Source organism: Colobus angolensis, unplaced genomic scaffold (genome assembly GCF_000951035.1).
Source record: "Colobus angolensis palliatus isolate OR3802 unplaced genomic scaffold, Cang.pa_1.0 Scaffold114, whole genome shotgun sequence".
Taxonomy (NCBI): Eukaryota; Metazoa; Chordata; class Mammalia; order Primates; family Cercopithecidae; genus Colobus; species Colobus angolensis.
Window position 1 is genome coordinate 1,504,313 of NW_012112475.1, and position 71,620 is coordinate 1,575,932.

Consider the following 71,620-nt stretch of genomic DNA (forward strand, 5'->3'; position numbering starts at 1 on the left):
ACTCCAGCGGTTCTTACAAAGAATTCCGCATAGCTATTCAGACCAGTCACTCAAGTTTTGGTTCTCTTTTACATAGCTGCATTTGGAGACATTCTATGTAAGGCATGTTCAGAAAAAGAGAAACACGGCCGGGCGCGGTGGCTCAGGCCTGTAATCCCAGCACTATGGGAGGCCGAGGCGGCGGATCACTTGAGGTCAGGAGTTCGAGACCAGTCTGGCCAACATGGTGAAACCCTGTCTCTACTAAAAATACAAAAAATTAGCCGGGCATGGTGGTGGGCGCCTATAATCCCAGCTGCTTGGGAGGCTGAGGCAGGAGAATTTCTTGAACCTGGGAGGTGAAGGTTGAAGTGAACTGAGATCACGCCACTGCACTCCAGTCTGGGCAACAGAGCAAGACGCCGTCTCAAAACAAACAAACAAACAAACAAACAAAAAAACCCCCACTTATACCTGGAACAGATATTTTTCCAAATAACTTAGTCTTGTTGGTCAAGGCCATTCCCAGATATCACTACCTGTTAGCAGGGGGTTCCCAGATATCACTGCCTGTTAGCAGGGGGTTCCCAGATGTCACTGGCTGTTAGCAGGGGGTTCCCAGAGATCACTGCCTATTAGCAGGGGGTTCCCAGATGTCACTGGCTATTAGCAGGGGGTTCACAGATATCACTGAGTGTCAGCGGGGGGTTCCCAGAGCTGCTGTAGAGACGGTGTTTCTGGTGGAGAGTGTCCAGGTTCTTGGCATCTTGAACAAAGAATTGGACAAAACGCACAAATAAAGCAAGAAAGGAATGAAGAAATTTATTGAAAAGAAAGTGCACTCCACAGTGTGGAAGCAGGGCGGAACACAGGGGCTCAAAGGCCTTGTTACAGAGTTTTTGTGAGTTTAAAAATCCTGTACTTGGGGTACGCTCTGTGTAAATGAAGAGGATGAAGTAAAGTTACCAAGTCATTTACTCAGTGTAGGCCCTATGGAGAGGGTATTTCCTGTCCTAGCTGAAGTGTGAATCGGCCTTGCGTTCCCTGCCTCCAGACCCTATTTTCCTGCCTCATCAGGGCTGATGGGTAGCGTGCTTTGGTCAGTAAAGGTGAGCAGTGCCGTTCTGGAACCTTCCCGCCCGTCTGCTCATCCTTGCTCATCTGAACATAGCAGTCAATTAGATGAATCCACACTTGCCACAAAGGACAGAGTGCAATCTGAATTTCCCATCTTGGTATTTGATTGGAAGATTAGTTGGTCCAGCTGATGTTTTAACAGATAGTGTTAATAGGTCATCTGAATGGGAGCTGTCTCTAATCAAGGAAGTTCCTTCTGGTGCCTCTTTTAATTTATCTTTGGCTCCATGGACATATTTCCCCAGTACCATCCTGTGGGAGCTCCTGCAGGGCCTTTCCAGACACGCACCACCTTTGGGTACAGCTCCTCAGCGACCCCGTGGTCTCCCTGCTGGCTCTGCATCCTTCCCTGCCATTCCTGGAGGGCTCAAGACACCGCAGGGCCATGGGAGCAGGGTCACTGTGGCAAAGACAGGTGGCCGCTTGGGCTGGCTGGGGTCAGAGAAGGGTTTGTGTCCTTCCTGAATGTCAGTGGGAACCCCAAAATGAGTCCCTCTGGGGTATCTAAAATGGTAGAGGAGGGGTAGGGGATGGGGTTCTTTCTCCCCAGGTCCTAAAACACAGATGGCAGCAAAGTCCTTCACAGATATGGTCACCCACAAATTGCCTAACCTGGTCTCCCCAGCTGCAAGGGTGGGGAATCCTGAGGCTGTGCCCCAGGGTCCTGGCCCTCACTGTCCTCAGCCCATACCAGTTGCCTACTATAGGGTTTCTTAACACTAGTGACATTTTAGGTTGGATGCTTCCATTGTGAGGGGCTGTCCTGTGTACTATGGAATGGTTAGCACCACCCCTGGCCTCTGCTCACATGCTCTCCTGGAGTAGCACACACCTCATCCATTTGTGACAACTGAAAATATTGCCAGTGTGAAAGGAAGATATCTTGGGATCCCCAAATCACTAAGCTAAAAGGAAAATTCGAGCTGGAAACTGCTGAGGGCAAACCTGCCTCCCATTCTATTCAAAGTCATCCCTCTGCTCACTAAAATAGATGCATATTGTGACTGCCTCCTTTGGAAAGGCTAATCAGAAACTCCAAAGAATGGAACCATTTGTCTCACCTACCTGTGATCTGGAAGCTCCTTCCCTGCTTTGAGTTGTCTCATTTTTCCCGGTTTTCTGGACAGAACCAATGTACTTTTTACATATATTGATTGATGTCTCATATATCCCTAAAATGAATAAAACCAAGCTGTGCCCCAATCACCTTGGGCGCATGTTGTCAGGGCCTTCTGAGGCTGTCATGGGTGCACATCCTCAACGCTGGTAAAATAAACTTTCTAAATTAACTGAGACCTGTCTCAAATTTTCGGGGTTCACACCAGACATTACCAAATGTTCCCTGGAGGGCAAAGTCATCATCAGTCTAATACAGGGTCTGGCATGTAGTAGAAATTTAACAAATGTCTATTCTTTCCTTCCCTCTTCAGTTACGGAAGAAACATTAACTTCTGTTCTGTCAGAGTAGCAAGAACCTTCGGGGATATGGAAACAGGGCTCCGAGAGGGGAAGTTGGCTGCCTAATGGTCACACAGCATGTGACTGGAAGAATGAGTTAGGTACAATGTAGACAAAGCAGATGTAGCAAAAAGACCCCAATATAGTGGTTTAAATAAGCAAGTTCATTCCTTTCTCCCTTAAGAGCCCAGGGCTGAGTGGTCTGGGGCTGCTGGAGCAGCTGTGGTGTTCTCAACACAGGGCTTCCACCTCTGGGTCCAGGGCAGTTGCTCAAGTTGCTCCCATTTCTAACTGCAGAGGAGGGAGAATGCCAGGAGGAAGTTGAGGGAATCCCCTTCCTTTTAAAGCACAAAGTGGAATTTGCATAATTAGTTCTGCTTATATGCCATTGGCCAGACCTTAGTCACATGGCCACAGTTAGCTGCAAGGGAGGCTGAGAGATGTGGTCTCTGGCTGGGGTCCATATGTCTAGCCAAATCTTGGGGAGAGAAGAATGCACACTGGGAGTTAGTTAGCAGTCCTCCCTCACAGAGACAAGGTAGAAACTCAAGATCTCCTTGGTCCACGATTCTTCTACCGTATTTTTATGGTCAACAAACCTGAGCATGGCAGTTGTAACAGTAGTTTCAGGGTGTAGAGGCCAACATTCATCCTGTGCTTATTTGATGTGAGGCCCTGGTTAAACACCTTCCACTCACTGACCCCTCATTTAATCCTCACAAGCCTAGTGAGAGAGACTTTCTATTAAATCCATTTGACAGGTGAGAAAGCTGAGGTTAAGTAACTTGCCCAAGATCACACTGCTAGAAAGTGGCAGGGACTGACTTGAACTCAGATCTGCCTAAGTCCTCAGTTTCACCCTGTGTCAAGCAACTCGTAGTCATAACCAGAGCTGAGGTCTTCAGCAGAGGGGCTCAGGAGGAGATTCAGCTTGCTGGTCCAAGGCCCTCTAAGCAACTTCAAGGAATCAAAGGGCCCCCGTAGGCCACCTGACTCCGTGAGACTGCCTTCATCAGAGAGGAAGCCCTCGAGTGAATTACCAGCTGGGTGCAGGCTTCTGTGTGGCCTTGGCCTCTCTGAGTTTGAGTTTCTCGTGGAGACAAGAGCCGTCCCTGCCTCCTAGAGTTGTGCAGAGTAATGAGATGGCGCTGCGTGGCAAAATTGGCAAAGATTCCTGGGGCTGGGTTCCCTACTGGAAAGGGGAGGCTGCTGGGATCACGAGGCGACAGCAGGCATTAGTGTGTGGCCCGTGTTGCATCTCTGCTGAGGCCAACGTGATTGTGGGAACGGGCAGTGTCCTGCCCCTTCTAGAGCAAAGGAAGAGCCGAGGGTCCACACATGGGGGAGAAGAACAGCACCCCGAGCACCTCATCTGTCCTAGGCCAGGGAAGTGGAGCCTGCTGGAGACTGGCAAGAGTACTGGCCAAAGTGCCTGGAAGCCAGGATGTCACCTCTCTGAGCCTGGGCCCTCTTTGTGCCTCAGTGTCTTCATTTGTAGTAAATCCAGGGGTCCTACAGCTGTGGATTCAAAGCCCGGCTCTGCCCCCTTGCTCACTGTGTGACCCGGAGGAGTCACTTTGCTTCCGTCAGCCTCAGAGTTCTCTGTCAAATGGGTGTGATAATGGCTCTCCTGGTGCATGGGTATGGTAAGGAATCAATGGAGCCCGCATGCCGCACAAAGGCAGCCCCCCATGACGTGTTGCTGTGAGCAGTGTGATGCTGTCTCTGCCACAGGCTGGTGCAGCATGGGCCGAGCTGCATTCTGGGGTGTGGATGGAGGGGCCTTGGGTGGAGGGAGAAGCTGGTCTCTATAAGATAGGTGAGCATCCCAGGGTTCTCGACCTCACTAGGGAAGCTGGACCTCCAGGCAGCCTGGCAGGTGGGTGCACAGGCTCTCAGGTGATAGGAGGGGTGGGTGAGAGCGCTACAGACTAAGAACTCTCAGGACCACCTGGAAAAGACATCTCTGCTCCAGTGGGGCCCCTAGAGGCTAGTGGGGCCAACAGGGCAGGTGGAGATGGGGCCACAGGCCTCTGAGCCTGCATCACTGTGCCTTATACTCCTGACTCCACAGACCTCTGAGCCTGCATCACTGTGCCTTATACTCCAGTCAGGCTAGGTGTCCCCTGATTCTCCAAGAATCCTCAGGGCTCTTGGAGAGAAATGGAGGAAAGCGCTGGCTGGGACTGTTCCCAGAATGTGACTTTCCAGTTTCCACTGCCTGTCTGGCACAGAGTAGGTGCTCACTACATACCTGTTGAATGTGTGAATGGATAGATCAGCGGTCTGCCATCGCCACAGACTGGCTGTGAGACTTGGGCTAGTTTGTTGCCTCTCTGTGTCTCCGTGGCCCCCTTTATAGAACCAGGAGATGGGGCTGGATATTCTCACTGAGGCTTCTAGCTCTGGATCCAGGTCTCTCCCACCCTAGTTGCAGTCCCCAACCTCCCTCCCCAATTCCCACCAACAAATCCCAAATGGAGGGAACACAACTAGCCACCAGAAGGGTGCAGAAATGGGCCTTTATTGCCATGGGCAGGAGAGTATGTGTAGAAACTGCTGTTCTGACTGTGAGCAGGAGGGACATCTGGGAAGGTCCTTCTGGTGGGACTTAGGCTTTCACGCTGGTTAGGTGGTGGCAGCAGCTTCCCAGAGGGAGATGCTATAAGGGGGCAGGGCAAGCCACTGGGAACCAATCTGGAATGAGACCGCAGGGGGTTAGGACATTTGCAGCTAGGCTGCCCTTATACCCAGCTGTCATCCACTGGGCACTTGATGGGACCCAAGTTGACCTGGCTCCAGTGTCCCAGCTCTTTCCCACAATACCCCATGTGGTTTAAGTCCTGGGAAGAAGAAACTGGCACCTGTGGTTTGGGGTCTTTCATTGGCACCTAGCACTGACTCCTCTACACTCCCCTCACCCTCCTTCAGAACAATGGCAGATGTGAAAAGATCGATTGCAGGCCACCACTGGAGCCAGGTTCAGGGCCCAATATGTGATCAGAATCATAGATCCATTTGAGACCAAGGTTGGGGCTCAGTCTGTGACCAAGACTAAGGCTCAGTCAATAACTGGCATCAAAGCTCGGTCTGTGACTAGGATCCAGGTTCAGTCTAGGGCCAGAATCATAGTTCAGTGATTAAGGCTCAGTGTTTAGAGTGTGACCAGATTCAGGCCCTAGCCTGGGTCAGGGGCCAGTGCTCAGTCTATGACTGAGATGAAGGCACGGTCTTCTAACAGAAAAAGAAGGGAAGCCACGCTTGGCTTTTCTTCACCATAGGCCCCTGTGCATTGGGGCTCAGAGCCTGGCTCCTCACCAGCAGGCATCACAGTGGTCCTCGTCATTCATCCTCTTCAGATGTGGGTTTGCAGCTGGGTTTCCTGCTGAAGATTATCTGAAACCAAATCAATAGCAGGTCTTAGTGTCTGTCTCTGGAAAATTGAATAGAGACCAGACTCCAAAAAATGCTGCTCTCCGGCAGGTCACTTGACAGCTGTGGGACCCCAGGGATGTCACTACACCTCTCTGAGCTTCAGTTTGTTCATCTGTAGAGTGGATACAATGACTGTACCCACCCCACAGGGTTGTTGCAAGGATCCAGTGAGATAGTGTGTACGGAGCACCAAGTGACTGCCTAAGGGACTGGACTTGCGGCTATTTCCTTTCTTCTTCTTTTTCTTTCTTTTTAATTTTTTTTTTGAGATGGGGGGGTCTCACTCTGTCACCCAGGCTGGAGTGCAGTGGCATGATGTCGGCTCACTGCAATGTTCGCCTCCCAGGCTCAAGCAATCCTCCCGCCTCAGCCTCCTGAGTAGCTGGGACTACAGGTGCATGTCCCACACCTGGCTAATTTTTGTATTTTTTTTGTAGAGATGGGATTTCACCGTGTCACCCAGGCTGGTCTCAAACTCCTGAACTCAAGTGATCTACCCACCTCAGCCTCCCAAAGTGCTGGGATTACAGGTATGAGCCTCCTTTCCTGGCTGATTTGTGGCTATATTCATAGAAGGGTCACCTCCAGGGTCTTGACACCTTTACTTACTCCATTTCTCCCCAGAAACCTCAGCCATGCCTGCAGACCCAAAAGCCAAAGAGACCCCCCAAGTGCCTGTGGAGGGGAAGCCACAGCTCCCAATTTGCTTAGGACAGTGGGTTCTTCTGCTTCTCCAGGGTCTCCTGACCAGAACTGCTTATGCAGTGGGCACAGAGCTCCAGGCCTGCCTTGGAAGGTCCCCACTTCCCCACTGACTTACTGATGATCTGCTGAATGAATTCCACATCCAGGGAGTGGAGGAAGATGCGGATCAGTGGGCATATCTGACAGCTGGAGAGAGGAGGAAGAGGACGGTCAGGAGAAGGAGGAAGAACAGACCATTCTCCTCTGCTGGAAACAAACTGCTCACCACCCACAGAGGAGCTCATTTCTAGGGATCTTAGGACCTTTAAACTTTAGGATTTTATTTTGTTTTATTGTTGTTGTTTTTTTTTGAGACGGGGTCTCACTGTCTTGCCCAGGCTGGAATGCAGTGGTACAATCTCTGCTCACTGCAACCTCCGCCTCCTGGGTTCAAGTGATTCGCCTGCCTCAGTCTCCCAAGAGACTGGGACATGTGCCTGTAAACCTCAGGGACATGGAAACTCCTTTCTAACTACAGACAGAGCCACATGGATCATCACTTAGAATCCCACATCCGACCAGTGGCTCACCCCAGGGCCTCATGAGATTCTCAGCAGAGACCTTATACGTTCATTCATTCAACCCATATTTACAGAGCACCAACTATGCACCAGGAACCTAGCTGGGCCCTGGTACCGAATGAGCGAAGTACAAACATCCCCTAACCTGGTACCTAAACATGCATGACTAATTTTTGTGTTTTTAGTAGAGACAGGGCTCCACCATGTTGGCCAGGCTGGTCTTGAACTCCTGACCTCAAGTGATCTGCCCACCTTGACCTTCCAAAGAGCTGGGATTACAGGCATGAGCCACCGCGCCTGGCCTGAACTTTAGAATTTTAGAACAATGGGATCCCAGCAGTCTTAAATCTGGAAACCCTAGGGTGTTAGAATCCTAAAACCTTAGAATACTAGAATTCTAGGACCTCAGAAATCTACATTCTAGAGTGTTGACATCCCCATGTTGTTGAGCTTTGGAACCCTGGAATTTTAAAGGGACAAATGGTGCCTTGAGGCATTTGCCTTGAGGTTGTAGAGCAGAGTATCTCATGCTGTTGTGTGTACACAGTTCCCTGCAGATTGTAATTCAGCAGGTCTGGGGTGGGGCCTGAGATTCCACCTTCCTATCAAGCGCCCAGCCGAGGCTGAAGCTGGTGGAGGACCACACTTGGAACATAAATAAACCCCGGTTCAGTGGGTCACAGAGCCATCCGAAGGATTTTTCTTTTATAAGCCCACATTCCTGGGTCCCCTTCCAGAATGACTGATTTAGACTCTCTGCAACTGTGGGCCTAGGAATCCTGCACATGGTACCTATGGTTCTGGATGATGCATAGATGGAAAAAAAAAATTAAAACTATTTTATAAGTCTGTGTTTAGTTTTTCCATTGATTGTATGATATGTGATATTAATTTTCTATTTGTGATAGGGATATAAAGTTTTATTTTTAAAAATAAATGCTTCTAAAGAAATGTATTTAAGTAAAATTGTGTCGAAGATGTTAGCTGCAAAAGCATATTGGTAGTGCATGGATATGTTGAGTGGCTCAAGTTTGGGTCCTGGCAATTTCAGCTGATGTCAGGCCTCTGTTCTCCCGTGCTACCCCCCAGGCTGATTAGTAGAGGAGGAAGTTCCAGCTGACCTCCCAAGGAGAAGCTTTCCCCTCTGAAGGAAAAGTGCCCAGAGGATACAGCCAGGCCTGCAAATTCCCCAAAATGCCACGACCAGGCCTGGATCTGGGCCCCAAGGAGTGGGAGACTTACCTCCTTCTGCACCAGGAAGGATACGGTGCTTTTCAGTGTGTTGGTCACTCTATTCACGACGTTGTTGATGATTTGGCTGCGGCTGCAAACACAAGGAACTGTTAAAGCCTAGTCAAGCGGGCAAGAGATGGGGGAAACTGCCAAGAAGCTGGGGGGGAGACACTGTGGAGTCAGATAAACCCCAGGGACATGGAAACTCCTTTCTAACTACAGACAGAGCCACATGGATCGTCACTTAGAATCCCACATCTGACCAGCGGCTCACCCCAGGGCCTCATGAGATTCTCAGCACAGAGACCTTATTCGTTCATTCATTCAACCCATATTTACAGAGCACCAACTATGCACCAGGAACCTAGCTGGGCCCTGGTACCGAATGAGCGAAGTACAAACATCCCCTAACCTGGTACCTAAACATTAACGGTCCAAACATACCCTAATGTGGTACCTAAATAATTCTTGCCAAGGTTGGCTCCTCCCACCTTCAACTCTCAGTATAACCGCCACCTCCTCAGGGCAGCCCTCCCTGACTACTTATCTAAGAGAGGACTTTGCTCTGTGCAGGACTTGTATTTCCCTGGAGCGTTCTTTACTGATGGACTGAATTTGAGTTAGATTTGATCCAAAGTGCAAAGAAAAGCCCTGAGAAGATTCGGAGCTGTAGAGTGGTGTCATTTCACAGATGTGGACACAGAACCAGGGCAGCTTAGCTTTCCCTTAGGTAAGCTCTGCAAGAACAGATACCTTGTTTGTCATTACCAATCAGTTCTCCAGAGCCCAGAATGGTGCCTGCTCAATACACTTTTTTTTTTTTTTGAGACAAGGTCTTGCTCTGTCACTTAGACTGGAGTGCAGTGGCACGATCTCGGCTCATTGCAACCTCTGCCTCCTGGGTTCAAGCAGTGCTTGTGCCTCAGTGTCCCAAGTAGATGGGATTACAGGGACTCGCCACCAACCCTGGCTAATTTTTGTATTTTTAGTAGAGACGGAGTTTTGCCATGTTGGCCAAGCTGGTCTTGAACTCCTGACCTCAAGTGATCTGCCCACCTCAGCCTCCAAAAGTGCTGGGATTACCAGTGTGGAGCCACTGTGCCCAGTCTCAATACATTTTTGGCTGAAAGAATGAAATAAGTGAACATGCAATTAAATATACATTGAGAACTTGTGACAAGTGCTTTAAAGGCAAGAGTAGACTCTTACGAGAGAGAATAGGAGGAGCCCTGTGAAGGCCCTGCAGGATGCAGCAGTTCATTGAAGCAGAGTGAGAAGAAGGTGCTCTAGGCAGCCAGAGTATCCCATGCAAAGGTCTTGAGCTGGGAAAGAGCCTATCTGAGGCACGGCATAAAGGCCACTGTATCTGGGCACAGTGAGTAAGGGGAGGGTGCAGGGATACAAGGGTGGGGCCAGATCAAACAGAGCCTACATGACCATGGGGAGCACTTGGGATTGAACCACAAGTGCAAAGAAAGGCCCTGAAAGGATCTGGAGCTACAGAGTGGTGCCATCTCACAGATGTGGGCACAGACCCAGTGCACCAGGATGGAGTTCCTGAGGCTACTTGGGAAGATAGCACCCAGCCAGACTCCGGTCTCTGAATTTACATCCCGACCTTTGCAACTCACATCAGCCTACGGAAACCTTCTTTGGTTTTCAGGGTTCTTTGGGCAACCTGTGTTCAGATCCCTCAGTGCAGGGCAAGTGGAGTGTCCTCTGCTCATGGCCATCGGGGCTGAGAGCTGAGGACCCAGCCTTGCTCCTGGCCAAGGCCAAGTAGCCCCAGCCCTCAGCTTCTGGGTCGTTCTTCCTCTCCCAGTCATAGGCCAGTGTCACTCTTTTTCCCTCCACCCTCTTGCCTGAGTCAGACCTGCTCTTTCAAGCACAGAGCTTAAGATGTAGATTTTGTGGATTAAAAGGGATCAATGATTTAAATGGGGAGGATTAAGTTTTCAAGATCTCCTTTCAGGAAATTTCCACTGGGTGGAGAACAATTTGGGGACAATCTGAAATTAGAGCCCATGGCAGGCACTTACTCTCCCCTCTCCCTCCTTCTGGAGGCAAGAAGGTAAATATAATTTTATTATTATTATTATTGAGGGACATTACATAACAATAAAGGGGACAATTCTCCAAGAAGTCATAACAATCCTAATGTGCATGCACCTAAGAACAGAGCTCCAAATGGTATGAAGCAGAAACTGACAGAGTTGAAAGGTGAAATGAACAAATTAATAATTACAGTGGGGAGCTCAACACTCCAGTCTCAGTAATGGAGAGAACCAGCCAGGAGAGAGGCAGCATGTTCCAGGCTGCATGCTAAATATTTGTATTTTCTTATCTGGTCATCTCAGAAGCCTATGAGTAGTTATTATGAACACCCCCAGTTTTCAGATGTGAAAACAGGCTTAGAGGATCAAGTTGGTGATAAAGTTACAAGTTAGTGGCAGAGCTGATATTTAAACCAAGGTCAGCATGACCCCAGAGCTTGAACATTTTCACCACGAGGCCTCCTCTTATGTATAGGACTAGAGCTGAAATTAGGGGTCCTCAAGTTCCCTGAAAGCCCAACTCTGCTAAGATGACGGGACTTACTTGTCCAGCAAGGAAAGTGAGATGCTGGTTGGGTCACTGGCGCCTTCTCCCAGGACGGCAACAGACTGATGTGTCTGGGGATCAGTTTCAATGCTGACTGCAGTCAGGAGGTCCAAGGAAGCTTGCAGGTTGATAATCTGGCCAATGATGGGCCTGCGGGAAGTAAGATGCACAGTGAACAGAGTCTAGAAGGTCCTGCCTGTTGCCCAGTTGGGTTCCTCCACCTGTGTGGACATAAGTCAGAATGTCTATGTGTAATGTCAACATGGTCCAGGTAATATCAACATGGTCCATATCCTCTGTGAAATTTACATGTTTATATTAGGGACTTCTTCTTCTGGCCACTTGGGTTTCGGTCGTATGAATTTTTTATACAACATTACACCAACAGGTAAAATAATAATAGTTAATATTTATTGACAACAATTTATGTGTAGGTACTTTAAAATGTATTTTACCTGGATTCATTTATTACTCTCCCTATTTTCTGAATGAGGAAACCTTGGTACAGAGAGGTTAAGTAACTTTCCCAAGATCTCATAGCTAAATGATGGATGGCACCATTAGTGCATGTAGTTTACAGAAGTGCTTTCACACATGCTCCTTTCTTGTCTATCTCCTTTAAAATTGAAATTTTTTAATTTTCGTGAGACAGGGTCTCACTCTGTCACCCAGGCTGGAGTGCACTGGTGCAATCAGGGCTCACTGCAGCCTCGACCTCTCGGGCTCAAGCAATCCTCCTGCCTCAGCCTCCCAAGTAGCTGGGACTGCAGGCGTGCACCACCACACCTGGTTAATTTTTGTATTTTTTGTAGAGACAGGGTTTTGTCATATTGTCCAGGCTGGTCACGAACTCCTGAGCTCAAGCGATCCTCCCACCTCAGCTTCCCAAATTGCTGGGATTACAGGTATAAGCCACCACTCTCAGCTAAAATTAAAAGAATTTAAACTTACATTTTGCACACACACACTTTATTATACAGTGTGTATTACTGTATGAATTTTTCTGTAGTGGTCACTGCAATTTAGAGAGAATCTTGAGAGACAAAATAATGCTGGAGGAAATTTTGCCAAGGAATAATAAATGTTTGTTTTCTCAACTTTTCAAATTTTAAAACTAGATAAATGTCATGATTTCAAAACTACATTCAATGGAGCATTATTTTTAAAAGACCCTTGGTTATGGCTAGAGTTCTCTAGAGCATTTTAAGGATTGAGATCTTAGACCCAGAAGGGTCCTCTCACTCACAGATTGGGAAACTGAAGCCCAAGGTCACCCAGTAGTGGGAGGAGGTGCCCGATTCCCAGGTTGGGCATCCATCGGCCAGGTTGCACTGCCTTTCCCAAATCTCAGATTCTAGAGCATACTCACAAGGCCACAGTGACATTCGCGGTGACGGGGAAGCTCAGGTTAAGGCCTTTGCCATCATCGATTGGTTCAGCTTTGACATCCAGGATGAGGGAGTCGCTGATTTTCAACCTGTGTAAAACCCACAATTCACCCATGTCACTCCTCGTAACAGCCACTTGCCAAGCACTTCCCTGAGCTAAGCGTTTGGGCCTCATCAGCCTTGCCTTCTTTAGTCTTCACTGTAGCCCTGTTCAGAGGTTTGATTCTCTCCATTTTATGGCACAGCACACCAAGGCTCAAGGCTGGTGTGATTTTTCCCCCAGATCTCCAGGGGAGTAAGTGCCAGAGGCAGATTTTGAGGCCAGAACTGTCTGACTTTAAAAGTTCACGAGTGGGGCCGGGCACGGTGGCTCACGCCTGTCATCCCAGCACTTTGGGAGGCAGAGGCGGGCGATCACCTGAGGTCGGGAGTTCGAGACCAGCCTGACCAACATGGAGAAACCCCATCTCTACTAAATATACAAAATCAGCTGGGTGTGGTGGTGCATGCCTGTAATCCCAGCTACTCAGAAGGCTGAGGCAGGAGAATCGATTGAACCCGGGAGGCGAGGTTATGGTGAGCCAAGATCGTGCCATTGTACTCCAGCCTGGGCAACAAGAGCGAAACCTCGTCTCAAAATGATGATAATAATAATAATAATAATAATAATAATAATAACATAAAAAGTTTATGAGTGGATCCACTGCCTGGGGTTATGTGGTGAAGACTCCAGTTTCCCTTCCTCTAAAGGGATCTGAGCTTTTACCCCCGGTTATATATGGAAAAGAAAAGTTTTATTCCTTGGACAGGGATTTTGTGTACCAGCAAACAGGTAGAGGTAAGGATGAATATAACCTTCACCCTGACCCTGAAATTAAAGAACATGGAAGCCCAAACCCGTAAGACACCCAGATTGACCTTGTAGCCCTGCCTCTAATTTACTCAAGCTCTGGTGGGTCTGACCTCGCTCAGACCACCTTGGCTCTGTGGGAGGGGAATGAGGTTTGTCTTCATCTTAAACTTACCTCCTCAAAGATATGTTTTCCCTTATCTTAGAGCAAAGATCTCCACCCTGAAGCACCAACTCATCCCAAAGTGTTTGTATTAGTTGGAAGCAGCTTAGAAATGACATTGTTCTGCAATTTCTCAGGTTCCTGGGCCTTCTGCTTGGCCAGTTGCCAAGCACTGGATTTCTGAAGCACCCCTAGGTCGACCTTCAGTTTCTCAAGGATACCTGCCAAAAACAATCGCCATTTTGTGTCATGCACCCCTTACGAAGTAGCCACGATGCTCCAGGTCCCGGGTAAGACTGTTTGCCTATGTTATTTCATTTAATCTTTATAACAACTCAGTGAGGTAGATATTGTCATTGTCTGCTTTTTTACAGCTAAGGAAATAAAGGCTCAAGATGGTTAAGAAATGTGTCTAGCCACACAGCCAGGGAACTCTTGTTTCCTTCATGCTGCCTCTGTACTATTAATAATATATTCTGATTATTTTTCAACAGAGCAATCAACCAATTGGCCAGGCAATTCATATTGATTGTACGCCAGTGTCTAGGAGTGACTTATGGGTCTATTGTGTTAAGTGAGATGCTCACGTGAGTTTGAAAAACTAGAAAGAATGAGAGAATACACTCAAGAAATGAAAAATCTAGAATCAAGGAGAAAAAATGGCTCCAATCCATGAAACTGGCAAATGAGAGTCCCAGAATGACAGCTTTGCAGCAGGCCCACAAAGCAATAATTCTTTTTTTTTTTTTTAAGTTCCAGGATACATGTGCAGAATGTGCAGATTTGTTACATAGGTATACATATGCCATGGTGGTTTGCTGCACCTATCAACCCGTCATCTAGGTTTTAAGCCCCACATACGTTAGGTATTTGTCCTAATTCTCTCCCTCTCCTTGCCCCCGAGTCCCCAAAAGGCCCCAGTGTGTGTTGTTCCCCTCCCTGCAACCATGTGTTCTCACTGTTAAACTCCCATTTATGAGTGAGAACATGCGGTGTTTGGTTTTTTGTTCCTGTGTTAGTTTGCTGAGGATGATGGCTTCCAGCTTCATCCATGTCCCTACAAAGGACATGATCTCATTCTTTTTTATGGCTGCATAGTATTCCACAGTGTATATGTACCACATTTTCTTTATCCAGTCTATCATTGATGGGCATTTGGGTTGGTTCCATGTCTTTGCTATTGTAAATAGTGCTGCAGTAAACATATGTGTACATGTGTCTTTACAGTAGAATGATTTATATTCCTTTGGGTATATATCCAGTAATGGGATTGCTGGGTCAAATGGTATTTCTGGTTTTAGATCCTTGAGGAATAGCCACACTGTCTTCCTCAATGGTTGAACTAATTTACAGTCCCACCAATAGGGTAAAAGTGTTCCTATATTTCCACAGCCTTGCCAGCATCTATTGTTTCCTGAATTTTTAATAATTGCCATTCTTACTGGCGTGAGATGGTATTTCGTTGTGGTTTTGATTTGCATTTCTCTAATGATCAGTGATGATGAGCTTTTTTCCCTATGTTTGTTGGCCACATAAATGTCTTCTTTTGAGAAGTGTCTGTTCATATCCTTTGCATAATTTCTGATGGGGTTGTTTGTTCTTTTCTTGTAAGTTTGTTTAAGTTTCTTGTAGATTCTGGATATTAGACCTTTGTCAGATGGGTAGAGTGCAAAAATGTTCTCCCATTCTACAGATTGCCTGTTCACTCTAATGTTAGTTTCTTTTGCTGTGCAGAAGCTTTTCAGTTTAATTAGATCCCATTTGTCAATTTTCCATGCTCATGGATAGGAAGAATCAATATCATGAAAATGGCCATACTGCCCAAAGTAACTTACAGATTCAATCTGTTCCCATTGAACTACCATTGACTTTCTTCACAGAATTAGAAAAAACTACTTTAAATTTCATATGGAATCAAAAAAGGGCCCATATAGCAAGACGATCCTAAGCAAAAAGAACAAAGCTGGAGGCATCATGCTACCTGGCTTCAAACTATACTACAAGGATACAGTAAGCAAAACAGCAGGTCACTGGTACCAAAACAGACATAGATCAATGGAACAGAACAGAGACTTCAGAAATAACACCACACATCTACAACCATCTGATCTTCAACAAACCTCACAAAAACAAGCAGTGGGGAAAGGATTTCCTATTTGATAAATGGTTCTGGGAAAACTGGCTAGCCATATGCAGAAAACTGAAACTGGATGCTTTCCTTACACCTTATTCAAAAGTTAACTCAAGATGGTTTAAAGACATAAATGTAAAACCCAAAACCATAAAAACCCTAGAAGGAAACGTAGACAATACCATTCAAGACATAGACATGGGCAAAAACTTCATGACACCAAAAGCATGAAGAAAGAAAAGACAGAAAGCAGTAATTCTTATAGGGGGAGGAGGGCAAAGTGTCTTTATGATAGATCTCTGGAGAACTTAGAGGAGTGCAAAGTGAAATAAGTTATAGCTTTTCATCTGTGAGACAGGCAGAACATTTAAAGTTGTCCAGACCCACTGCTGGAAAAGGGGTGGGAAAAAAGGCACTCTCATAGACTGTTGGAGACAATGTTAACATAGGAGATTATTTGTCAACAGCATAGTTTTTGAACTTTTGAAATCCCACTTGTAGGAATTTATCTTTTCCACATATTGGCAAACGTTTATCAGGATATAATATGTAAAAGGATATTCATTGTGGCATTGCTTGTTTCTAGGAAGATAAACGAATGAGCCAGGAATTGAATAGCCACTTTTCTCAGTAAGCCACCCATAAAGAGTAGCCCCTGGTGGCAGCCTCTGGTAATGCAGGCATAGTGTTTAGGAGGCTAATTTAGGTGACACTGTTCATAACCCTTGTTGATTTACCTTTAAGAGTATTGTCAACTGTCTCAAGTCCATCCTGAAGAATAGGTTTCAGCTCATCCACGACATTGCTTAGGTCACCGCCAAGATTGTCAAGAAGAGACTCGGAGGTCCCAGTGAGCACGCCGCATAGGAGAACAAGTTTCCAAAGCTGAAGCATCTTTTGTCTTGACACCTGGACAGTCATGGGAAGAACAAAGTGAGAATTGTCCAGAGGGAAATGGTCTCTTCAGTGAGTTCCCATCACTCTTAACATTTAACATTCCATTAAGATAGATGTAGTTATTTCCTATTTTACAAATGGGCAACCAAGGTCAGAAAGCTACAGCAACTTGCCGGGAGACACACAGCCAGTGAGTGAAGGAGCTGGGATTTGAAAAGTCAGACTTGACTCCAAGTCCATACTCTTGGTTCCTTTTCATACGCTGTCTTCCCTGCCTAAAATATTTTTCTTCTTCTTTACTTTTCCACTTAGGTCAATTCCTATATCATGCCCTCTGTGAAGCCAACTGTGGGCCCCTCCCCAGATTCTAGGTTGGGGGAGTCCCACCTTGTTGCCTTCATTATCCTGTTCAAGGTCCTGGGTAACAATTCCCTGATTATTTGACCACCTTTCCTACCAGGCTGTGAATTCCACAGGGGAAGGACTGTGACTTATTTCACTGTCAAATCCTCAGGCGCCAGTAAAAAGCCTGCACCTAGTACAGTACAGTAAATGAATAAATATTTGTTGAATAAAAGTATGAACAAATTAGTGGAGACCACCTCGTGAACCTGCATTGTTCATTAGTTTGATGCTTATTTTAATATAATCTATAGATCTCTAAATTTGTTCTGATTTGCTATTTGTCTTGATACCTGGACCGTCATGGGAGGAACAGGAGTAAGAATTGCCCAGAGGGAAATGGAATCTTTAGTGAGTACCCATCACTAAGTTGCTATTTAGAGCAAATTTAGAGATATATTGATTATTTGTGCTATATGCAAAATATTAGCTAACCCAAGCAATCCCACCCCTCTGCCTGTTGCCCCCAAAGCCTTCTGAAGACCACCATGTATGGTGCCAGTGGGGGAAGCACGCCACTCACAGGTTTAGAGGAGGATGCTCATGAAATCTTTGCCCCCTGCACAGTCTGCTGGGATTCTGCTGAATGGTGGCAGCTCTTATATGGTGGAGATGGGATGGAAGGCTGCCCACAGAAGCAAGCCTTGGTTCTGGGATCATCCAAGGACACTCCAAGGAAAATACTCCTCTCAGGATGAGCAGAGAGAGAGATTTCCAACCCAAAGGTCACCCAGGATGTTTGAATTGAAATGGATGGCTATGGAGAGGGCTTTCTGCCAAGACTAAGACCAGGTCCTCATGGAGCCTGCAGCTACCAAGGGGGTGGTCCTTGGTCCTTGTGGATGAGGACTGGGGAGAGACTGAGAATGAATGAATTGGAGAATGTCCTGGCAGGAGGACCCACAATGACCATTCAGTCTAACTCTGTCATCACTTGGAAACTGAGGCTCAGAGAGGGGAAGCTACCAGCCTGGGGTCATTCAGCAAGACAGGGACAGAGATGGGTCTAGAATTGTGGCCCATAAGGAGTCAGACAGTCTCCCAGTGCACAGCATCCTGCCTCCAGGGGTCTGCACCTGGCAGGTACAGCAGATGCCTGGCAGCTGCTTGTGCTGACACTGGGCTTGGTGTCCCTAAAGGGCACGTTAGATGCACTTTCCTGTTATTCCTTATGAAAACTCCATAAGGCAGGTTTTCAGAGCTCCATTTTCCAGTTAAGGAAGGTGAAGTTCAAAGAGGGAGGTGGCTTGTCCACACTTGCAAGGACAGGAACCAGGCATTTGGGTCCCCAGGGAAGACCCTTCCACCCATATCAGGCTGAGGTCAGTTAGCAAAGAGGGAGAGTCCCTGGGCCTGAATATTCTGTTTTTGCTTAGGCCACTGATGTTTGGGTTGGTTGTAACGCCTGCTGCATTGGGCCTGTGTCAACCCGGAACAGCACAGGAAACTCGGGTGGGTGCCCACTTGGCCTCAGGCTGGGAAGGACTTGCACAGAGCACAGGGTCACTATGGGTCTCTGCCCTTCTGCTTACCCACCTGCAACTCAGCAAGGACCTTGAGGGGGGGTGCTGTCCTCAAAATGACGCAACCAGGCAAAGGTTGGGACAAGACCGGTGGCTCCAGGAGCTGACTGTTCCTACGCTGACCGTGGCTCCGCTGTTACAGCACAGAGCTGGGCGGCTGCAGGGAGAAGGTGATGGCCAGGCCTCAAGAGCCCAGACCATTAGAGCACCGCCGTGGTCTTGCCCGTGGTCTTGAATGGTTGTCACACCTCCTTCCCTGGCTGCCTGACACTGGGTTCTGCACACATCTGAGCCCCGCTCTTCCCTCAGTTGTGAAGCACAGAGCCAAGGGCTGCGCTGAAATCTTGTGAAGGCAGTTTGTTCCAGCCCAGGAATACAGCCCAGGGTGCTGAGCGTGATGCAGTGACCTCGAGACCTGGTGTTGGCCTAGGCCTCAGTTGCCTCATCTGTAAAATGGGTAAACATCCTGTTCCTGGATCTCAGAGGCATAGTGGACAGGCAAGGACCTAGGAAATCAAAGTGATGGTGAGGAACTTTGAGGGCGGTGCTCAGAGCCTGGCACTGGGCTTGGGCTCTCCCGGGCTTGAATACTTGCTCTGCTGGTTGCTGGCTATGTGACCTGGGCCAGAGACTTCACCTTGCTGAGTCTCAGGCTCTTTATCTGTGAAATGGGACTAAGAACAGTGCTTACCTCATGGGCGTGCTATGAGGTCAAAGTAGGGGAACACCCATGAAGGCTTAGCATAGGGTAGGCCCTTGATGCAAGGTGACAGCAAAGATGGTGAAGATGATGCTGATGAATATGTGCACGTATGGTCCCAGATTACCATGGTTTGACTTCAATAATTCCACTTTACTACGGGTTTGTTGGAACATAACTTATTATAAAATGAGGACCATCTGGCCGAGTGCAGTGGTTCATGCCTGTAATCCCAGCACTTTGGGAGGCCGAGGCGGGCGGATCACCTGAGATCAGGAATTCGAGACTAGCCTGGCCAACATGGTGAAACCTTGTCTCTACTAAAAATACAAAATCTAGCTGGGCGTGGTGGCGGGCACCTGTAATCCCAGCCACTCTGGAGGCTGAGGCAGGAGAATCACTTGAACCCAGGGGGTGGATGTTGCAGTGAGCCAAGATTGTGCCCCTTCACTGCAGCCTGGGCAAAAGAGTGAAACTCTGTCTCAAACAAACAAACAAAAATAAAATAAAATGAGGAGCATCTGTCATAAGATTAATATTATATAATATATAATACAGGGTCTTTGGTGGGTGGGGAGTTTGGGACCCTCAGAGGTCACCCGTGGTTCAAGCTGGCTGGTCTGAGTCCTTCTGGAAAGAGAAGCAATGCCACCTCCTCCTGTGTGCTCCTCCTCCTCCTCCTCCTCCTCTTCCCTCTCCAGGTTACACAAAGTCTTCTCACATGGAAGATGTTTGCCTTTTAGGGAAAAAGGCCCCAGCCATGAGGGTCGCCAGATGAATTTCTTATTGAAAATTCCCAGCGAGGCATTAAAGACTAGCTGTGCCAAGACTAGGACATCCTACCCCTGGCATGACTGCTAATCCCCAGCTGGGGCAGCTTCCTGGTCCCACTGGCTCAGCCTTAACCTCCAAGCTGCTATCTTTTTCCATACATGGCTCAGTGCCCTGGCTAGAAAGAGCCTAAGAGGTCACGCAGCCTACTGAGACCAGAGAAGGCGAGTGACAGGGCTGCGGTTGCACAAGGGGCCAGCCAGGCTGGGGGATGCTCAGCTAACCAGGCTCTGCCCCATTGACCTTCCTTCTCCCCGCCAACAGAAGCAGTCCCCACCCCTTCTCCAGATAACAAACACACAGATGTGCACTCCCATCGCACCCACCAAAGATAATTGCCTTATTTTGCCAGTAAAATTGCTGAAAGGCTTGTCACCATTTTGCTTGTGAAATCAGTCAGATACGAATCTCCATCCAATTTCTAGTAGGTCCTAGGTTGTCACACTTGAACCGCCTACTCAGGAATTCTTGGCAAATAAGAAAGATCAAAGCGGCCGGGCGCGGTGGCTCAAGCCTGTAATCCCAGCACTTTGGGAGGCCGAGACGGGCGGATCACGAGGTCAGGAGATCGAGACCATCCTGGCTAACATGGTGAAACCCCGTCTCTACTAAAAAATACAAAAAACTAGCCGGGCGAGGTAGCGGGCGCCTGTAGTCCCAGCTACTCGGGAGGCTGAGGCAGGAGAATGGCGTAAACTCGGGAGGCAGAGCTTGCAGTGAGCTGAGATCCAGCCACTGCACTCCAGCCTGGGTGACAGAGCGAGACTCCGTCTCAAAAAAAAAAAAAAAAAAGATCAAAGCAACAAAATGTGTTCACACGTTACTATCCTTCTTATGACTGCTCAATAGAGCAATTAACAAAGTTGTCACAGTGTTACAGTCTGAAGGCCTTTAATTAACTTTTACTAATTTTGACTTTGCTGGGGTTTACTTTCTGATTTTGGAGGTGACAATTGTATTCTTTCAGCTCTCAAGTATTTTCCTCAGTCCGGGATTCCACATCTGGACACTAATAGACCCCCCTCAGGTCCTGCCCCTAGAATATGGGGAGCTGCTTCCTATGGACTGACTGATGGAGGGGTCTTGCCCCACTGCAGGCTGGAGTCTTCTTCCTCCTGTCCCATGGAATGGTCCCTGAATGCTTCACCCAACACTCCCAGAGAAAACTTAAAGGAGTTTTCACCGGGTCAGGGTCCTCCCCGGGTCCTTTCAAGTCTGGGCACCTCATCTTGTTCACCTTGGTTCCTCCAGAGCTGGAACAGGGTCTGGTCTACAGCAGGAGTCAAATGATGTTTGTGGCAGGAAAGAAGAGAGAAAGAAAGGAAAAAGAGGGAGAGGGAAGGAGGAAAAAAGAGAGAGGAAGGAAAGAGGGAGGGAAAGAAGAAGGAAAGAGAGAGAGGAGGGAGGGAAGAAAGACAGGAAAGGGAAGGAGAGAGGGAAGGAAGAAAGAGAGAGAGGGGATGTGAAGAGAGAAGAAGAGAGGGAGGAGAAGAGGGAGAGAAGAAGGGAGGGAGGGAGGCCAGCCACGTCCCACCAGTTCCACTCTCTGAGGGCAAGACCACACCATCTCCAAGGTCCTAGTACCCAGCCCGGGGTCTGGTTCAGCTCATGGGCATTGACTTCCTGTCTTCCCCAGGTGGGTGGGCCTCTTGACACGAGTGAGCTCTCTGGGTCCCTCCCTGTTCTCACCTCACTCCCTGGAATTTGGTCCCTCAATCTGTCTGTGCCCTGTCTCATCTTCCAGATCCTCCTGGCTAAAGTGGGCCTGGCCCTGCACCTAGTCATCTGTCCATTTATTTATTGTTCATTCACTTTACAAGTGCAAATTATTTTCTGCTGGAACCACTCATGCTTTTGACAACCCTTTGATGGACACCCCAAGCCCTGTGATGGAGTCAAAGATGTCTGAAGCTCAGTCCTTGTCCCAGAGACAAGCCACCTCCAGGGCAGTAGGTGAGCTGCTTCGATCGGCTCATGTCTGGCAAGAAGGCGTTTACTCCTCCCAGCAACCAGAGGCAGGGACTGTCTTATTCCCATTTTATAAACAAGGAAACTGAGGCACAGAGCAGTAATGTGTATTGCCCAAGGTCACACACCTAGTAAGTGGCAGAGCTGGGATTTGAACTCAGAAAGCCTGACTCCGGAGTCCATGCTCTGAGCCACTCACAGTGCACTGCCATTTGTATACACATATATTTTTTTAAACAAAGTCCATCTTGGCTCACTGCAACCTCCACCTCCCGGGTTCAAGTGATTCTCCTGCCTCAGCGACCTGAGTAGCTGGGATTACAAGCAAGCACTACCATGCCCGGCTAATTTTTGTATTTTTAATAGAGATGGGGTTTTACCTTTTGGCCAGGCTGGTCTCGAACACCTGACTTCAGGTAATCCACCCGCCTCAGCCTCCCAAAGTGCTGGGAATACAGGCAAGAGCCACCGTGCCTGGCAGCACTGCCACTTACATTCTAATCGTCAGAATCCCCCCTGGGCTGTGTGGGTCCTTCCGATTCATCCGCATTGCGCCAGCACCCCCAGCCCCAAGCCTGTGTCCGGGGAATCCCTTCATAAAAGCTTGTTGGTTGAAGGCATGTGAGTTAGCCCTTTCTCCTCCGCTGGACTGGGGCTCCTTAAGGTTGGGGACCATGATTCTGACATCTGTGTGTCCCCAGCAGCAGCCTGGGGCCTGGCTTTTGGTGGATCCCAATAAACACCACTATTAATTAAAGTGAAAAAAGCAAGTTAATCCACAGACTGAACAGATGAATGTAGGAGATGAGACCCAGAATCAGCAAGAAGAGTCCTTCCTTCCCTCCACCCACCCATCCTGTCATTCATTCATTCCTCACACACGTACGGAGCGTCTTACCTGGGTCCTGCCCCATGTGGGGTTCTGGGCCCCACAGAGCACCCTCACATGTGTCTACTCTCAGACCCCACTGGCAGGGGCAGAGGCCAACACGCACACTGACAATTACTTTCCACAAAGCAGGTATGGTTCTTGCAAGTGTTCCGTGCATCGACGGCCCGAAGCAAATAGGCAGCTGCTGTCCCTGGCACAGTGCTCCGCCCTGGTGAAGGTCCTTCCTTTAAGCACTGAATGGGGTCAAACTGACTTTGGGAGTGGAAAGAGGAAATGCTATGACACTGTGGGGTAGGTGGAGACAGATCATATAGACAACAAAGGATGGGAGGATTCCAAAATGTGGGTAAGTCTGGGTGTGTTTGTCTTGCAGGGGCTTTGGGTAACCAACCAGACCTCAGTTTGGGTCCTAACCATGCTGCTTTCTAACTGTGTGACTCTAGAAAAGTGACATTGCCTCTTTGGGCCTCCATTCCCTCATTTGCAAAATGGTGACCGTGATCATCTGCCTGACACAGCTGATATGGGACTTAAGCCTGGAAAAGAGTCAGCCCAGTATCAGGCACATCATAAGTGCTCACTAAAGATAATTCAGAAGTGCCATGCCCAGCAGCAGGATAAAGGGTGGGAAAGAGGGCAGAGCCTCACTCCAGTCTCTGCCACTGACCAGTTGTGTGATATTAGGCAAGGCACGGCCGCTCTCTGAGACAGTGTCTTCTGCTCTCTAAAATCGGTGCTAATCCTGGCCAGTAGGGACTGGGGAGGCATTAAATAAAAGGGGGAATGCAGAGTCCTGGAGCATCGTGTGGTGGCCACTCAATCAAAAGGGAGAATCAAAACCATGGGAGAGGCTGGGCAAGGTGGCTCATGCCTGTAATCCCAGCACTTTGGGAGGCCAAGGCGGGTGGATCACCTCAGGTCAGGAGTTCGAGACCAACCTGGCCAACATGGTGAAATCCTGTCTCTACTAAAAATACAAACATTAGCCGGGCATGGTGGCAGGTGCTTGTAGTCCCAGCTACTTGGGAGGCTGAGGCAGGGGAATCACTTGAACCTGGGAGGCAGAGGTTGAGGTGAGCCAAGATCTCACCATTGTACTCCAGCCTAGGCAACAGAGCGAGACTCTGTCTCAAAAAAAAAAAAAAAAAAACAAAAAATCCCAAACCATGGGAGAAGTACCATAGCTCCTTGTCTTTTCTTCTAGGGCCCTCAAAGGACTTGTGTCTGTGGGGTCTTGGCTTACCACCTCTGTCAGACTTCTCTGTTTCTGCTGGACAATTCCCAAAGCCTCCTCTTTGGCCTCCTAGAATTTCTTTGCATCAACTCTTCCCAGTGCCAAGGACCAGGTCTGAGGATATCACCCCCCTGCAAATTCTCCCCATCCTGCAAGCACCTCTTGTATAAAGCCTTCATTGAGTCACCCAGCTGACCTTTTCTCGTGTTCTGCCTTGTCAGTTTTGAACAGGTCTCTTCCTTGCCTACACACCCACAGCTGTCTCTCCTCCATTGTCAATTCTGGGAGGCCAAGTTCTGTCTGGGGTTCATCTCTGGTTTCCCACTATGGCTTGCCAATAAACTGAAATGTTTGTCAGTTGCATTTGTCAGGATTCTTTGGGTTATATTTGTAATTGAAAACATAACCCAAACTGACTTAGATGTGAAAGAGAGTCATTGGCTCATGTAACTAGCAGGTCCACAGGTTTCAGGCATGGCTGAATCTAGGTGCTCAAAAGAAATCTCCAGGCCTCTGTTTCTTTCCATGACTTGGCTTGGCTTTCTTCTCAAACTGACATCCCCTTAACATGTTGTAGGACACTTGCAAATTTGCAGGTCAGATTCATATCAAATGGGACCTGGCTATGTTTACTGCCTGAAAGAATGAGTGGCAGAGATGGCCACCAACAGCTTCAGGTCCACATTCTCTCTTAATAGTCTAGCAGAAAGAGAGTATGTCTTTCTTAACATCTCTTCAAAAGTTCTAGGACTGATTCCCATTGGTCCTGCTGAGATTACATGTTGAGTACTGAACCACTCAGAGTGGCCAGAGTGAAGGAAGCCACTGGTTGGCCAATTTGCAAATATCACATCTGCAAAGAAGGCAGAGGTAGAATGGTCAGAGGAGGAGGAGAGCTAGGGGAGGAAGGCCAAGGGAAGAACTGATTTCATGGAGGAGGAAGTGGTATGTGTGCTATGATCAAGATGAGGCTGACCTCAACTATGGTCCACTGGCTTCCTCTACCTGGTGATCACAGAGGACCTGGTAAAGGCGAGTTTGGTGGGATGACTAGTCGAAACAAGATGGGTGGTGGGGTGGATGTATCCAAAATAAGCATGCTGCTCAAAGGGTGGCCCATGGACCACTGGCCTCTCCCTAGTTCAGACCAACTGCCCTAGAACCTGCATCTAAACAAGAGTCCAGGTGGCTCATGTGTGTGTTCAAGGTGGAGAAGCACAGCTCTAAGGAAGTTTGACTGCAAAGGAGACGAGAGAGGGAAGGAGGTTAGTGGAGAGAATGTGTAGTTATAGGTGGAAACTTTATTCTTCCTGAAAAGGGAGGGACTTGAGGAAGTTAGGTGTGTGTTCTTAACAGTGGAAAATGTGTGGGGAGGGGATATGTTTTATTTAACTTTCTGTTCACCATGTAAAATTTAACATGTTGTAGGACACTTGCAAATTTGCAGGTCAGATTCATATCAAATGGGACCTGGCTATGTTTACTGCCTGAAAGAATGAGTGTCGGGATGGTGATACTTCCCAAGAGCCTCCCACAGTGGATCCTGTGGTGACCCAAGTCCTCACCATCCATCTGAGCATTTATTGCTGGACCAAGAACACAGGTGCCCTGGGCCTGTGGAGACTCAGGAACCCTGAAGGCCGGCTCCACTTGCTTCTTCTCTCCCTTCCTTGTGCCACCCTCAGGCTCCACGTGACTCTCCCGGCAGCCTGCAGGGCCCTCGGGTTGTTCACAAAGACAGTCCTGACAAAAAGATTGAGAAAACAAACGTTGTCGTATGTGTCAACAGCCATGCACCCAAGTGACACTAGGGAGGCCCAGCATGGACTGAGCTCTGGGTGGCTTTGGCTGGGGCATGGGGAGACACACAGGAGCTTAGGGTCCTCTCTTGCTGCAGGGCCCACCCCCCAGCCCCAGGAGCCTCCTGGATATGGCTTCTTGGCTGTTGTACTGCATTTTCCTCCAGAGAACCAGGGGGTCGTGAAGGAGCTCCACTTCAAACACCCCAATCCCTGTGGTACTAGTGGGGAAACTGAGGCCAGAGGGCATGAGAGACTCAGCCAAGACACAGTAGGGTACCCCCTGCTTCCGGCTCCAGACACCCACCACCTCCTGCAGCTCCTGCTCGCTGCCAGAGGACCTGGGTGTGAAGCCCAGCTCTGCCTCCTTCCATCCGGGCCTCAGTTTCCTCATCTGCAAAATGAATATGTATGAACAGCTGCCTCTTAGGGTGGGTAAAGGGCTGAATGAAATGATCCATGGCTGGGCACAGGATAAACAATCCACAAAGAGCTAAGGTCTATTCAAAATATTATTGCTATCATTGGCCCCGTTTTTCCCCTTTGGAGCCTGAGGCACAGAGAGGTTGTGTGCCCTGGTAGGCCAAAGAGCTGGGATTTGAGCCTGGTTCTGATTCTGACTCCCCTGTCCATCCATGCAGTCCCATCACCACTTTGAACCTCAGTCTCCTCATGTCTAAAATAGAGATAATGATACTGCTGACCTTGAGAGGTGGCTGTGAAAATCACATGCGATCCTGAAAGCCAGATGCCCAGCACAGTGCCTGGCATAAAAAATCAAAATCAAAATCAAATGCTGCATTATGCAAATATCCTTCGTGTCTAACAAGTGTGAGAAACATGGATTAGCACGGTCACAACTCCACCTTGTGGCAAAATCTGAGAACTGTGCCTGCCCTCACCCCATCCATCTGCCCGGGAGCCCTGCCTGTGCCCAGGCCATTCCTGCTGCTCCCTGTGTGTGGCCAGAAGTGGGGGAGAGACACGGAAGGCCATGCAGTGTCCAGCCTCTGTGACTGTGCTTGTCTACAGGGAACAGGGAGAGGCAGAGAGTGTGACTGCGGGTTCTCACAGCCCCTTCCTTGCAAGTCCGCACTCCACACCTTAGCTCAAGCTGCCTGTTTCCTCTGCCTGGTAGTATGTAGACAATCCTCCAGTGCTCGTCGTATTAATTTAACAGTACAGGAAACTGAGGCCAGTGAGGTGAGCTGCCTGGCCCACTTCTGCACAGCTGGAAGTATGCAGAGCTGAGCTTCACACCCAGGTCCTCTGACAGCGGGCAGGAGCTGCAGGAGGGGGTAGGTGACCAGAGCCTCAGGCAGGGGGCACCCTATGGTGTCTTGGCTGAGTCTTACATGCCCTTCTGGTCTCAGTTTCCCCCACTGGTACCACAGGGATTGGGGGGTTTGAGATGGAGCTGCTTTACCACCCTCTGGTTCTCTGGAGGAAAGGTAGAGTGCAGAGATGTGGTTAATTGGAAATGCAAGGCCCAATGGTTCCAGGTAACTTTACATTTAGCAGTCATTTCCTTTCATTCTTTTTCTTTTTCTTTTCTATATTTGAGACAGGGTCTCACTCTGTCACCCAGGCTCTGAGCGTAGGCTCTCTTCACGCATTTTCTCACAATTTTCCTATAAATCGGTGCCATTCTCATTCCCATTTTGTGGAAGAGGAACCTGAGATTCCGAGTCATTGGAAGGGTAGAATTTGAACTCAGGTTTACCTGACCCTTAAGCCTGTCCCTTTCACTGCCACACCAAAGAGCCATGACACCTACTTCCCAGCACACAACTGCATCATGGGAGTTTCATGCAATTAAAGGATTCAGTGCTTCAATCCTGTGGACCCGCAGGCCCAGCACCTCTGCTCATTCCCACCTATTGCCAAGGTCTTGGAGCTCCCAGGACCTCTAAGGCCAAGATTCTAACCTTCTGGAATTCTAAATGTGTATAATGTTGGCGTTCTTTTCTTTATTTCCCTTGGCAGGTCCTGAAGTGAACCTCAATCATCGAGAAAGTGGCTTGGGAGTGCCCTGCTTATTGCAGGAGAGGAAAGCAGAGTGTAGAGATGTGGTTAATTGGAAATGCAGAGAGTCCAAGCGTTTCAGGTAACCTTACATTTAGCACCAATTTCCTTCAGGTATTTTTTTTCTTTTTTTTTTTTTTTGAGACAGAGTCTTGCTCTGTCACCCAAGCTGCAGTGCAGTGGTGCAATCGTGGCTCACTGCAGCCTTGACTCCCTGGGCTCAGGCCATCCTCCCACCTCAGCCTCCCAAGTAGCTGGGACTACAGGCACACACCATCACACCCAGCTAAGTTTTGTGTTTTCTGTAGAGATAAGATGTTGCCATGTTGCCCAGGCTGGCCTCAAACTCTTGGGCTCAAGCGATCCTCCTGCCTCAGCCTCCTGAAGTGCTGTGATTACAGGCAGGAGCCACTATGCCTGGCCTCTATTTCCTTTAGTTCTAAAAGACTTAGAGTCAGGCTTGCAACCTGGCTTCATACATCTTACTGCAATGCCATTGTCCTGCTGGATGGAACGTCTCATCAGCTTCAGATGGTCCTCAAGAATACTCAAACCCTAAGCTATAAATCCGATCATCTGTCTGAAGTGGGAGGGGCATTCACTGTCTGTCCTTCCCCTGTCAGGCACCGTTCCTTTAGTCTGGCTCTTAGAGGCTTTTCTACCTCCATCAGCTCCATGCTGAATTACCTTCCCTTGGGAAGTTTCCCAGTTTATCAGCTTTGGGCATATCCAAACATAAGCTCTAATGAAGGAACTATTTGTGGTTTGACTGTGGGAAATCATTGGTGGGTAGATCAAGGTCACAGCCACCTAGATGGGGTCAGAGAGTCCCACAGTGATGCTCCAGTGTTTGAACATCCTTACCATAGTCCTGGTGGGGTCCCAGGCTCATCCTAGAAATAGGAAGACTGCTGGGTCACTGCAATTGACAGCACAGAAGACATTAGAAGATGCCACCATGAGAAAGATCTGTTGTGGCCAAGGTTTTGCCCTGCTTTCCACCTTCCCAACACTCATTATTGAAGGAAAGGCCTTTGGAGACTGGGCATACTTTACAGATGAGACAAGAGAGGCCCAGAGAGGGTGGGGCTGGCATAATTTCTCCCAGAGAGTTAGTGTCTGAACTGGGTCTTGAACCTAGGTCTCAGGATCCCCAGCTTAGGGCTCCTTCTGCTCACCTTTTCTGGCTTTCACCATAATGTTGGAGAAGTCCCAGAGAAACAGCAAGAGGGCTTAAGACCTTCCCTGGTTCCCCAGGGGAACAATAGGCTTCCCCGCCTGCTTGGAAGAGAGGGGCGTCCCATCTTTTCCCCTGCCTCCTGCCTGGGACCCAGCCTCAGTGAGAAACTGAGAAGTGGCACAAGGCACCCTATAATGGCAGTTAGTCCAGAAGTTTGGTCCAGGACAACTCTCTTTCTTTGCCTACGTCTCTCTGCTCTTGCCCCAACAGTAAGCATAGGGGATGTGGGAAATGAAATGGAAGCACAGTGATTTTTAAAGAATTCCTCCAGACTCAGAAATCAGTTCTGGAAAGCTTCTCATGATAGAGCAGTGGGCTATCCCAGGAATTCCAGCCCTGTATTCTTCACTAAAAAGTGGCATAGCCCAGGAATGTAGCCATAATACCAAAACCATGATAACCACAACGTTTCACTTTAACACCAAGGGAAGGGGCCAGTCCTGAGCCCGATGGTAACGCCTTCATTATGGAGTCAGTTATTTCAAAAACAGACCACAGTAGTGAAATATTTTAGGAATTTTACTATAATAGTCTTCCCACAGCACTGATTGTTATGGAGTGGGAAATTTCAGCAATTTCACTAGAAGACTAGTCATCCTGGAGTGCATGATCACGGGAAGCTCATGATAAAGCCCTTCACTGCACAGTAGGTCAGTTCAGGAGACCCACCCTAACACTGATTACTGTGGAGTGGGCTATCCCATGAACCTAACACTAGTCACTGTGGAGTGGGCTATCCCATGAACCTAACACTGGCCACTATGGGATGGATACTGCAGAGATCCCTCAATAACAAGAATGAAATAGGATGGCCCTAGAATGCATTGTAACAGTAATCACCGTGGTGTGGGCTATCTCAGGAACCACACTGCAACCCTGATCACCATGTAATTGACTATTCAGAAACCGCGCTTTGGTGCTATTGATCAAGGCACAAATTCTGTGTCAGGTAGGTTCTCTGTGGCCCTACGATTTTACATCAACGTTTGAGAAAGGACTGTTCTGCCCTGAAGAGGGAGGCAGGACTAGGGGACAGTGAGGCATATATGAGAAAATAAAACTTACTTTCAAGCAGCCAGTTAATGAAAGAGCCGGGGAAGTACTTGTCCTGGGAAAAAAACCAGATAGCCCACATTAGTTGAGCACCTATTGTATGCCAGACTCTGTGCCTCTCATTTAATCCTCACAACCACTTTGCGATATAAGAATTATGGACAAGGAAAGAAGACTCACAGATGGCTCTGCCCCAAGATCCCTGAAGGTTCCACTTTGTGGAACAAAACACATTATCTGTAATTCAAGAATTCTCATGAGTTAGAGGGGCTGGCAGGATTATGCTAAGGCTTGGGAGAAGCTGAGAAGGAAGGGAAGCAGGCCCACCATGGACCTAAAACCCCTGCATATTATGATGCCAAGTAACTCACTTAATTTAACATTTTAAACTAAGGGCAGACTGGGCACGGTGGCTCACGCCTGTAATCCCAGCACTTCAGGAAGCTGAGGCAGGCGGATCACCTGAGGTCAGGAGTTCGAGACCAGCCTGGCCAACACGGTGAAACCCTGACTCTACTAAAAATACAAAAATTAGCTGGGCGTGGTGGTGGGTACCTGTAATTCCAGCTACTTGGGAGGCTGAGGCAGGAAAATCACTTGAACCCGGGAGGTAGAGGTGCAGTGAGCCTTGATTGTACCACTCCAGCCTGGGTGACAGGGTGAGACTCCATCTCAAAAATTAATAAATACAAAAAATAAGATAATAAAATAAGGGCAAAGAGGAATAAACCACTAGTGTTTGAGCTCCTAGTCTGTTCTAGATAAATAACCATGCATTTTCTCATCTAATCATCATATTATATTCCACACACACTAGAATACCATTAAGATATGCATTATTTAATGTGCCACTAAGAAATTTTTAAATTGCCAATTAAATTATGAAATGCCATTGAATATACAAAGCATTCCAATTTAAGAAATTTACAATGTAAGGAAAATGCGTGTCTTGCAAGTGATGAACTATGTTAGCTTTGTGTGGGGAATGCTGATCATCCTCACCTGATGGAGGAAGAAACCGAGGCTTAGAAAGGTGAGGGGATTTGCCCAGGGTTGCACAGTCAAGCAGAAGCAGAGCCTGCCTGGCTCTGAAGCCATGGCACATACTCCCTCTTTTAAGGGGACAGCTGCGGGCACATTTGCCTGGGAAACTCAACTGAGTGAAGGGGCACCATCGCTAGTCTCAGATGTGAAGAAAATCTCAGAGGCAAATCCCAGAACATTCCTCAGGAGAGAAGCAGCTGCTCCTACATGAAAGTCCAGGCGGTAATACTGCTGAGACAACAGGGGTATTTGGGAGAGAGGCGAGAGGTGGTCCCCAAATAATCCCAGTGAGTGGACATCTGATGGAGACAGAGGGAGACAGGGGGCGACGGGAAGGGTGGACAAGAGAAACATAAGGGATAAGTCAACTGAGTTGGAGACTTATAAAGCTCATTCATTTCCCTGTCATCCATAGATTTATGCAGGAGAGGGAGATTATTCCCAAACTGTTACATTGCAGCTAGAAGGCCCACTGTCTTCTGACACAGACAGTGGAGCATTCTCAACTTGGCATGTTGTAATCTGTCTCTCTTCCTTGTCCAGCCACAAAGCTCTCCTTACTGCCTGCCTAATCAGCGTCTTTCTACACATCTTCCCATCCACCCAGCCACCAAATTTTCCTTTTTTCTTCCTTCTTTCTTTTTTATTCATCCATCTCTATAGCTTTTTTCCTTCACCCATTCATTAATCTGTCTATTATTTATCCATTCACCTAGCCATCACTCATCTTCCCACACATCCAGTAATAAATCTTTACTTCATTCATTCACTCACCTATCCATCCACCATTTATGTACACTTTAATCCATTCATCCTCCTATTCATCCTTCCTTCTTTCCTTCTTTCTTTTTCTTTTTTTCTTTTTTTTTTTTTTGAGATGGAGTCTAGCTTTGTTGTTCAGGCTGGAGTGCGGTGGCCGATCTCGGCTCACTGTGAGCTCCGCCTCCCGGGTTCATGCCATTCTCCTGCCTCAGCCTCCGAGTAGCTGGGACTACAGGCGCCCGCCACCACGCCCGGCTAATTTTGTGTATTTTTAATAGAGATGGGGTTTCACCATGTTAGCCAGGATGGTCTCGATCTCCTGACCTCGTGATTTGCCCGCCTCAGCCTCCCAAAGTGCTAGGATTACAGGCGTGAGCCATCGCGCCCGACTGCTTCTTTCTTTCTTTTCATACTTTTATCCAGCTTTCTCCCTTTGCTTCTCTCATCCATCCATCCACATATTCTTCATCTTTTATCCATCTAAGTTGCCTTCCTTTCTTCCTTCCTCTTTCTTCCTCTCTCCCTCCCTCCCTCTCTCCCCTCCCTTCCTTTGTTCTCCATCCATCATTTCATGTCCGTACTTCCTTCTATTTGACTATCACTCATCCACCCTTCTATCCATGCATTCTTCCATTCATCTTTTCATTTTTCTGTTTTATCATTCATTCATACTTCTGTCCATCCACATTTCTTCCTTTCATCTCCAGTTCATATGCCAACAAAATTGACATGGTGGGTCTACTCTGCACCCAAGAAGGACTGAGACAAATACGAGAGAGTACAACAAAGTCTCCACCCTTAACAAGCTTCTGGTCTAGATAAAGACACAGCCAAGAAACAGAGAGTTACTATGCTATATGATGAGTAACAGATGGCTGTGCACAGCCCTGCAGAAGTCCTCAGGAGGGAGTCCTTCTGCCTGGAGAGATCTGCAAAGGCTTTGGAAGGACAGATCATTGGAGTTACACCTTGAAGGGGTAAAAGAGTTTTCCAGGCACAGAAAGAGGCTGTAGGAAGTCTCTAAGAGCAAAGTCATTGTGTCTCAAAAGGGGCTGGCATATGTGGGGGTGACTGAGGCCAACCAGCTGGAGCAGCAAGAGGAAAGTCAAGACTAAGGCTGGATGGAGCAGTTGCAGGAGAGACCTCCACTGCCAGCCTTGGGGGTGTGCCTTTGATCCTCCTGCTCATCTGCAGAAGATTTTGATCAGAGGTTGATCCAGAAAAATCTCTCTGGCAGCCATGAAGGGGAGAAAGCAGGAGTGGGTGAAGAGGGTATGCAATGGTCTAAACAGATTTGGTCTCAAACCATTGGCACAACTCAGTTTTCAGAAGGTTCAACTGTTGATTGATGATTTAGAACCAGAACCACTGGGCACAGCTGAAATACAGATGAACAGAGGTCTCGGTGAGAGGAGCCTTGGGCCACCCTTCCAGCCCAGCTGCTTCTGCCTGGCTGTGTGACCCTAGATAGATCCCATCCCTCCATGGGCCTCCAGGTCCCCATCAAGGGACTAAATCAACCTAATCCAGTCTGAGCTCTGCCATTTTCTACATGATAGAAATATCATCATATTGCCACCATCAACATCAACCATTTCATTCAGGGTTTCTCAGTGTTGGCACTATTGACATTTTGGACCAGATCATTCTCTGTCATGCATGGCTGTCCTGTGCCCTGTAGGATGTTAACCAGCATCCCTGGCTTCTACCCGCTAGATGCCAGGAGCACTCCCCTAGTTGTGACAACCCAAAATGTCTCCAGACACTGCCAACATCCCTTGGCATGCAAACATACCTTGAACTGAGAACCAATGTTTTAATCAGTTTGAGTTCCACTCAGCAATGAACTATATAACAATGATAACAGCTAACACTTATATAGTGTCCTTGGGCAAGTCACTCCACCTCTCTGAGCCTTTTTTCTCATCTCAAAAATGGAGGGAATTATAGTCTACACCTCATAACATGGCCATATGGGGGACAAAATTATAAGTCTCAAATATTTAATTATTATAGCATTCCTTTTTTTTTTTTTTTTTTTTTGAGATGGGGTCTCGCTCTATCGCCCAGGCTGGAGTGCAGTGGCACAATCTCAGGTCACTTCAATCTCCACCTCCCTAGTTCAAGTGATTCTCCTGCTTCGCCCTCCTGAGTAGCTGGAATGACAGGCACCCATCACAATGCCAGGCTCATTTTTATATTTTCAGTAGAGACGGGGTTTGACCATGTTGGCCAGGCTGGTCTTGAACTCCTGACCTCAAGTGATCTGCCCTTTTTGGCATCCCAAAGTGTTCGGATTACAGGCGTGAGCCATGGTACCCAGCCAATTATAGTATATTCTTATAAGCCTCAAATGCATTAATTCAATGTTTGACAAAATTAAAGAACAGAAGCATAAATCAGTAGATGTGATGGCATTTTAATGAGAAATTTTTAAGAAAAAGACTTTTGACAAAGTCCTTTTGTGAGTGCATCCTAAGAGCTAATTATTACCTTTAGTTAAAAGATAAGGGAGTAAGTTGGAGATTCACATAATAGTTAGTGTAAAAGAACTAAGGATAAATAGCTTTATTCAGATGGGGTAAATGCTCTAGGCGAAATTTATATTTATTCTCTAGCTTGTCATCATAAAATTGGATTTCTGGCTGGGTTGCTAAGAAGGTCAGGAAAACATTGTTCATACCTCCTCATATTCCCTTCCTTTGCCACTGGAGTCCAGCTTCCACTTGCATCTGTCTATTGGAGCCTCCAAAACCTGCTTTTCCTGCCTGTGCATAGGCTGGAAGTACCATGGAATCAATGCTCCCAGGAGCAGCCCTCAGCCAAAGACTGATGGTAGTTGGTGTATAAATACCCCAGCTCCCTCACCCTTGGGTGGGGTAATTCTAAGGCATGTTCTATGCACTGAACCAGGCTTCCCCAAGGAGACTAAGCTCCAGTGCTCATAATGGTAATTGGCTTGATATCACACCATATGAGCTGCCTCCTCTTCCCTGTCTCTCATCTTCACTCGCATACTTGTGCTTCCTGGGACGACCTCCCAAATAAACTGCTTGCATTCAAACCCTTGTTTCAGTGTCTGCTCCTGGAGGAATCCAAACCTGGTCAGTAGGACACGGTGCTCTTTTTCAAAAAAATTTCTTAAGTTATTTTGCAAGCACTACAACGTATACCCTTAATCCAAGCATATTTGTGATGGAGACACTGTGTTTATTAGACAGGCTGTTGTAGGGAATTGCAATCGTTCGTTTAAGTTGTAAACCAATGTTTGCCAGAAGAAGTTGATTGTTTACCAACCTTGTAATAATGAACTTGCTGGTGGATATCTCATTGATCAAATTGTAACCAGTAAACAGATGCTGAATTCTCTTGATAAGAAAATATCTGTATGCCTTTCTCTTTGGAGAATAAATTTATCAGATGAGATTAAATGATTCTATCAGATTCCTTTGTAACACAATGCAAATCTCCGTCTTCCACAGGTGTAAACTACTTGGTATATAGTTGTCCCTCATGATATGTCCCTTTCTCTCCCCCTTGTCCAGCATCAGGAACCCATAAAAAGGACAGGAAAGCAAAACTCTGGGAGGCTAGAGAGCCCAGGAATAAAACTGGCACGGCTGCTTCTCCCACCTTGGCTACCCCTCCATACTTCAGCTGCAAAGGGTCTGCGTAGTTTCCCTTTTCAAATTTACCATGTTGGGTAGGGAGGTATCCAGGATCCATTTCAACGTGGTCTCCATCACTGCAGAGAGCAGGCTGGGGAGTAGGAACATTAGAAATAATAACAATTATAGCTAAAGGTTACAAAAGGTTTCCTTTGCTCTAGGGAGTAGTCTAAGTTCATGGCATATGTTAACTCAAACTGCCTGCATAGTTAAAAACACAGATTGCTTGAATCCCAGCGTCACTATTTCCTGACTGTAGGACCTTGTCCAATTTATATAACTTCTCTGTGCCTCTTATATATAAAATGTAAAATACAGTTGTTGTGAAGACTAAATGAGTGAAAGAAATTGGCTGGAGGGCATTCAACCCATCACCACAGGATACCTGCCTTCTCTTAAACAAGGGGTGTCTTATATTCTTTGTGACTTGACCTAAGGCACTTAGAGGGCATTTCTCCTTAGAAATCAGATTCTAAAATAAAGACTGTAGAATGGCAGGCTGCAGGCCACACGAGGCCCATAGGTGTGTTTTCTTTTGCAAAAATAATCTTTTAAATTTTTACAGTGAGGTTTCAGAATTTACTTTACAGTCTCTTCAAAATACAGAAAACTGGCAAGACTGGGCCAGCCTTCACATATGGCCACGGTCAACTGGAGCCAAGAAGGGGCTACCCGCTTCAGATGAGACATGTGCTGTCCAATTTGCTACAGTCCCTACCACTCTCTATTGCATCCCAAAAATTGAAATTGAACTCAAATGTTGTATTTCTTTAAACTGGACCCCGCTTACTAATTTATGCTACCTTCCTATCCCTAATAGGCATTTGAGCATGTGACGCATGTTCTAAGGCATTGAATTCAGAATCTGTGAGTTAGAAAGGATCTCAGAGATCATGCGGTTGAACTCTCAGGCTAGCCTGCCTACCTTGTTAAACCCATGATGAAATTGAACTGTAGCACTCCTGATTTACAGCACCTCCCTGAGGCTTATCGCATCCTTCTCAACCACGAAATAATGACCTTAGAGATCATCATGGTGACTGGGTCCCCGGCCCAGCCTCTGGACGCTTTTTTAGAGAATGATCTGTTTGAAATAGAGTGCTATAGAACCTGGTTAACCCTGAGCTCATGGCTCTTAAATTAAGTAAGCATGTGTTTTTAGACCTCATCTCGTGAGCCAAACTTAGGTTTTCAGGGTAGTCTACTAAAGTCTTTTCAGGGTAGTCTACTAAAGTTTTCAGGGTAGTCTACTAAACTCTACTAAAGTCCATCATTTGTTCTATTTGTACTTCAGTCCATCCCTCTATCCATCCTTGCCTCTATCCATTTATCTACTCATCCATCCTTCCTTCATCCATCCAACCACCATCCATCCATCCATCCATCTATCCATCCATCCTCCCAGCCACCCCTCCTCCTATCCGCACTCTCATTCGTTTATTCATTTAACCATCCACCCATCTTTCTCCGTCTTGTTCTCCAGGAACAACACAGTGTCTACGTGGCTCCATATTTGTTGAATAAATAAATGATGAGTCTAAGGCAGCCTCTGCTCCTATAGAGCTCATGCAGGCATATGCAGACAATTACAACACAGAGTGGGAAGTGATTTGACAGTGATCCTGTCCAGGATCTCTCTATGTAAGCGCAAAAAAGTGAGCATGCCAGATTCCCTATAGGCAGGGGCACTATCAAGGAAGGCATGTGCTTTAAGAAAGAAGGTATTCCTCCTGCTTAGAAACCTAACCTCCCTGGTAGAGAAACCAGGGCAGGAGAGGGGACTCTGAAATAGGAAGAGAGGTATTCTGGTGGCATAGTTTTCTGGAATTCTGGCCCCAGTAAGCCTGGTGATCACTACAGCATGGCACTGTCCCCGCACTGCACCCTGCAGGGCACTCAGCTCTCCCTGCACTGTACCTACCCTGCTCCCGTGTGGATCCTAGTGAAGACCGGCTGGCAGTTCTGCAGCTCAAGAGAGATTTGACCCAGCTTGGTCTGGGAGAGCACAAAGGGAGCCATGATGTTCATGTCCACTGTGGAGCCACTGAGGAAGCCAAGCAACCTGTGCACACAGCAGGAGGTCTGGCTGAGCTGAGCTCAGGGACCTACCAGAGGGAGGGCCCAGCAAGAATGGCCTGGGATGTCACCTGCTGGGGTGCGCTCAGAGTTCCAGGACAAATCACTGGGCTCTTCTTCTCCACCTCTGTTATGTAAGCAACACTCTCCTCCCAGAGCAGGTGTCTGGAGATGTTCTAAAGGCTTTTCTCAAACTCAGAAACAGGTACTGGCATTTGTGGGTGAGAGAGGTGGCCCATATGCAAAAATTTTTAAATGATGTCTGCTGTTCAGTATGTATTTTTATATTTATTTATTTATTTATTTATTTATTTATTTATTTATTTATTGACAGAGTCTTGCTCTGTTGCCCAGGCTGGAGTGCAGCAGTGTGATCACGTCTCACTGCAGCCTTGACCTTCTGGGCTCAAGCAATTCTCCCACCTCAGCCTCCCGAGTAGTTGGGACTACAGGTGCCCACCATCATGCCCGGCTAATTTTTAAATTTTATGTAGAAATGCGGTTTCACCATGCTGCCCAGACTGCTCTCAAACTCCTGGGCTCAAGGGATCCTCCCACCTTGGCCTCCCAAAGTCCTGGAATTATAGGCATGAGCCATCACATCCAGCCTTGATTTATTTTTGACTGCATATAGAAAGTGAGTTAACGAAATGCTTTAGTTTATTTTTGAATATGGAATACATTGTTGTGGTTTAAAATTCAGAAGACAGAAAAATGTACTGTGAAAAGCCTGCCTCCACCAATGTCTCCTAGCCACCCAGCAACCCTGTTGTGATCACACACCTCACCAATGCTTTTCTTCCTTCCTTCCTTCCTTTTCTTCCTTTCTTTCTTCCTTTCTTTTTCCTTCCTTCCTTCCTTCCTCTTTCTTTCCTTCACTCTTTCTTTGTGTGTTCTGTGTCTATGCTTACCCAACCAGTGGTTTTCATGCATCCTTCTGGAGATATATGGAATTCTAGGGAATTGGCAATGTTCCTAAGGGATCTCGGTTTTCCTGAGGGAATCCTCGTGTTGGCTGAGAGAAGTGTCACCATTTCTCTGGAAATGCCAATCATTGCACCAGAATTCTCCCTTCCCGCAGGGGCACCCAGAGCCCTCGGAGCATCCCAGGCTGGATCTGGAATCTGCACCAGGGCTTCAGGGCAGGTCCCAGCTCTGCCATTGGCCAGTCGTGGGACTGACTCTTCTCTGTCTCAGATTTCCCCTCAGCGCTGGCCTTAGCACCTGCTCCCTGAGGGACAAGGAGAGCAACTTGCAACCTGTGAAGGGCGGTACCCATTGAAGGGGCTGTTGGTCTTTCTGTCACCATTCACAACCTCAGCGTGACTCTTCCTGGAACCCTCTTGGGGGTTTGAGGAACGTGAGAGCAGGAGGAGGCTACAGCCCAGAGAGGCCGAGAGGCTCAGCCACATCACACAACACTGACCCCAGTGGGCCTCTCCTGATCCCCCCTGCCATCCCTCTCAGGTACCCTGGCTCTATCCAGTGCCCTCTGAGTGCCACTAGTATGGGAACGGGAGTCAGCCACAAGGTGGCTGGGACACTGCCCGGGGATGGCTGGCTGGCCTCCTGTCTGCCTGCAGGCTTTTCAGCTGTTTCATACTTTACTCAGCAGGAGAAAGAAAAACAGCCTCACCAGGGTGGGGTGATGCCAGGCCTGAGGGGCAGGACAGCAAGGCCAGGCTGAGTCGGGGAGAGACGAGGAGCCAGGCCTTCCCATACTTGAAGCTTGGTTTGCACCAGCGGAAAAGCAGGCATCTGGCGGCTGGAGAGCTCCCCGTGGGAGGGCTGGCCAGAGGGTGGTCTGCTGGGGCTGGGGCAGGCTGTCCCGGCCAGCGCCCCCACCTCCAGGGAGCTCTTCCCTGGAGTTCGATGCAGAGTCCTGGTTGACGCTCCATTTCTCTGGCTGTTCATAGCCTTCTGTGATTTATGCCAGGCATATTTCTACAGCCTTTGGAGGAAACACCATGCTTTATGGTGAGACCTCTATGTTTTGTTCAGAATTCCTTAAAACCATGTGCCCCTCACACCATCTTTATTGAAGCAGGACAGGCATACATAAAGGGCCCATGCCATAGGCAGAGGGCTGCAGGGATTTGTACAAAGTGAAACTTCCCAGGGGTTAGGGACTAATCTTTGTCCTCCCGCCAGCACCCCAAATTCATATGTTAAAGTCCTAACCCCCCGTATTTCAGAATGTGACTGATTTCAGAGATAGTGTCTTTAACGAGGTAATTAATCCATTTAAAACGAGCTCATGAGGTGGGGCCTAGTCCAGTATGACCAGTGTCTTTACAAGAAGAGATGAGGACACAGACACACACAGAGGCAAGGCCATGGGAAGACAGAGCGAAGAGACGGCCATCTGTAAGCCAGGGAGAGAGGCCTTGGAATGAAACCGGCCCTGCCAACACCTGGAGCCTGGATTTCTAGCCTTCAAAATGATGAGAAAAATAAGCACCTATTGTTTAAGCCACCCAGTCTGGAGTACTTTGTTATCGCAGCCTGAGCAGGCTAACATGCTATGCAGCCAGCATCCAAGCAAAACATATGGCATCGTCCACATCCCCAGAGTCCCACTTAGGCCCCTCCCAGTCTCTAACTCTCCCCTAAAGGTAACTCCAGTACCATTCTCACGTCCCACATTGCAGATTCATTTGGCTGGGCTCTGAATGTTACGTAAATGAAATCGTGCAGAACGTGCCTTTTTGTGCCTGGTTCTTTCACTCAGCATCACAGTTGTGCGATTCATCTGTATGGTTGTGTGCAGGCCTTGTTTGTTTATTTTAAATGCCTGAGTGTGCTCCATTGTGTAAGTTACCACAATGTCGTTATTCCATCTACTGTTGATGGGTGTTTGGGCAGTTTCCAGTTTGGGGCTTATGTACAGTGCTGCTGCAAAGCTTCTGGTGCCTTTTGGTGAACGTGTGTGCATATTGCTGTTGCGTGTGTACCCAGGAGTGGAATGGTTGGATCCTGCGGTTGTGAGTGTTCAGTTCCAGTAGACACTGCCAAGCAGTTTTCCACCATCTGACACTCTCACCAGCAATGAAGGCAACTTCTGATCACCAGCACTTGGCATTTCCCATCTTTTACACTTTAGCCATTCTGGTGGTATCACATGACCCTCACCCCTTTGCAAGTTGACATCTCAAATTTTCAGCATGAGTTTAAGTAGTTGCCAATTTTATTTTCAGGGGATAGCAAATATTGACATTTAAAAGGAATACATTTATATTTCTTTGTATACATTTATACATGTATCCAATGGACTACAAATTCCACAGTGGTTTGAGTTCCACCTTCATCCATTTAAAAACATGTGAACTGGCAGGGCACGGTGGCTCACGCCTGTAATCCCAGCACTTTGGGAGGCCAAGGAGGGCGGATCACCCAAGGTCAGGAGTTTGAGACCAGCCTGGCTAACATGGTGAAACCCTGTGTCTACTAAAAATCCAAAAATAAGCCAGGCGGGGTGGTGCACACCTATAATCCCAGCTACTCAGGAGGCTGAGGCAGGAGAATTGCTTGAACCTGGGAGGCGGAGGTTGCAGTGAGCCAAGATCGCGCCACTGAACGCCAGCCTGGGTGACAGAGTGAGACTCCATCTCAAAAAAGAAGAAAACCAAAACAACAACAACAAAAACATGTGAACAAGTTCTTTAACAGTCGGAAATTTTATAGCATTTCTTTTTCTCCTTGAATTTGTATTTGCATTGCACAAAAAACACTGTTCCCCACAGAGTGTTAGTCTAATGTAATAGATGTTTATGCTTGAAAGTCTGATGTTGATTAAACTCATTCATTCATTCCTTCATTTGCTCATTCCTCCATTCATCTAACTACAGTGTATTGAACGTCTGCTACAAGCCAGGCTCTGTACTGGGGACACCAGGTGAACATAACAGACAAAAGTTCCTGTTCTCATATAACTGACATTTTACTTGATGTATAAACAAAACAAATAAGTATAACAGTTATTGGTGGAGTGAGGGGGAGGAAGGCAGGGCAGGAGGAGAAAAGAGTTGAGGGGAAGTGGGAGAAACTTTAGATACAGAGGTCAGAGAAGGCCTCCCTGAGAAGGTGACTTAGAGTGAAGACTGCAGAGGGTGAGAGAGGCAGCCATGATTCTATCTAAGGTTGACCAGTCGAGGCAGAGGGACAGTACATGTAAAGGCCCTGGGATGGGGAAGGTGCTGGTGCATTATAGGAATAGTTAGGAGGCCAGCAAAGCTGATGTGAAGCTCGCAAATGGAAAAAGAACAGAGAATGAGGTTGGACAGGGAAAGAGAGAGGTGGAATTTTCTGCATCAGAAATATGTACCTTTGTTGGTGTGGATGCGGTGAACAGGGAACACTTCTACACTGCTGGTGGGAATGTAAACAGTACAGCCACTAAGGAAAACAGCATAGAGATTCCTTAAAGAACTAAAAGTTGAACTACCATTTGATCCAGCAATCCCACTACTGGGTATGTACCCAGAGGAAGAGAAGTCATTATGTGTAAAGATACTTGCACATGCATGTCTATAGCAGCACAATTCACAATTGCAAGAAATGTGGAACCAACCCAAATGCCCATCAATCAATGAGTGAATAAAGAAACTGTGGAAACACACGATGGAATACTACTCAGCCATTGAAAGGAATGAATTAATAGCATTCACAGCAACCTAGAAGGGACTGGAGATTATTATTCTAAGTAAAGTTACTCAGGAATGGAAAACCAAACATTGTGTGTTCTCACTTATAAGTGCGAGCTAAACTATGAGGATACAAAGGCGTAAGAATGACTTTGGTGGCCGGGTGTGGTGGCTCATGCCTGTAATCCCAGCACTTTGGGTGGCCTAGGCGGGCAGATCATGAGGTCAGGAGATCGAGACCATCCCGGCCAACATTGTGAAACCCCATCTCTACTAAAAATACAAAAATTAGCCGGGCGTTGGCGGTGCTTGCCTGTAGTCTCAGCTACTCGGGAGGCTGAAGCTGGAGAACTGCTTGACCCCGGGAAGCGGAGGCTGCAGTGAGCCAAGATTGTGCCATTGCACTCCAGCCTGGGCAACAGAGCAAAAAAAAAAAAAAGACTACAAATCAGGTCCAATGTATACTGCTTGGGTGATGGGTGCACCAAAATCTCACAAATCACCACTAAAGAACTCACTCTTATAACTAAATGCCATTCCCCAAAAACCTATGGAAATACAAAAATTTTTTTAAAAAATTAAAAAATATGTATCTTGACTAAATTTTTTTCAAATCTCCTTTGACCAGTGGATATTATGTATTTAAAATAATCTTTCAGATTGTTACTATTAATAGTGATATACAATTTATCAAAACAAATTTTAATAATAATTAAACACAAAGTAATATTGATTTGGAAATGGTTGTGTTAAGGACATGGATTGGGCTTTTTTCCAATCAGTTCTTTTAACAAATTTATAATTTGCTTATTGCTAGAAGGAGGCAGTGTTTAGCAATCGTCAGAGACCTAAAGTTCATTTTTAGAGACCTAAGCACTCTAAAAAAAATCCGCTTATTTGTTTAGCAAATACGGGTAATCAGATAAGAATGAACAGAGTTTTGGTAAAACAGTGTTGCTCAATTCTTTGAACCGCTTTCAGTGTAAATGCCAAAAATCATGTGATGATGTTTTATCAAAAACTGTTTTGCAACAATTCCAGCAGATTAATACTAGCAGCAGCAACAACACTCCTCTTTTGTTGAAAGCAAATTGAAAACCACCTGGCTTGCTTCCTGGCCATTGGAACTTCACTCCGTCCCTTTGTTCAGAGCCCTGGAGGTTGAGCCCCCAGGCCATGCACTTGAGTAGGGGCTGGGGACAAAGACAGAAATGTTAAGAAGGAGAAAGTTTCAGTGGCAGCTCGTATCTGTAATCCCAGCACTTCAGGAGGCCTAGGTGGAAGGATCGCTTAAGGCCAGGAGTGGGCAGGCTGCCTGGACAACACAGTGAGACCCCATCTCTAGAAAAAATATATTAGCTGGATGTGGTGGCTCATGCCTATAATCCTAGCTACTGAGGAGGCTGAGGTGGGAGGATTGCTGGAGCCCACGAGTTCAACTCTGCAGTGATTTATGATCACACCACTGCACTCCAGTCCAAGTGTCAGAGCGGGTTCCTGTATTTAAATTTATTTATTTATTTATTTTTGAGACAAGGTCTCACTCTGTTACCCAGGCTGGAGTGCAGTGGCATGATCTCAGCTCACTGTGGCCTTGACTTCCCAGGCTCCAGCGATCCTCACACCTCAGCCTCCTGAGTAGCTGGTACCACAGGTGTGCGTCACCAACGCCCAGCTAAGTTTTGTATTTTTGGTAAAGATGGGGTTTCGCCATGATGCCCAGGCTGGTCTCAAACTCCTGAGCTCAAGTGATCTGCCCACCTCAGCCTTCCAAAATGCTGGAATTATCCCTGTACTTAAAAGAAAAAACTGGAGAAAGAATGTTTGTGGAAAGAAAGATGGGAAAGGAGAAGCCACTCTTAAAAGGAAGATTCTTGGAAAAGAGAACACAAGAATGCTGACACTGTGGAAATGGATTCATTTAAATAATCCTATATTCAAATCCGTGGACAGTTTTCTTATATCCCTGCTCCAATCTTCTGGATTAAAGATGGTCAAGGCATCTATAGACACTGGGTTTAAATCCTGAGTCTCCCGTTTATGAGCAGTATGCTCTTGAAATGGTCAACTAACTTGACTAAACCTCAATTTCTCATCTGCAAAATGAGGACAAGAATAAAAAAGTAAAGAAATAGGGAAATATAGGACTTGGCCACATGGCACCGAGCACATGGCAAGTGCTCGGAACATTTGGGCTGCGACTGTGATCATCTCATCCATCTTCCTTTAGTAGAGCGCTATCACCATGGTTGCCACCTTATCCTCATTAAGTAGGGGCAGTCTTGGGGGCAAAAGGGTCTGAGGGGCAGGGCTTCCACGCCCCACCCTCCTGCTACCCAAGCAGTTCCACCTTCATTTGTTTTTCTATCAGGGAGCCCAGCAACCCCCATCTGAAGCTGCGGCTATGCTGTGTCTTATATTAGGTGAATTGCAGCAGGGATACAAGAAAACCGTCCATGAGTTTGAGTACAGGATTATTCAAGTATCAGTTTCAATGCTGATAGTGCAACATGGACGGACTCCTAACCTCACCCCCACCTCCTCTGGCCACTTTCCAGGACCCCACCTATGGCTGGATTTAAATTTCCCCCCATAATCTCTGTGGCTTAGGTTAGGATCTGGCACTCTGACATCAGGACAACCTGCATTCAAAACTTAGCTCTGCTCATCATGCACCAGGTGACCTCAAGTCCTCATCTGTAAAGTAGAGGTAATGGTTGTTCCTGCTTTGAGGAGCTGTTGTGATGGCTAAATGAAAGTATGCCAGGAGCTTATCACTAACCTGGGCACCGAGTAGACGCAATCCATTGTTGCTGTAATGATCAGAGGAAAGAGCCCTGCAGGCGAGATCAGGAGGCCTGAATCATTCTCCCAACACCCATCCTTTCCCCACCAGGTCACCTTCCCATGCTTCAGTTCTCCTACTTGAGAAATGGGAATTCGAATCTCTGCTTTCTCTCTCAGTTCCCAGATGAAGGTCAAATGAGATCGCAACCACAACATGCTTTATAACCCTTCTGTGGGGTAGGGGACTGCCCAAGTCTGGGGAGGAGCATGGGAACCTACTCCTGGATCCCTGGCAGTACCCTGGAGAAATAATAGACCCCCAGGGGTTAGTGGCTGGAGGTGGGGGGCAATCACAGCCTTGGCAAAGATTTCCAGGTCCACACTTGGCCCCCAAAATAGTAGAGTTGCCTAAATTCAGAGGACAATAGGGAAGGGAGGCTGTCCACGTAACCACGTAACCTGGCATATAGTGCTTGCTCAATAAATGCTCATTGGATGAAGTATCAGATGCTCAGATCTGTGACCCATGACAGGGCAGATCTGGGCAAAGACAGGAGCTGGGAGTCTTTTCGGGTCCAGAAACCAGGAAAAAAGGTCCAGAACCAGAACAGTGACAACAAAAGGGTCCCAGCAACTTGAAGTGGAGGGCACTGTGGCAAGTCTGGGTGAGGACAAGAGAAAGTGGAGGAGGACCGACAGGGCCATGGCAGGGTGGCCTGAGTGACTGGGAGGGAGGTGCAGATATATGGCATCTGGTGAGGACAACAGGTGAGATGTTAGCATTCAGGTGGGGCGGGGAGGGAGGCAGGTCTGGAGTCAGCTCAGGGCTCGAACAAGTGTTCCTTAGAGCTGGGCCCCTGTGGCTCCCTTTGGGCAAATGCCTGGCTTGTTTTTATCAAACCCAGGCCATGCCAGCTTCTGTATTCATCCTTTTCTGAGTCATCTTTTGCCTGGAAAGTGGCTGGGCTGGGAGTTAACAGCTGAGCTGACTGTCACACTTGGCTCATACCTTCAGCAGGGGAGAGAGACAGACTCTTGGGGTTTGGGGGATCCTGTGGAACACCCTGGACTTAGAGGTGGGCATCAAATTCCTGGTTTTACAATCAACTCCGTCACCTGCTTGCTGTGTGCCTCTTGCCTTCTCCAAGCCTCAATTTCCCTGACTGCCTAAAGGCAAGAGTGGACCAAAGCAATGTTTCTCCAACTGTCTCCCCCAACCCAGCTGCATCAGACCCACCTATGCAGCTTATTAAACTTGGATTCCAGTTCCCCATTCTGGAACTACTGAGGCAGAAGGTCTGGGGAGTGGGGCCCTGGGGATCTGCAATTTTTTTTACCTGCTTCCCTGGGGCTTCTATGATGAAGTGAGAGAAATTTTGATGATGACTCAGAGTCTTGGTCCTGACCCTGCCATACTACTCCTGGTATGTGGCCCTTTGATGTCCTGGGCCTCAGTTTCCACATCCTAAAATAGAAAAGGCAAAAATTAAAGGTCTTCTGGGGGGAAGCAGGAAGGGACTTGCATTTCTTGAGCACCGTCCAGATGCCCAGCCCTCCATGCTGGGGACTTCTAAGCTGATGGTGTCAGTGAACCGCAGACACCCGCTCTGCTCCAGAATCATGTGCAAAATGGAAAGTTTAATCATTTAAGAGCAAGCATTGGTGACATTGGCAGGGTGCCTGCATCCAGTCAGAGAACCTCAGGCATGGCAGAAAGAAGGTGGTAGCTGGGGCATGGGATGGCGCTTCATTCCTGAGCTCAGACCTTGGGGTTTGGCAGTGGGGACACCTCAGGGATCCAGGCGGTAGCACTCATTTCACTAAAGGAGGTCTTATAAAATGAAATGCCAATGTCCACTTGATCAGACCCCCTGCACCCCCCCAGGGGTCTCCCCTCTTCCTCCGAGGCCCTGACTCCAGCCTTTCTCACTCCAGTCTACTTTGTCCATCTCAGCATATCCAATACCAACATCAGGTTCCTTTCCTCCCCAAGAAACTTCCATAGCTCCCCACTGCCTTCAGGAGAAAACCCAAACTCTTCAGCCAGTCTTCCAAGTATCCATGCATCCATGATCTGGCACCAATTTACTATACCCATCTCCTGCAGGAAATAACCCAAACTCTTCAGCCAGCCTTCCAGGCATCCATTCATCCATGATCTGGCACCAATTTACTATACCCATCTCCTGCAGAAAAAATTCCAAACTCTTCAGTCAGCCTTCCAGGCATCCATGCATCCATGATCTGGCACCAATTTATTATTCCCATCTCCTGTTGCTCACATGTTGTTATGAGACTAGTCCTTTTTTTCCCCAAACCCTCTTGTTTTTCCTACTTCTGTGCCTCTACTCGCTATGGGGCAGTGAAAGAGAGCAGGTTCTAGGGTCATACTCAGGGCCACGTCCCAGCTGCTCCACTTGCTTGCTAGCTGGATGAACCTGAGCTGGTCGCTTAAGCTCTCTGAGCCTCACATCCTCATCTGAAGTGAGGATAAGACTCCTTATTGCCCAGGATGGCTGTGAGAGTTTCACAAAATAATCAATGGGTATATTAGTCTGTTTTCATGTTGCTGATAAAGACATACCCAAGACTGGGAAGAAAAAGAGGTTTAATTGGACTTACAGCTCCACATGGAATCCACCTCAGAATCATGGTAGAAGGTGAAAGGCAATTCTTACATGGTGGCGGCAAGAGAGAATGAGGAAGAAGCAAAAGTGGAAACCCTTGATAAACCCATCAGACCTCATGAGACTTACTCACTATTATGAGAATAGCATGGGAAAGACCAGACCCCATGATTCAGTTACCTCCCCCCGGATCCCTCCCACAACACATAGGAATTCTGGGAGATACAATTCAAGTTGAGATTGTGGTGGGGGCACATCCAAACTGTATCATTCAGCCCCTGGCCCCTCCAAATCTCATGTCCTCACATCTCAAAACCAGCCATGCCATCCCAACAGTCCCGCAAAGTCTTAACTCATTTCAGCCTTAACCCAAAAGTCCACAGTCCAAAGTCTCATCTGAGACAAGGCAAGTTCCTTCTGCCTATGAGCCTGTAAAATCAAAAGCAAGCTAGTTACTTCCTAGATACAATGGGGGCACAGGCATTGGGTGAATACAGCCATCCCGAATGGGAGAAATTGGCCAAGACAAAGGGGTTTCACGGTCTACGTAGGTCTGAAATCCAGTGGTGAAGTCAAATTTCAAAGCTCCAAAATGATCTCCTTTGACTCCATATCTCGCATCCAGGTCACATTGATGGAAGAAGTGGGTTCCCATGGTCTTGGACAGCTCTGCCCCTGTGGCTTTGCAGGGTACAGCCTCCCTCCCGGTTGCTTTCATGGGCTGGCATTGAGTGTCTGTGGCTTTTCGAGGTGCGTGATGCAAGCTGTCAGTGGATCTACCATTCTGGGGTTTGGAGGACGGTGGCCCTCTTCTCACAGCTCCACTAGGCAGTGCCACAGTAAAGACTCTGTGTGGGGGCTGTGACCCCATATTTCCCTTCTGCACTGCCCTAGCAGAGGTTCTCCATGAGGGCACTGCCCCTACAGCAAACTTTTGCCTGAGCATCCAGGCATTTCCATACATCTGAAATCTAGGCGGAGGTTCTGAAACCTCAATTCTTGACTTCTGTGCAGGCTCAACACCATGTGGAAGCTGCCAAGGCTTGGGTTTCCACCCTCTGAAGCCACAGGCCAAGCTGGATATTGGCCCCTTTCAGCCACAGCTGGAGTGGCTGGGGCGTAAGACACCAAGTCCCCAGGCTGCGCATAGCACGGGGACCCTGGGCCCAGCCCACGAAACCATTTTTTCCTCCTGAGACTCTGGGCCTGTGATGGAAGGGGCTGCCATGAAGTTCTCTGACATGACCTAGAGACATTTTCCCCATGGTCTTGGGATTAACATTAGGCTCCTTGCTACTTATACAAATTTCTGCAATCAGCTTGAATTTCTCCCCAGAAAATGGGTTTTTCTTTTCTATCACATAATCAAGCTGCAAATTTTCCAAACTTTTATGCTCTGCTTCCCTTATAAATCTGAATGCCTTTAGCAGTACACAAGTCACCTCTCGTCTTTGCTTCTTAGAAATTTCTTCCTCCAGATACCCTAAATCATCTTTCTCAAGTTCAAAGTGCCACAAATGTCTGGGGGCAGGGGCAAAATACTGCCAGTCTCTTTGCTAAAACATAACAAAAGTTACCTTTACTTCAATTCTCAACAAGTTCCTTAGCTCCACCTGAAACCACCTCAGCCTGGACCTTATTGTCCACATTGCTACCAGCATTTTGGGCAAAGTCATTCAACAAGTCTCTAGAAAGTTCCAGACTTTCCCACATTTTCCTGTCTTCCTCTGAGCCCTCCAAACTATTGCAACCTCTGCCTATTACCCAGTTGCAAAGTTGCTTCCACATTTTCGGATACCTTTTCAGCAACACACCACTCTATAGGTACCAATTTACTGTATTAGTCTGTTTTCACACTGCTGATAAAGACATACTTGAGACTGGAAAGAAAAAGAGGTTTAATTGAACTTACAGTTCCACATGGCTGGGGCTGGGGAGACCTCAGAATCATGGTGGAAGGTGAAAGGCACTGCTTACATGGCAGTGGCAAGAGAGAATGAGGAAAAAGCAAAAGCGGAAACCCCTGAAAAACCCATGAAATCTCGTTAGACTTATTCACTATTATGAGAATAGCACAGGAAAGACCGGCCCCCATGATTCAATTACCTCCCTTTGGGTCCCTTGCACAACATGTGGGAATTCTGGGAGATGCAATTCAAGTTGAAATTGTGGGGGCGACACAGCCAAACCATATAAATGGGCAATGCCTGGCACTGCTGTTGCACTTGCCAGGCAATTAATAAACACTAGCTCCTTCCCATTTGTCCTCTCTGTCACACCTGACCTGTGTCTGTGAATTTACACTCAAGAGGTCACTTCACCTAATCCAAAGACTAACACCAGAAGGCACAAGGATTTTCTTACCCGAGCAGCCCCTAGGTGGAGCTGTGGGTGCCGCCTTATCCAGGATTCCCAAGTCACTGGGAGAGGATCCTGGCTGGGAGCACAGGGCAGAAGAGGTCTTGGGAAGTCTTTACTCAGAGAGGCTCTCTTGAGCTGGGGCCGCACTGACACTAGTGAGGGCTACACTGAAGGGAAGGCCTCAGCGCAGTGGCTGGCTGCAATCCCCAGAGGGAATAACTGGGTTGTTTTGGTGCCCTTTGGGAATTTATTTTTTATTACAAAAAAATCAATTTCTGTGGTAATTTTTTAAAGAAAATACAAATTTGCTAAAAGAAAAAAAGAAATCAACTCACCCTCTGAGATAACCATCACAAGAATGATGGTGTATGTTCTTCCAGAAGCTTTTCTGTGCACATACAGGTAAACTTGGGTAAAATTTCCCCTAAATAAAAACGGGATTATGCCCTGCACAGTGTTTTTATAAACTCTTTTTTCATGTGCCAATGTATTACAAATACGTTTCTGTGTCTTTTGTTAACAGTGATAGAGTACTCCACCGCATATATTGAACATAATTATCCTAACTATCCTCCTCCTGTTGTGCATTAGTTGTTCTTCATGTTTACGAACCACTCTGGGATTGACACCCTGGGCTTTCAAATTTGTTCACCTGCTTCACTACCAACTGGAGAGCCTGTGGTGAATTAAAGATGATCACATATTCTTTGCCACCCATTCCATTGCTGGGTGGAGTCCACTTCCTGTCTCCTTGAATCTGGGCTGACTCATGGGCTGTTTTGACAAAAATAATAGTAGAAGCGACACTGCATAATTTCCAAGCCTAGGCCTTAAGAAATCTGTAGCTTTCACCTTCGCCATTCTGGAATGTCTTTGTTTTGAACCCAGCCACCATACTAAGAGGAAACTTAAGCAGTTATATGGAGGAGAACAGAGGCTCCCTAGCCAAGAGTCCCAGCTGAGCTCCTAACCAGTGGCTGACAAAACTACCAGCTGTGTGAGTGAGGTCATTTGGACTGTTCAGCTATCCCAGTGCCCCAGCCAACGCCACACTTAGAACTGCTTGGTTAAACCACAGAAGCATGAAAAATAATAAAGAGTTAGGTTTGTTAAGCTACTGAATATTGAGGTGGCTTGTGATGCAGTAGTACATAAGAAACCAAGTATTTTCTGGGAATCACCAGCCTGCTGCTTCTGGGGGATGCTCTTCGTCTTCTGAACCTCACTTGCCTCATCTCAGAAATAGGAGGACAGGAGTAGCATAGTACTCTTTCTAGTAGTCAGCGTACAACTAAGACTACTGGTGTGGGATTGAAGGTCAGGGTGGTGAAGCTAAGAAGAAACAAAGTGAACCGCTTCAGAGATGCTAGGGTCACTGAAAATGAGATATGAATAATACTGGGTGGTTGCAAGAGAATGGAAAATTCCAGGCAGCAATTTCACACGACTGGTGAAATCAAACTGTTGAAATAGCTGCGGAGGGTATGGGCTGATAAGATGGTGAAAAATGGTGTGCACCAAGCTGGCTAAGACCAACTGGACCAAACATGGCGCTGGATTTGACCTAGGTTTCACCTAGGCCCTCATTATATGCTCATTAACATACCAAATTACACACCCTTCAGCACGATGACAGTTCCAGGAACACCCATATTTGGTGTAAAAATGAATGGCACCACAGTTCCAAGAAACGTCCACCTTTTTTCAGGAATCTTTATGAATATTCCACCCCTTGATTAAAGAAACCCACACAGGTAGCAGCCTCAAACCTCCTCACATGACTCTCTTAAGGGCACCCACACTCCCTTTTTTTCGAGTGCGTACTTTTCACTTTGCAATGAATCTCCATACTTCCACTATTTTCTGACTCATCTTTGAATTCCTTCTTGCAATGGTGTCAAGAGCCTGGATGCTGGCTGGAGTCAAGGTCCCACTGGCATTTGGGGACCTTCCCCAGCCCACCGGTATCATCAGGGTTCTATGCCATTGTGATAAGACTGATGAAGTGGCCACTTTGATGAACCTGGAAGGGCTCTTGTGACCACCTCGACTAACTGTGTATAAGCAGAAATGACACGTGACTTCCAAAAGCGGATCACAAAAGTACCATGCAGCTTTCATTTTGCTCCCTTGGATACTTGCTCTTGGAACCCATTACACAGAGGGGCCATGTGCAGGTGTCCCGGCTGACAGCCAACATCAACCAGGAACCAGCAGGCAGGTGAGTGAAGAAACCTCGAAATGATTCCAGCCCCCAGCTGTCAAATCACCCCCAGATGTCTGAGTCTTCCCAGCTGAGGCCCTCAGACATCTTGGAGCAGAGGTAAGCTGTTCTGACCCACAGAAGCTGTGAGGAAGCTAAAAATGTGTTTTGTGTTATTAAGTTTTGAGATGGTTTGTTACTCAGGATTAATAGCAGAAACATCTGCTAAGTGAAGTCTTTAGGAGGCTGTTCAAGTTTGTTATGTCATCTACAACTGAATGAAGACATTAGCGGAGATATATGGCATATTCTGGCATGAAATCTGCTGCCGCACAAGGCTTCCAGGAGCCCAGAGCACTCGCAGGCAAACAGCTGGAATCCTGACATTTTAAGGAGCATCTCTGGTCATCAGTGAAACCCCAGTATCATCCCAAACTGGTGGAGACGCTCAGTGAGGCTTTTCTTGTGTTTAAATTTAAAACAACCATTCACTTGATTTTGTCATGGTCAACGCAGGGTGCAGTGATGATTTGATCCACTGTCATGAGCAGTAGAATGGAGCAGTGTGGTCTGAGCCCTGGGCCATCAGGCTGGGTGTTAAGGCCCCTCTCCTGAGTCAGCAGCACTAATCACATCCTGCTTCACCCCTCTTCCCCAGAATTCCAAGCCTTCCTGACCATCCACCATCATCTGGGCACTCAGCCCCATGCTGCTCTGCCCAAATTCTCATCTGGCTCAATCCAGTCTCTTCTTCCTTCCCTAGTCTCCCAAATCCTTCCATTTTTTCACGTTACAAGAACACATGAGCATGTCATTTGACTTTTGAGAAATCAGACCCAATGGAAAATGAAATGGATTATTTTATCTATCTATCTATCTATCTATCTATCTATCTATCTATCTATCTATCTATCTATCTATCTATCTTGAGATGGTGTCACACTCTCCTCCAGTCTAGAGTGCAGTGGCACGATCTTGACTCACTGCAACCTCTGCCTCCCGGGTTCAAGCAATTCTCCTGCCTCAGCCTCTCAAGTAGCTGGGATCACAGGGGCATGCCACCACACCTGGCTAATTTTTGTATTTTTAGTAGAGACGGGGTTTCGCCATGTTGGGCAGGCTGGTCTTGAACTGACCTCAGGCGATCACCCAGCTTGGTCTCCCAAAGTGCTGGGATTACAGGCACGAGCCACCGTGCCTGGCTGAAATGAGTTATTTATAACGCCAAACCTTTTTTTTAGGGTAGGAGGGCCCCGTGGAGGGCTTCACTTTCCCTTCCTCAGCAGAGGACTAGAGAGAGGTGGGCTGGGGAATGGGGATGGGGGAAGACCCTGCAGGACCTTGTGGGCAGTGGTGAGGGTCTGGATTTTGCTCTGGGCCCATGAAAAGCTCATGGAAGGAAAACCTGGGGAGGAAGGTGATTGCATCTGCAGTTTTAAAAATCCAGCCCTGTTACAACTGAGTGGCAAATGGATGGTAGAGAGGTAGGAGATCACCAGAACTTGTTTTCCAAGCACTGGTCATAACCTTGGTCACGACCCTGCTAATCAGAGCAGGATTTGGTCAAAACAGGGTGCAGTGGGGAAGCCAAGGAAAACCAGCAGATGGCCACGAAAGCGACTGTAGTTGCCCTTACTGCTCATTAGCATAAGGACACTCCCACAAGGCCATGACAGTTTACAAATGTCATGGCAATGGGCCATGGCACCAACTCAGAAGTTACCTTAAATGGTTCCAGAAACTTCCAGCTCTTTTTCCAGAAAGTTCCAAATAACCCACCTCTTAACTAGCATATAATTAAAAGTGGGTAGATATACAGCTGCCAACAGCCCAACTGCTGCTCCTCTGGGCACAATGCCTGTGGGGAAGCCCTGCTCTTCAAGGAGCAGTACCTCTGCTGCTGCTGTGCACTGCTGCTTCAATAAAAGCTGCTGTCTAACACCACCAGCTTGCCCTTGAATTCTTTCCTGGGAGAAGCCAAGAACCCTCCTGGGATAAGCCCCAATTCTGGGGCTCACCTGCCCTGTATCAGTCAGGGCAGAAGTGGAAGGTAGGGGAGCAGTGGGGAGGCTGGAGCAGCGGCCCAGGGGAGAGATGATGGGAGTGAAACCAGGGTGGTGCAGAGATGGAAACAAATGGATGAATTCATGAGGATTTATAGCAGGTGGTTCTAACACAGTGGAAGGAGAGAGAGGTCAGCCATGACAGGAATGGAGCAGCCTCCTTCCCAAGCACCATCCTCTAAGCCAGGACTTCCTCCCCTTTAGCACTTCCCTGGGCAGGCTGGACAGGAAGTCCCACCTTACTTCTCTCTGAGCCCCTTCCTCCTCCAAGGGGTTAGTTAGGGTTTGGGCATTACCAAGGAGACCAGGAGGGACCTAGACCCAGGAAGCTGCGGAGGGAAGGGTGGTGGGCTGTGAAAGCCCTCAGAGGGGTCTCTCATGATGTGTTTCCTCCTCAGAGATGCCTTCCCTGACCACCCAGTGGTGCCACCTCCCATCCCCTTCCCTCCCCGATATGAGTCCCTGTTTATTCCCTTTACAGCTCTTATGACAATCTCAAATGGCCTCTGTTTATTGATTTACTTATTATTGTTTACTTAGGCTGTAATTACTTAATGTCTGTCTCATGGATTAGAACCTAACCTTCATGAGGACAGAAGCCCTGTGTCCCTTGTCAAGTGTAGAAATCCCAGTCCCTAAACAATTGCTAGACAGTCAGTGAATTCAAGAACAGATGGATGATGAAGCCAGAAATCTAATATTGAACCCTACAGCCCAGTAGCTTAGATTCCTGATATTTAAGTAAAAGAAAACAAATGAGATATGAAAAAAGAGTCTTTTTAAAAATCACTAGGAGGAAAAAAAAATCCTTAATTATGTAAAAGGGACTTCAGTATTTCTGCACACCCTCAAGGCTGGGATCAAACAACTCTCCTAAACTGCCCTGAATGTGCCCTATGGCTCTACAGGGAGACGTGGCACTGTCCCTAGGAGGGGTCCCCTGGGCACTGTCTTCATCAAGAGACATGCCAAGGACTTCTCCTTGTCCTCAGTTTACCTCTGACTAGAGCAAGGGGTTCCACATGTTCACACTTTATTATATTGAGAACCTACTGCATGTCAGCCTCAGTGTTAAGCACCTCAGAAATACCTGACCTTATTTAATATCCTCACACTCATTTTGGAGCATAATAATTATCACTATTATCCATTTTACAGATGGGAAAATTGAGGTTCAGGAAGGCTAAGGACCTCATCAAGTCACACAACCAAGTGACAGAGTTGGGATTTGAACCTCATCCTCCCTACTCCAAAATTCCTGCACTTTAATGACCTCCTGATGCCAGAGTTGAGAGTAGTGAGGTATGAAGCTATCCTTCAGGGGACCCTCTCTGTAGAATGCTGTGTGGTTGTTTTAATGTGAAGAGACAGGCTGGTTCCCCTGCTGTCCCCAGAGGGACCATCCTCCCCCCAGCTGTAGCTACAACTGCCAAGTGCCCAGGTGCAGCCAAAGAGGGAAAAATCCCCAAACCACCCAGACCCCGAGGGAGGGTCCTTCATGGAAACTCGTCACAAGTGCAGGGAAAGTGGAGTCTTTTATTGAAAGTGGGAATATTCAACCTGCTGTCGGGATGGGGTCTGAGAGGCCTCCAGCCCTAAGGTGACTCTCCTCCTCCTGGCAGGCTGACCATGAAAGGGAATGTTTGCCAACAGGGTAGTTGCTGGACGATTTCTCAGGGTTGGGGCAAGGGAGGAAGAAGGTTGGGGGGCCAGGGAGGGACCTGTCATGGAGGCTGAGGGGACTCTGGGCAGGGGTCTGTTTCCAGGCCGAGCCTCTCTGGGACTGGTTCCGGCTTCTTCCAGCTGCAGCAGCATCTCTGCCTCTGTCACTCACGCGCTCAGCACCAGAAGGTCCTTGGATGGCAGAACAGAGTAGCTGGTGATGGGTGGGGAGGCTCTGGCTAGAGCCTCGCTATGCACCTGCCTACAGATCTGGCCGGCCATGTTTCCAGGAAGCAGTAACTGAACAGCGGAGATAAAGGGGTCATGCAGGCCCGAGGAGCACCCGGCTGTGTCATTATCCGGCCCTGTACAGAGGACCTTGGGAAAGACACTTCCCATTCCCTTATTCCCCAAAATAAGAGAAGTAGGCCTGAGTTCCTCTTCACAGTCTTCCAAGATCCAGTTTTCATAATCAAAAAAAAAAAAATTCTTTGGCCAGGTGTGGTGACTCAGGCCTGTAATCCCAACACTTTGGGAGACTGAGGTGGGCAGATCACCTGAGATCAGGAGTTCGAGACCAGCCCAGCCAATGTGGTGAAACCCCATCTCTACTAAAAATACAAAAATTAGCCTGGCGTGGTGGTGCACACCTGTAATCCCAGCTACTTGGGAGGCTGAGACACGAGAATCACCTGAACCCAGGAGGTGGAGGTTATAGCAAGCCGAGATCGCGCCACTGCACTTTAGCCTGGGCAACAAGAGCAAAACTCCATCTCAAAAAAAAAAAAAAAAAAAAAAAACTTCAATAATATAGGTAATAAAAGTAAGAGATGATAACCCATAGACCAAAAGAACTATTCATGAGTCTCTAGCGACAGAAATAAATAATTAAACGAATACATAAATACATGGAGGAGAAGGGACAGCTCTTCCTTGGTAGAATTCCAACTGACACATGTCAAAGGAACTAGAGAAGCAGAATATCACCATTAGGCACACACCACAGTCATGACAGTTGCAGGCAAAACCATGAACATTGAATGGCAAAAATTAGTGGGAGAAAGTCTAACGAGAAATAGGATATTCGCATGGTCTCCAGGTACCTCCTCACAAGAGATTGATTAGTTACGAAGGGAAAAAATAATAATTTTACAGTGAAGAAACACCTTAAGCAAGCACCCACAGTGAACACCTCCAGGAATAAGTCACATGGACATCGGTACCCGCTGAAAGGATGCATTGGGGACTGCATCACTTCTGTGGTGTCCTTGCCAAAAAATACAAAACTTCAATCCAATCGTGAAAAAAGTGTCCATCAATTCCAGGGCACATTGCACAAAACAGGCCAGATTCATCATAAATGTCAAGGTCATGAAACACAAGAAAAAGGTGAGGAACTGTCCCGCCTTGGAGGACTCTAAAGAGATGTGACAACTGAATGTAAGAGGGGGTCCTCGGCTAGACCCTGAACCAGACCAAAGGCAATAGAAAGGAAACTGGCGAATACATCTGCAGATTCTTCACAATTTTGTACCAATGTTAATTTCTGGGTTTTGATCATGGTATTCTGGTTATGTAAGACGTTAACATTAGGGGAAGCTGGGAGAAGGGTATTCTGGAACTCTCTGTACTATGTTTACAACTTTTCTGTGTGCCTAAAATTATTTCAAAATAAAAAGTCAAAATAAATGGCTAAGACCTATATAATAATAATAATAATAATAATAATAGCAGCTGCCACTTACAGGGGAGCCTACAGGGCCAAGCTTGGGACTGAGGTTTTCTTTAAACCTTTCAAATCCAATACCCATCACGCATTTATTACAGGCATTTGTGCTATCTTACTATTCTGGAATAAGATTCACAGATTCTATAACCTGTGTATACATGTATTTCAAAAACCAGTATAATTCCTTTACCATAATATAAAGGATAAAAAAGGTAAGTCATTTATAATAAAATAATATGTATTTTGATATGAAAATATGCACGCATTCAGGAAAGAAAAATTCATCCCCATCAATTTCAAAAAGGCCCTGGGGGCCAGGGAGGGTGCAGTACAGCCCCACTGAGAGCCATTGGTTTGAGCTGCTTCACATTTTTTCCGTGGAAACTCTAATTCTCACCAGCTGGGTGACCTTGAGCAAGTGGCCTACCCTCTCTGATACTCAAGTCATTCATCTATTAAGTGAGGGCAAACATCAACCAGGCTGTGATAAGGCCAAATCCATGAAAAACTATGCATGGGACACTGAATATCTCAGTAAATAGTAGAGATGATGATGATGATGATGAAGGTAAACTTGTGCCAATCCTGTTCGTGTTTCCTAACCCCTTTGTTGAAGTGAATAATAACATTTTATAATAAAATGCTGTATCTCGTTTAATTTATCACCACCAACTGTATGAGGTGGCCATTATTGTTCCCCATTTTCGGATGAGAAAACTGAGACTCAAAGCAATGCTGAGGTCCTGTAGGATCTCAAGAGACGGGGTCAGGGCAGGGGACTGTCCCAGAGCCAGCATCTGACCCCTGCCCACACTGCCCATCAAAGGTCATTGTCCACCTCCCTTGACTGCCCCCGCAATATGGGAAGGGGGCTATTCCCTGAGTCTGAGCCTGTCGCGAATGTGAGGGACAAATGTGAGGGGCAATTTCCTTTGGCAAGGAAATTGTCAATTTTGTGCAAAGGCCCCATTTATTCCATTTCTGGGAGTTTGTTCCAAGGAACTGAATCTAGAATCAAGAAACAGTTTGTGCATTGAGATGTTCACTGCAGCATCCTTTATCATAGTGATGGTATTTATAATGGTGGACACTTCCAGAAATGCTTATTATGTGCCAGGCCTGTGCAAGGCACGTTACACACAGAATCCCATTTTCTCCTACCCTATGGGTAGGTACTAGGATTAGCCCCTTTTTATAGAGGAAATAAATGGGGGCTTGGAGAGGTTACCCAGCTGGAAACTGGCAGAGTTAGGATTTGAACCCAGGTCACTGGGCTCCAAGCCCTCGTTCTTTAACCCCAATGCTACTGATTCCCTGAGCAAAGCCATGTTTAAAAATAAAACTTCAGAAAGACTGGAATGAAAAGCAGCAAAATGTTCTCAAGAGTAATTGCTGGAATATATATATATATATATAGATGCATACATGTTTGTTTAATCTTTTCCGTATTTTCCAAATTTTAGATATTGACCACAGGTGGTTTTTATTGTGGAAACAAGAGCCCCTGCATGTGAACTTCAAAGCACCTGCCGTGATTATAATTAGCCAATTACTTCAGGAATATTACTCAAAGGCCATCTCCCCACTGGACTGAGAGGGCTTTGCAAGGGCCAGGGTTGTCCTTGTTCACTGCTGGATCCCCAGCCCCCTGCACAGTGCCTGGCAGACAGTAGGTGCTCAATAAAAGTTGCTCCAAGGAACTATGTCACATTCAATTTTGGGCAAACCCTTTACTGCCGTGAGCCTCAGTTCTCCCATCTGTAAGACGGCAACAATGATGCCTGTGGTGAGGGCTAAATGAGACTGTGAATGTGAGAGTGTCTTTAACGATCCTTGACAGCTCCGTTCCTTGTTCCCTCAGCCCCATACTTGGAAGGAAGAGGACCCTGTTTCCTCGACTTCCCTCCTCTTCTTTTCCTCTTCCCAGTTCTTAGCCTGAATGCAGTGGTCAAAGGTGATGAGCAAAGGGCAGGGAGGGAAAGCAGAATGGAACTCCATCTCCTCTTACCTCCAACACATCAATGTCTGCATTGCTAAAGTCGATGTTGAGGATTTTGGGGAGAGGGATGCCGGAACCCAGCACAGCTGTAAAATAAAAGTCAGACATCGTCAGTGGTCCAAGAGGTGGTGGTCTCACCAGAAGCTGGCAGTATTTGTAAGAAGATTGGCAATTTCTTTTTTCTTTTTTAGAGACAGAGTCTCGCTCTGTTGCCCAGGCTGGAGTGCAATGGCATAATCTTGGCTCACTGCCACCTCCACCTCCCAAATTCAAGAGATTCTCCTGCCTCAGCCTCCCAAGTAGCTGGGATTATAGGCACATGCCAACACATCTAATTTTTGCTTTTTTTTTTTTTTTTTTTTTCAGTAGGGACAAGGTTTCACTATGTAGGCCAGGTTGATCTTGACCTCCTGACCTCAGGTGATCTGCCCCCACCTCAGCCTCCCAAAGTGCTGAGATTACAGGCATGAGCCACGGCGTCCACGCCTGGCAATTCTTTCTTTCTTTCTTTTATTTATTTATTTGAGACTGAGTCTTGCTCTGTCGCCCAGGCTGGAGTGCGGTGGCGTGATCTCAGCTCACTGCAACATCCACCTCCCCGATTCAAGTGATTCTCCTACCTCAGCCTCCCAAGTAGCTGGGACTACAGGTGTGCACCACCACGCCCGGCTAATTTTTGTGTTTTTAGTAGAGATGGGGTTTCACCATATTGGTCAGGCTGGTCTTGAACTCCTGACCTTGTGATCCACCCGCTTCGGCCACCCAAAGTCTTGGGATTACAGGTGTGAGGTACCGCTCCTGGGCCTGGCAATTTCTTTTATGCCTCTAGGCCTTTGTCCTTGCAGTTCCTCCTGCCTGGCGCACATTCTCTCACCCTAGCATCCGTGGTGAGTTCTGAGCCCTCTCTGAGACTGTTCAGATGTTACCTCCTCTGCAAGGCTTTCTGGACCCCAAACGACTCTAGGCTCCTGCAGCACCCCCATCCCAATTCCGAACTGCTCTGTTAGAGAAACCATAAGATATTAATTCTCTGTTTCTGTATCTGTCACTCCCACCACATTGTGAGTTCCTTGAAGGCAAGAACTGTGTCCCCTTGGGAGGCTGAGGTGGGTGGATCATTTGAGGTCAGGAGTTTGAGACCAGCCTGGTCAACATGGCAAAAATCCGTCTCTACTAAAAATACAAAAATTAGCTGGGCGTGGTGGTGCACAGTTGTAATCCCAGCTACTCAGGAGGCTGAGGCAGGAGAATCTCTTAAACTTGGGAGGCAGAGATTGCAGTGAGCTGAGATCACGCCACTGCACTGTAGCCTGGGCCACAGAGTGAGACTCCATCTCAAAAAATAAATAAATAAATAAATAAAATAACAAAGAACTGTGTCCCCAGCATCATCCAGCTCTCTGTCTGGTCTGCCTGGTCATAGAGGAGACAGCAAATGTTTGCCGAGTGAAGTAATGGAAAGGTGCACGTGGAGCCCCAACCGTTGACTCTGCCATGAGATGTGCTGTTTGTTTTCAGATTGTCAGAGCCTAAGTAAACCTGCTAATTACTGTTCTGGAAAGAGAGCAGGAAGAGAGAAAAAGAAGTGGGATAGGAAAGAGTGGATGGGGAAGTAAATTAAGTGAAATTTAATAGACTTCCCTATTCCAGCAGGACTTTTCAAAAAGCTAAAGACATTGTGAATTTACCCTGCAGGAGTATCTTCAGCACTTCCCAAATTAGGTCGGCCATGGAACCCTTTTTGCAGGGTATTTTGTGGGACTGCTTTACGGAGCTCACTTTGGGGACTATGGACCTAGTCTAAGATCTCATTTTGAAAATGGTGAATTGCATTTCAGTATGATTAAAAGATTCGTCCCCAAGTTCACACTACTCTTAGTGATTAAGCCATGTAAGAGGCTCCATCTCTTCCCTTCCAGGTCGGCCCAGCCCAGCTCCTGACCCCGTCGTCTCTCACGGAGGAACCACCACTTTCCCCACCAGTGAGACTCAGCGTCCTCTGGCCACAGGGCCCAGAACAAGGGTTAGTTTGACATCAAGATGGCTCCAAAAGAACCCCCTTTGGTGTAGCTGATGACATCAGTTGGGACGTGCCAGCCCTCCTTGTCTTCTCATCCAGGAAGCAGGAGTGGGAGAGAGTCTGGGGCCCAGTGGCCTGAGGGATTGGGCAGTTTCCCAGTCCCAGAATGAGAGTAGCCGAAGACCCCCATAGTTCAACAAGCAGCCTTCCCAGTAACATTCCTGAGACACCACAGAGAGCAAAGCAAGCTCAGTCTACTCTGCTTATAAAGTCAGGCAAGAAAACCTCCTAACTTGATATGGCCACCTAGCCGGGCAGATTCTGGACTAGGAAGGAGGTTGGGGATGTCGGTGAGAGCAACTTTAGCTTTATCTGTGCAATGGAACTTTTCAAAATGAGAATGTATTCCTGTAGTTCCTTTATAATTAAAAATAAATAAGTTTTTAATGTGAGTCAGAAAATATCTCAATCACATGGGAAAAAATGGAGAAAAAAAGAGTTTAGAAGGAAATATACTCAGATGTTGAGATTCATTGCCTCTGTGAGGTGAGTTTTTTTAATTGTTTTATACTTTCTAAAATTTGCACACATACAATGTCCATACATAATCAGAATTTTCATAGATAATCAGAAAAATAAAACAATCAGCCAAACAAGAAAGACACAAATAAGGAATATGCTGGAACTTTGGGGGCCTCATTTGGATCTGGAGGCTTTCATCAACACACTTCAAAGGAAGTGCTCAGAAATACTATTGAGGTAGGATAGATGCACATCCAGCATGCCCAACAAACCAGTATCCCCCAGTAACCAAGCCACAAGCTCCCAGAGGTGCAGGCACCCACTCTCACCGTTCATTGTGGGCATGAATGCCAGGTCAAAAATCTTCTCCACCAGCACCTCCATGAGGCCAATCTGCAGAGGAAGAAGGAGGACTAAGCCTGGGCAAGGGCTTTGCTCAGCTCCAGAGGGCCCCTTGGGTCTGCTCCCCTGGTTCAAGGTGGAGACACAGAGCTGCTCTGGGAAAGTCTAGGTTCTGGCAGTCAGAACCCCTGGGACCCCAGAATTTCTCACGGGCAGCCTTAAGGTGCCCCCCATCCACTTGCACATTGTGCAGATGGGCAGACTGAGGCCCAGCGTGGGCGCTGGTCCAAGGCCCCTATGAAGCAGGGATTGAGGGAGGCCTAGTTCCTCCCTTGGGAGGCACAGAGCACAGGGTTCCCCTGGCCTGGCCCCGATGGTACCATCATGGCATCACAGAAGGCCCAATGGCCCTGGAGCCAACACCCCGGGTTCCCATCCCAGCTCAGCCTCCATGGGCCTCTGGGCAGGCTCCTTCACCCTCTAACCCTCAGCTTTCTCAGCTGTAAAACGGGTCAGTGAGCTGAGTTTGCAAGGATGCGGTGAGGATGATGAGTAGATCACGTAAAACTCCTGGCCTCGAGCCTTTTCATATGTTATCTCCCTTAAGTTCTCTAATCCTTGGTTTCCACATCTGAAAACGGGAGTGAGCAACCCTTGCCTCATAGGGTGGTTATAAAAATCAGACTTAGGCCCCTATATGTAAAATGCCGGACGTTCCAATCTGCACAGGGTGAGGGCATGGACTCACTTTCCAGCAGTGCCGCTTCTTAGCTCTGTTGCCTTGGGCAAGTCACTTGAACTTACCTTCCTTATTTGGAAGAATGGGTGTAATAATAATACCAAAATCATAATAACGTGGTAAGGATTAAATGAGAAAGCCTCATTAAAAGAGAAAAAAAGCATAACTCAGTGCCTAGGGCACATCTCGATAGCTTCATATTCATTAATTTCACACCATCAGCCCCTTTCTTCGCTTGGAGTCCAGAGATTTCAATTCTAGTCCCAACTCTGCCCCAACCAGCTGGGAAGCCTTGGGCGGTTTCTCCCTATAAAATGAAGCTGGCAAGACCAGCTTCACAGGCTGCAGCTTTTTGGGTTAGAAATCTATAAAATAAGCAACACAATGAATGGGTTTGACTTTTTCTGCACATGTGGAAATCTCATCCAAGCTTGTCCCAGAAAGCTAGCAGATGCTTAGCTGTCCATAAAAAGCAGAGGTGAGCAGTGCGGGAGAAGGAGTGTTTCTGAAGCCTTAGGTGGCGGTGGGGCACCCAAGAGTGAACTAAGAGATAAAACAGGACCCAACCTAGAATGTGAGCCTCTCCAATTCCTGGACCCTTGGAAAAGCAGAATTCCACAACCCAGGGCCAAGAAGGGAAGAAGGGAGGTTAGGAATGAACTCAACTTTTATTCATTTTGTAGATGGGGAAACGGAAGCTCAGAGTGGGTTGATACCGCTCAAGCTCACACAGGAGTCAGTGGGCTCCTAACTCCAGGAGGAAAGGGGTCCTGTAGGACAAGGCTGCCTCTGTGCCTCCCCACCCTGAAGTGGAGCGATTTGGGCCAACCGGCCCCCCATGGGGCAGCCAGTTAACATGGGACAGCACCCGAGGCAGAGTAGAAGGAGCTGCAAGTCTGTCCTCTACCCCTCCCTTGCCTTGTGGGCCTCAGTTTCTCCATCTGTCCATTTGCATAATGAGGGCTGATAGTGTTGACGGGAGCCCTTTGGAATGGACAAACTCCCTGTGCCCCACCAGCCTCACGGGAACACCATTCCCAGAACGCCTGTCCTGGGCTCCTTCCCAGAAGATCTCGCCCTGGGACCTGAGCATGGTACTTACATCAAAGTTGCCCACACTTGAGGTTCTGAGGTTGAGGCTGGTCCTGTAGATGAAGAAAACAGCCTGTGAGAAGCAGGGATTGCCTGAAAATCATAAGGCGCTTGCGTTGCAACAGATTGTGAGAACCCCTCCCCTATCCTCATGATCACTATCCATCTGCAGCGATTTAATAAGAACAATGCTGGCTCTTACATGCTAAGCGCTAACTACACATCAGACACCATGCTCAGGGCTTCATGCACCACACAGAGAAGGCTCAAATCATAGCTTTGCCACCTACTAGCTTTGTGACCTTAGTCAAAGTACTTTACCTTTCTATGCCTCAGTTTCTTCATCTGCAAAGTGGGTGGCTGCTAGGACTAAAGGGGGTATTCCTGTAAAGCGCTGCTCCAGAGGCCCTGCCATATGTGCATGAGTGATCGCCACTGCCTCGTGTAATCCTTCCAGCCATCCAGTGCAACAGGAGCCTGAGGCTGCAGGGTAGCTTACTGCAGCCACAGAGCCAGGGAGGGATAGCCCAGGCCTCACACCCTGAACCTGCACTCTCGCTATTGTGCTGTTCTGAGATGGGAGGCTGAGGCCGGGGTTTGAGGTCTTGCTCTGCTCTGTAAGGGCCACCGTCTTGCTGCACCTGAATCTTGCTGCAACTGACAGTCCTACCCGAAAGAGGCCAGACCAGGCTTGCCCATGGGGTGGAAATCTTTCGGGGCTTTTCAGAAGCATCAGCTCAGTATCCAGCAGGAGGGAAATAAAGGCACCTTCTAAGGAAAGAAGACTCTCCACTTTAGATATGTTTTCTTCTTCCTGACTTCGTCACCCAGCCCTCTCTCCCACTCAGGCACTGCACCCCACAGTATCTGTGCCCTTTTCCTCTCTGCAAAGCTTGCCTGTGCTGCTGTCTCTGCAGGAAATCCCCAACTCTTGCACAGCTGGCCCCTACTCCTTATCCAGGCCACAGGCTGAATCTTGCCTCCTTGGGAACTCCTGGATGCCTCTGATGTGCACTATTTTAATCATGAGTAACTGCCATTTGCGGGCTTAAGAAATATTGGTTGTAAAAGAAAAGCTTACAATGATCTAGTCACGTGCTAAAAATTTTACATATGACCTCATTTCATCTTGAAATGGAAATAATGATAGTACTTATTTCCATAGGCTGGTATCAAGAATTAAAGGAAGGCCGGGTGCAGTGGCTCACGCCCGTAATCCCAAAACTTTGGAAGGCTGAGGCAGGCAGATCACTTGAGCCCAGGAGTTCAAGACCAGGCTGGCCAACATGGTGAAACCCTGTCTCTACTAGAAATACAAAAATTAGTGGGGTGTGGTGGCGCATGCCTGCAAGCCCAGCTACTTGGGAGGCTGAGGTAGGAGGATCGCTTGAGCTGGGGAGGTCAAGGCTGCAGTGAGCTGTGACTGCTCACTAGCCTGGGCAACAGAGTGAGCCCCTGGCTCAAAAGAAAAGAAAAAGAAAGAATTAAATGAAGACACACCTAGGACTTAGCCAAATACCTGGCACACAGAAAGCATCCAATGAATAATAACTATTCTTTTATGACTCTTATGAGGTAGTGACTATTATCCCCATTTGCAGATGAGAAAGCTGAGGCTCACAGGTGAAGTTGGTTGGCCAATATCACACAGCCCGTTAGTGGTCACGCCAGGATTTGAACCCATATTGCTTGGCTCCAAAGCGCATGATGGTAGCTAGCCAATGCAGCAGGTCACACGAAACTGGGTTGGCTCGCAGCCCCTCTATGTACTTGCTGGGTGGCCCTGGGTCAGTAAATCCACTGTGTCCAGCCCTAGTTTTTTCCCTACAAAGGGAGAATAATAGCCCTGACTTCCACTGGGACCATCGGAGGGGAGAAACAAGATAATACATACACTTCCAGTACATAGAGCAGAGCCTGGTACGTCCTCATCACCAGCACCCTCCTCCTCCTCGTCCTCCTCCTCCTCGTCATCATTGTTACTTAGAGACAGGGTCTTGCTCTGTTGCCCAGGCTGGAGTGCAGTGGCACAATCATAGCTCACCACAACCTCGAGCTCCTGAGCTCCTGCCTCAGCCTCCTGAGTAGCTGGGATTACAGGCACATGATACCATGCCCAGCAAATTTTTTCTAGGACAACAGATGTGCATCTATGCCCAGCTAATTTTTCTATTTTTGTAGAGATGTTGTCTTGCTGTGTTTCTCAGTCTAGTCTCAAACTCCTGGCCTCAGTCAATCCTCCAGCCTCGGCCTCCCACAGCACTGAGACTACAGGCATGAGCTACTGTGCCCACCCCCTAGCATCATTATTATTACTGACATTGTTGATTTTGGTAGTAGTATCTTTCTAAGTTCATGGCTTCACCCACCTTGCCTGGCTTGTGACAATGGTCTTGGCAGGCATGAGCCATTGTCACCTTTGCAGCTCCTTGGGTTTACCCAGCCCTAATGACCACACAGGAGACCTCTACCCGCTCCCTGGTGGCTCCTCCGTGAGCAGCACCAGCACCACTAGGACCCCAAGGCAGCATAGCCCCTTACTTGTCCAGCTTGGCATCAATCATGAGTTTATCTCCTTCTACGGAAAATGAGGCCAAGAGTTCTGTGTCCTGGAGGGAAAGGAAAGGAGAAAGACGTCACTGCCATCATGTCTTGGCCAGTGCTTGCGGAGGGCTCATTGTGTGTTCTGTGCTAGCTAGGGCTTCGTTAATCCTGAGCATGATGGCAGGTTGTTCCCCGAGGCCTGGGTCAGACCTCCTTTTATAAGCGTGAGACTCCTGGCTAACACTCACCATGTAATGGATTTGCACCCCCTCTGGAGGGAAGGAGTTTGGAATAATAAGTTGCCAACATTAACTATCATTTGCAAGTGAGTCACAGTAAGGGCTGAGTGAACACTTCTCAGTAAGGCAAATGTCACAGGATCCCCATGATTTACAGGGGGTGTTTACCAGGTGTCTCTGCAATGCCTCAGAGTGGGTGGGGAGTGGCTCGTAGCCTACGAAACTCGCTTTAGATGATAAGATTGGGTATCACCACTGCTAATCATAACTGTCTCATCCCCCAGGAAAGGACATAAAAGGCTCAGGCTCATCTCTCTCTCTCTCTCCAAGTAGAGGCCTTTTTCTAGGAAAATCCCTTTTTCCTTCCCTGTCTCCCACCCAAAATAAATTGAATTTAAAAGTTGGCTTTATGAGAAAACAGTAAGCTCCCAACAGATTCAGGTGATGTTACTAGATAACAAAGACCACGATGATTGGCCTGATGAAGAACTGGGGCTCTGGGTGCATGAGGCAGGGGTGTAAGCTGGTGTGGGAAACGGTGTTTTGAACTGAGGACTGAAGGGCATGTAGGACTTGGCCAGATGAAAAGAGGATGGGAGAGTAATCCAGGCAGTGGGGAAGGCATGGGCAAAGGCCCGGAGGCAGGAAAGAGGTTGGCATTAGAGAGGTAGACAGGAGGCCAGAGAGCAAGGAGGTAAAAGGGTTCGTGAGGCTGCAGTGAAATGGGGCCAAACCAAGCAGAGCTGTGGGCTGGGGAGGAGTCAGGGCCACATCCCTGGGACAGCAGGAGTCACTGCAGGGTGCCGGGCCAGCTCACACAAACCTCAGGGCTGCTGATGGAAAATCTCCACACAGTAGAGGCTAATGGATGGAGGATAGATTGGGACAGTCATTCCCACTCATGGGCTAGAATCGACCCTTTAAACCTCCCGTCTTATAAGGCCCAGACAAGAACCCCCACACTCTGTGGCTTGGCATGCTCCAGCCTGGAGCACCTGGTTCCCAACTAGAGGTGGCTCATTTGGTCTCGAGCTCTGGGAGTAGGAAGGACTAGCAGAAAGACAGCAGGTGGGACCAAAGTCCCAAGTGTCTGAGTCTGAAGCCTGAAGCGTTAACCATGGAGGGGGAAATGGCATTTAACACAGTTTAACACATTCCTCTGAGCAGTGTTTACTGAGCATCTACTATGTGCTAGGCCTTAAGCTAGACTGCAGCCTAGGGTCTCACCACAGAGTGAGACTCCACCTCAAAGAGAAAAAAACAAAATAAGGAAGTAAGGGAGTGACCAGGCAGATACCTGATACCTGGGAGAAGAGCATCCCAGGCAGAGGAAACAGCATGTGCAAAAGTCCTGAGGTCAGACAGTGCCTGACATGCTGGAGGAACACTGAGGAGCTCAGAGGTGATGAGGGGATGGTCATGAAGACTTTGTGGGCCATTGTCAGGAGATGGGCTTTTATTTCAGAATTGAAGGAATGCAGAGGAGAAACATGGTTCACTTTTTTTTTGTTTTTGAGATGGAGTCTTGCTCTGTCGTCCAGGCTGGAGTGCAGTGGCACAATCTCAGCTCACTGCAGCCTCCACCTCCTGGGTTCAAGTGATTCTTGTGCCTCAGCCTCCTGAGTAGCTGGGACTACAGGTGTGCGCCACCACATCTGGCTAATTTTTGTATTTTTAGTAGAGACAGAGTTTCACCATGTTGACCAGGCTGGTCTCAAACTCCTGGCCTCAAGTGATCCACCACCTCAGCCTCTCAAAGAGCTGGGTTTACAGGTGTGAGCCACCATGCCCAGCCATGGTTCACATTTTAAGAGGATCCCTTTCTATGAAATAATTGTGAAAATTGTTGTATTTGTATCTGTCCCCTGCTAGGTACCAGGGACAAGAGAGAAGGCACCATATGTCTTGTTTCCCCTTTCCCCAGCGTCAAGTAGAAAGCATAACACATAGTAGGTGCTCAATAAATATTGCCGAATGAATGACCAAGACTGGCTTGGCCACACACTGGGGTATATATAACCTGTGAGAATAATATCAGCTAACACTTTGGTAGCCTTTCAGGTATGTCAGGAACTGCTCTGAGCATCTTACACAGATGGCCCTACTGCCATCCCCCTGTGGCAGAGGAGAAAATCAGTCTTAATTTCATTCAGTCATCACGACAACCCCATGTGGTATTTTTTCTCCATGTTACAAATGAGAAAACTGGGGCTCAGAGGGAAATGCCAAGGAAATTGTGCAAGGCTGGCAAGAGAGTTAAGATTCCAGTCCAGAGACAGAGAGTGGCTTGCCCAAAGTCACGTAGCTGGAAGTGCTAAAGGCTAGATTTGGGTTAGCGCCTCTGGCCCCAAAGTTGGGCCCATAGTCATAAAGGTGGAAATAGAGGGGATTTGAAGGGGTCTTTGGGCTCCAGGAGACCATGTGGTCCTGTCTTTAGGCCCAGTTTGGGGCCACCAGTACCTCCAGACACTCACCACGTCGATGAGGCAGATGGTAGTCTCCATGTCGTTGGGCAGGGAGACCATGACCTCGGCAGTGGCCAGCACCTTCACCAGCGCCTTGTCCTTCTGCAGCGTCACAGATGGTGGGTTCGGCACCTGAATCCTGATGATAAGTGGGCAGGACTCGGGGTACTGCTGGAACACCTGTGGGCAGGCACCAGGCCAGGTGGGTGGGGCCCTTAGCATAGGAGGTGCCCAAGGGGTTATCAGCCAACCTCTAAACACAGAGCACCAGGGTCTCATGTTGCTTGGGTTCAACGAACAAACCACAGGCAAAGCCACTGACTCGCTGTGAGAACTGGACAAGGAGCTGCCCTCTCTGAGCCTTGCACATGGGGTCACTATGAGAAATAACTGTGATCATGCCGGCAAAATTCAGGCTCAATGCCTCACACCTGGAAATGCTCCAAACTTGGTACTGAGTGAAATGGGGTCTCCCAGGGATGCCGGCCGGGTACTGAATGGACATTCTTAATTTCATTCAGTTATTGCAACAACCCATGGGGTAATTTTTTTCCTCCACATTACAGATGAGAAAATGGGGCCTCAGAGGGAAATGCCAAGGAAATTGTCGAAGGCCAGGAGGAAAGTGAAGATTCCAGTGCACGTCTGTGGGCTCGGAGCCCAGGCCCTCCCACTGCCTCTGAACACTGTTCCTGAAATGAGAAGTCCACGCCTGGGGAATCCCACAGGGAGGTCCCAGGCAAGGGACTGGCTGCCCCTGGGCCTAGATTGCTGGAGGGACTTGAGCTTGTTGGCTGCAGTTTGATTCCCTGAAAACTAATTTACTAAAGGGACAATTCACAAAATGGCAGTTTGCCACATTTGCCAAATAGTTGACTTATCAAAAATACATACTTCAAGGAATACACTTCTTAAATATGTTAACTGACCATAGAGAAATGGGCAAAACCACAATATTGCTTTCAAAAGAAATAGAAAGAAGTCCCCTCCCCTGACGACTCTGTGCAGCCCAGGTCTCCAGGACACATTGCTGTGTCCAGCCTGAATTCCCCCTGCTGCAGGCCCAGCGCCACTGAGGACTGAGTCCCTCTTCTACCCCAGCTCTGCTACCGCCTCATCATGTGACCCCTCTGAGCCTCTGTTTCCCCATCTGTAAATGCTGTGCTCCTCCTCTCTGGTCCTGTGGATAGAGGGAACAATTAGAACCAAATGAAAAAGTATATTCTGACTGGGCGCTGTGGCTCATGCCTGTACTCCCAGCACTTTGGGAGGCTGAGGTGGGCAGATCACTTGAGGTCAGGAGTTCGAGACCAGCCTGGCCAACATGGCGAAACCCCGTCTCTACTCAAAATGCAAAATTAACCAGGCATGGTGGTGAGCACCTGTAATCCCAGCTACTCAGGAGGCTGAGGCAGGGGAATTGCTTGAACCCGGGAGACGGAGTTTGCAGAGAGCCAAGATTGTGCCACTGCATTCCAGCCTGGGCAACACAGCAAGACTCTATCTCAAAAAAAGAATGAAAAAGTATACTCTAAGATGGGTCCACCTGCTAGCTGGAGCTGCCACTGTTACCACCTTAGAGAATGATGCTTCTGGTGTTCAATTTGCAGCCACATGAGGGCAATAGTGACCACGTGTTGAGTTTGGTCTTCCCCTAGAGCCTTTGAATTCCACCCAGGACCAAACAGGGCAGGCAGAAAAGAGGTGGAAAACATCTAAAAAGGCTATAGATTGCAGCTATCCTTCGCACCTGCATGACACTTACTAGGTACAGAGCACTTTGCTTCCAGGTGCAAGGTAATAGGCCCAGAACCAGACATGGGACCAGA

The 71,620-nt window shown here is 47.6% G+C and overlaps 2 protein-coding genes across 2 annotated transcripts in view; both read right to left on the reverse strand.

The window, feature by feature from the left end:
• Positions 1-5,082: 5,082 nt before the first annotated feature.
• Positions 5,083-16,534, reverse strand: BPIFA2 (BPI fold containing family A, member 2). Its single transcript, XM_011959679.1, is given in 8 exon segments — positions 5,083-5,271; positions 5,893-5,970; positions 6,830-6,893; positions 8,517-8,598; positions 11,106-11,258; positions 12,478-12,585; positions 13,568-13,730; positions 16,378-16,534. Coding segments are annotated over 7 exon segments (768 nt in total). The 3' UTR covers positions 5,083-5,271; positions 5,893-5,929.
• Positions 16,535-55,954: 39,420 nt separating this feature from the next.
• BPIFB4 (BPI fold containing family B, member 4) overlaps positions 55,955-71,620 on the reverse strand; it is a 31,898-nt gene continuing 16,232 nt past the window's right edge. Inside the window, exons 13-18 of the mRNA XM_011959690.1 lie at positions 69,801-69,971; positions 67,085-67,152; positions 64,554-64,596; positions 62,700-62,763; positions 59,838-59,914; positions 55,955-56,292 (exon numbers count right to left, since the gene is read on the reverse strand). Of these exons, the coding sequence (XP_011815080.1) occupies positions 56,269-56,292; positions 59,838-59,914; positions 62,700-62,763; positions 64,554-64,596; positions 67,085-67,152; positions 69,801-69,971 (447 nt within the window). The 3' untranslated portion in view covers positions 55,955-56,268. The remainder of the gene's footprint in view (positions 56,293-59,837; positions 59,915-62,699; positions 62,764-64,553; positions 64,597-67,084; positions 67,153-69,800; positions 69,972-71,620) is intronic.